We start from the raw sequence: 72,089 nt of genomic DNA, 5'->3' as shown, positions 1-72,089 counted from the left end.
ATTCTTGTTAAATCGGTGATCACACATGCATATATATATATATATATATATATATATATATATATATATATATATATATATATATATATATATATATATATATACATATATATATATATATATATATATATATATATATATATATATATATATATATATACATATATATATATATAATTATCTTCTGGGAGCCGTTAGAAAACAAGCTTCAAGCGCGCCTTACAGTCCCCTCTCTTCCTCTCTATCGCTACCACCCCCCACCCCCACCCCCTCACATGGTCTGGTGAGCTGTGGTTCACGCTGTTTACATTTTACAATTATAGAGACGGGTTTGGTGACGGCTATTAGGGGCAGATAATTTAGTTTGAAACGATTTTAAACTTAGAGGAGGTAACAAAGAGGAGGCTGCTTTCACGAGGGGGGGGGGGGTTAGTGTTTTTAAGCAAATATTTTCAGTGGCACCATTGGTACTGTCGAATTCACAAATTATAAATTGCTGAAAAGTAGAAAAAAACAACTAAATAGCGGCGTATGATACGCAGCGGGTCGGCTCGTATATATATATATATATATATATATATATATATATATATATATATATATATATATATATATATATATATATATATATATATTGTTACGACCCTTCTCTAATCCTTTCGAACTAGTCAGGGAATCGTAAACAAGAAGAAAAATAAAAATAAAAAAACGCCAACTTCAGTGATCTATATTTATTTCCACAAATTACCACAATTAAAGTTAACCCGCCACCAAAGTACACCAATCAGAAATATACACAAATAGCTACAAACAACTAAAGTTCTTAGCACGACTACCCTATTTATCCCTAACTGTCTAACTAGCCTAGGTCTACTACAGTATAGGCATCTCTTGGCTGTCCACTAGCTCACAGAGACGCCCCATGTCTGTCTCCTCTAGACCCAGCTATCCGAGTCCGTCCGTGTGTGACTCGTGAGCTCTGACTGAGTGTCCCCTGAGTGTGTTCCTCCTCCTTAAATAACGGACTCACAAATGTCCAGGTGCGGGGCTAATTATGCACCAACACTTCCCACTCAAGCCTAACCTAATTAAATGTCGCTAACAGGTCTGGGGTACCTGATTAAATTGTCAGACCCTGCTAATATACGTCCCCAGTCTGCCGTCTACCCCTCCTAAAATAGTCCAGTCGAGGTGCAGGGGTCTATGTCCTGACTTAACCTCTCGTACGGCTTTTCCCTACATTTACATACCTATTACCAGGCCAGGCGATTCAGGTGCGAAGGGGGGGGGGGGTGTAACCCGCTAGCATCAACAATAACATCCCACCCTTTGTCTCTTTCACGACCTGCGCCAGTCCGTGGCATCTCTCATTACGGCCTGGCCCGACCACAAAAAAAGGGGTTCACCTCGAGAGTTCCCCCCATCCATAAATCTCTAGGTGACACCCTAATTAACCCACGTTCAGCCATGTCCAAAAAAGGTAAGATCCCCCTCATGGGATCGTCACAATATATATATATATATATATATATATATATATATATATATATATATATATATATATATATATATATATATATATATATATATATATATAATTCCCTTCTTGGAGACGCTAGAAAACAAGCTGTAAACGCGCTCCCTACCTCCCCACCCCTACATGGTCTTAGTGAGATGTGTTCACTCTAAATGTTTACAAGCAGAGCCGGGTTATGTGAAGACTATTAGGGGCAGATAATTTAGTTTAAAACGATTATTAACGTAGGGGGGAGGGGGGAAGGAAGAGGGGGGGGGGGTTATGGTCCTTTAAGAGCTACTTATAGTGTTTTAAAGAAATATTTTCAGTGGCAGCGTTGGTACTGTTGAATTCACCAAATTATGAATTACTGAAAAGTAGAAAAAACAACAACTAAATAGCGGCGTATGTTATGCCGTGGGCCGGCCCGTATATATATATATATATATATATATATATATATATATATATATATATATATATATATATATATATATATTACAAATGTTTACTATCTGATAATCACTAAATATATGACATACATTAACATTAATATTTTAAGCATACTCACTTTTAAAACTGTTCAACTTTAACTGTTTAGTGTAACTTAAACTATTGACTATTTCTTTGATAATCATCTACAAATAAAATGTTCGTTAAACAAATTGAAGTTTACTACCAAAACAATCTTGCAGATTAATGATCCAGGTCGTCGCAACTTACCATCGAAAGAGGTTATTGAACAAACAGCAAAAAAATTTCTGGAATTTATGAGAGGTTCACATGGATAGGGTAGTTCTGTTCTGAATAAACTGAAAATATTTCAAAGATTTACTCAATGTGTTTGCTTAATATGTTCATTAAATCCAAAATTAAAATTAGCATGACAGTTTATGAAAGACAAAAATGTAACAGCATAACTTTCACATCTTGAAGTCAGACAAATGATATCAGCTCGACATGATTCCATCTCAGTTAAATGAAGGAATACACGATGTATGAATATTTCTAATGTATACTATTATTCCTGTTGATATTTTGGTTACATAAATATGTTTACTTTAGTATTTATTTATAAAAAAAAAACATGTGTACGTTCTGAACTGTGATACAACAGCAATCATTAATTGGTAACGATCAAAATATAATGTACGTTTCTAAAAGCAATGATGTAGTTTACAACAAACTTATTGCGTACACTACTATAATGCTGATAAGAATAAAATAGCAAAACAAGTTAATCCCTAGTCATATCTTGAAGGCTGAGTTTAATTAAACAACCACATCATGAGACAACGTAAACAGTCACCATTATATAATGTAATTCATTAATCAAAGCATTGAATCTTCACTTATTACACATTCGCTTGCATTAATGGAAATAAAAAATAAATAAAAATAAACCGGGAGTGATAACCACTAAACTTTCTCGAATATTCTAATATAACACTACGGGGGATGGCAACTTGCTGATAAGATGTCTTATTATATGACCGCGTTGGTTGATGATAAGTTGTCTTATTATATGGCCGCGTTGGTTGCTGATAAGTTGTCTTATTATATGGCCACGTTGGTTGCTCAATCTATTGAGCTTAACTTTATGTCACAGTTATTACTATCTATTCAGCTTAACTTTATGTCACAGGTAATACAATCTATTCAGCTTAACGTGATGTCGCAGGTAATACAATCTATTCAGCTTAACTTTATGTCACAGGTAATACAATCTATTCAGCTTAACTTTATGTCACAGTTATTACTATCTATTCAGCTTAACTTTATGTCACAGGTAATACAATCTATTCAGCTTAACGTGATGTCGCAGGTAATACAATCTATTCAGCTTAACTTTATGTCACAGGTAATACAATCTATTCAGCTTAACTTTATGTCGCAGGTAATACAATCTATTCAGCTTAACTTTATGTCGCAGGTAATACAATCTATTCAGCTTAACGTGATGTCGCAGGTAATACAATCTATTCAGCTTAACTTTATGTCGCAGGTAATACAATCTATTCAGCTTAACTTTATGTCGCAGGTAATACAATCTATTCAGCTTAACTTTATGTCGCAGGTAATACAATCTATTCAGCTTAACTTTATGTCGCAGGTAATACAATCTATTCAACTTAACTTTATGTCGCAGGTAATACAATCTATTCAGCTAACGATTTGTATCTAGTGTTATATACGTTGAAAACAAAACAAAACAAAATAATGAAGTACACTTTAGTTACCAAGATTGATTGATATATGACTGTACTATTGAGACAAAAGACACGTAGCCCAACGTGTAAGACTGTAGTTGCTCAAGCCAATGTATTACCAATAAACCCTAGTTATATTTGCTCGTTATAATTTGGCAACATTTTTCAACATTTTATTTACAAGACTTTACTAATTAAAACAAATCAATCAATTATAACGGCTAGGGTGGTTTTAGAGATTTCAAAAGAAAAATGTGTGCAAACAATCACATTTGTTACACAATCTTCTTGGTGTTTTCTTCCAGGTCACGTCATATTGTAACACTGTTGCATAAATATAATGTTACACAATTATAACTCTACATTGTACTGCAATTGATTTTAACACACATTTATAATTTTGTTTTAAAATCGTTTTAAAATTTCATTTTTTTTCTTTAAAGTTTACGCTGTAATTTCCATCCACTGATGTGTGTTTGGTGTAGACGTATTTAGTAGAGCCATGGTGTCTATGTAATTCAGGATAGATTCGTTGTATAGTCTTCATGCTTACAGTCGGGGCATGCAGAAAACCATCACATACAAAGCCTATTTCTCCCAATCCCCAACATTTGTTCACTCTGTATGTCAGATTACTAAGCCCACCAATGAGGCCCACAATATGTAGGCGAACATGCTTTGACATATTTTATTTTTTTATTTTTTAATAATAAATTATTATAACATATATATTTTTTGTTTTTTTTTTTTAATATCACGGAAAAGCTGATAGAGATTAGTAGTTTGCTTCATCGGAAGTTTCAAATGTCTCCAAATCTATAACATAGTATAGCTATTGGTTTCAATTTAAACTAAAATCACATTATAATAGTTAGTGATTAGCAGTATACATTTTTGACGATACACAAGTATGTAGAAAATATGTTTCTAAAATTGTTTTCAAAATGTTAAGGCCCATTTGTAAATGTTACATGTATTATATATGTTTGAGGTTTATTTACTGCATTGTGGATTATTTCCCTTTAACGTGTTAAGCATGAAAAAAAAGAGAGCGCTAAGATATATGCAAACAACTATGGGTATGCAAACATTTTTGATATTAGAAAGAGAATATTTATCCTCATTTTAATTTGAGTGGGTAAGTTTACTGCCTTTCGTTGTTTTTTTAAGTTTACCTTTCAACCCGACGGTCTATGGGGCAAGTGAAGTAGAGTTCACTTTTTTCTGTGACCTCGGCATATGAAGAGATAGTGTGGTCAGCACTTTGCCCAGCCGCCTTTACTTTCCCTAACGTGAGTAAGGTATCCTTCAGAGTTGTTTGGAGTCAGGGACGGTCTACTGACTTGAACCCGGATTCGAACTCGGGACATATGGGTTAGCTGTCCAGCTCTCTACTGCTCGACCACTTCATTTAAAGCAATATAATTTTTTTTAATTTGCTTTGACATATAATATCAGCCATGGGGGATATGTGATTGATTAAAAAAACAAAACAACGGGTAACACGTAGATGTATATTGAACCAATGGCCATAGAACAACACATCTGGTTAACGTTAGTTTGTCGCTTGTTCCATTCACTGTTTCTATAAGTTTATGTTTGTCTTCTTTATTGTAGCCTTTATGTAATTTTAACCGACAAGTTATCAATATGGTCTACTGCAGGCCTTGTTTCGTGCTTGATTCGGTCAGTATGTATGTCAAAATGTAATATTTCTTTGGCCAGAATAGTTTGCAAGGTGTTGCTACACATAAGAAACTGGAGGGCGAGTAATTACATTATTTTTATACGAATAACGCACATAGAGAACTAAAAGAAATAGTGAACAAAAATGACAGATTGCTACTTCACTTAGAACCAACTTACTAAAGAAAAAGTCAACTGTTGCTCAGATGTTTTGTTTCTATCAGCTAAATGTGTCGCGTGGAAATGTAGGTTCGGATCCCGTTGTGTTAAAACTGTTCTGTCTTTACTCGGACGTTATTCTGTACTTTTGTCTACACTTATTGTCAGCCGTGTGTTAGTAGCACAAAGCATAGATCGTGAGGATTGTTCTGTTGTAGAAAGATCCAGTCAAAAAGTTATATAGTAAAAGTGTGTAGGGTAGTAGATCACAGTAAAGCTAGGAGTTATAGTACATTGATGTGTACATATTGCGACAAAAATCGTTCATATCATTCAACATGGAACCATGTCATATGTTGTAATGTCAAAGCAGAGAACCTGTTTGGCATCAGAAAGACGTCGATATCCTACTATAAGAAAATTAGAAAATTATAAGGAAAGCGTTCAAGGCCACTTTTGACACGTCTTAGATATGGCGCTTTAAAACGTGAAAACTATACGGGAGTCTGCTATAGGCCTAGTAGAAACAATTGATAGAGTCACGTGATACTGAAAGTAAAGAATGTAATTGAGTCCACCCAGCTCTAAGGGGTACCTAACTCACGTTAGCGTAAGTAACGGCGGCTGGGCATAGTGCTGACCACACTATCCCTTCATATGCCGAGGTCACAGAAACAAGTGAACTTTACTTACCCCATAGACCGTCAGCTTTGCAAAGGGAACTTTACTACTTTACTTAAAAGAAGGATTATAAGACATATGAATACTTCTAATTGATAGTATTATCATTAATGTACTGTTGATTACCTAAATATATTTACCTTGGTATTCACTTTGAATTTTAAAAAATCATAAGTACTGTACTGTGATACAACATCAACCATTAATTGGTAACGACAAAATGTAATGTATAATTATAAAAACAAAGATGAACGAAACAATAAACAATATGTATACATAACTGTGATGCCGACAAAAATAAAAGAACAGCACAAATGTTAATAGCTTGTAATTTGTTGAGAGCTAAGCTTAATTAAACAACCACATAAAGAGACAACTTAAACAGTCAACATTATATATATATATATATATATATATATATCTTATATCTTATCTATCTATACATATATATAAGCAATGTATGTGTGTGTGTGTTTGTCGTTTACTACACCTCTCATCACATCGCCGTGAAACATCCGTGATGCATCCAATATCAAAGAAAAAACATCTGCGGAGTTACTTACTGACATCAAACACCTAGAAACACCTAATAAAGATATCAATGCCGATGATCTTTGCAATGAGCTTCAAGTAGTAGCTCGAAGGCTTCCAAAGCCTATGTTCCCATTATATGCGCCTCTCTATATTGCAGAACCAAATTTGAAAGCGTGTATACCAAATGTTTCCTTGAGAATAATATTAACGTTTCGAGTGTCCGTGGCTAGTGGATAGCAACGTTTTTAAAAATTGAAATTAATTACAGGGTAGGAACTACTAACCCGCTGGGGGAAGAAGGAGGGGGAGGGAGGCCATTTAGGAGTAAGGGAGCAAAATCCGACACAATAGAATACATTTTTTTGCACCTTGATAGACTAGTCGTTTTGTGAAAACAAAAACCAAATCGACTGCAGCAGTCATTGTTCTACTTTAACTAACACATGCGGTTGCATAGAGAAGAAACAACTACATCATAAGTTGTAGTATAAAAAATAGGCAAACAATCTTTAAATCGTGTCCATGACACTATTCATAATTTTGGAATAGGAAAAAAAAGGAGGCATTTCAAATTTTTTTTCAGACCAGAAATGTGTTTTATTCGACCTCTGTGTGGTTTATTGTCTTACGCTGATTATACTTTGCAATTAAATAGGTAAAATAGCTAAATGGTTTAATTTAAAATTGGGTGAGGCAATATATATATATATATATATATATATATATATATATATATATATATATATATATATATATATATATATATATATACATACATATATAACCAAGTCGATATTGAAGGTCTCGTTTCTTGTCGTTGTTTGGTGGGGCATTCTAGATAGATGTATGTTTATGTATCTGCTATGTTTTGTCTGCATAGTGGGTAATAGGGTTTCTGTTGTTTTACTAAGAGTGTTGAATTGTAAATGAGTCTAAATAATATTGCCATGGCTTAAGGTGTCATGGTTTAAGATGAAGGTTCCTAAAGCTGGACAAGTATTTTTTTTTTGTAAGTCTATATTTTTTTTATTCAATTACAAAAATGTACACAACACAATTTATGTAATATTCTTTATGCACAACAAACGCCAACTACAACCACTCAGACAGGCAAGATTTTATCCAAACCTCTCTAAACAACTGACAATCTTTTCTAGCATAAAAAAATTCAACCATGGAGACTGTGTTAGACTGTGTGTGATTGATCTTGTGAGCTAGGCTTGGAAATTGTTAATTATTCTTTGGAGGTGATGCAAAGACAAACAGAGAATATACGGCCCAGGCTGTTGCTACACCAACAAGGGTGACTGCAGTTATAAACAAGGGCTTGTCTTTTGGTAATTTTTGCCAGACCAGATGGCCGTCATCTCGTAGAAACAAAGCTTGTCTCTCCATAAAATTCTTGTATGCTGAAGTGTTGGGAACGGCATAGTTCCCAGGGCCTACTTTCTACAGTGGCTCAGCAAGAGATGAAAAGCGTATGGCAACAATTCTACCCAACATTTTCTTGCCTTGTTCTCCTTGAAGGTGAACAAGTATAAAACTATTTCGAAACATGTAGCAAAACAAATAATGAGTTAAAAATTTAAGATTGCTCTTGTTCATAAATTTGTGTATAACATGTCGTAAAGTGTTTAACAAATATAATATGAAATATAATATACATGTTTATAGAATACACAGAGGTCATAGCATTGCAATGTTGTAACTTATATACTAAAACTTAAAATAAAGTTGTTACAATGTTTATGGCGATATAAAATTTAAATTTTCTTAACATAAACACTTTTAAGGATAAGAATAAGTTGTTTCCCTTGCTCTTTTTTAAAATTACGCACTTGAAGAAATGAAACAATTAATTATTCTAATATTAATAATTGATATTAGATTTTAGAATTTTAGCGTTTATTCAACACTGTAGGAGAATGACAAATATGTAACATATACATGTAAATATACATAATAAAACAATGGGGGATAATAAACATTAATTACCTGATTTTATAACGTGAAGTTACCTCTGAAAATCAACCGCGTGTTGATAGAGACAACATATTTGACAGTGACAAAGAAGGTTTGTGATATATCCTGGTTTTATGTCAATATCTAGAACAAAATATACGTGAGCCAAAAGTATGTAATGTAGCAACGTTTGAACGTGTGGATGTCACAATTACAGCAATGACTGTGTATGTAAAAATAAAATAGCTGATTAGATATAAACTAACTAGTACAAATTACGTTTTAGATTCGTCTGTGCTATTTTTAGATGGCTAAATGACTAATTAGTACAATCTGTAATATTGTTTTTCTTAATTACTCTGCCCATGTTTTTTTTCTTTATATAATACAGTAAAACCATTATTATTGTTAAAATATTGTTATTATAGTTATAAAAATAAACATGTCTCTATCCGACATCAAATACATTTTTTTAATGTTTTTAATTTTTTGCATTTTTAAGCTAATTGCAGTTTTGATTTATAACCTTATTAATGTATTGTGGATTGTTTAAATGGTCTCATAATGTGTTTTTTTGTAATTAAGCTTAGCTATGACGATCAAAGCATTTTTCGTCCATCACTTTTGACAGCATCACAGGTATGTATGAATTACGTTTATTGTATACTGTATCCTATTTTTAGAATCACGCATTTTATTTGGTAACAACCAACCACTGATTCCTGTCGTTATCGCACCTCAGTATGTAAAGTTATTTTGATTAAATACAAAATTTTTTTTAAATACATTTATTTTCAAATAGAAATATTTACATCAACATAAAATACACATGTGTGTGTGTGCTTAGTATTTGACATAGTTCAAACATTAATACAAATTATCATTACATAAACAAAATGGTATACATTACTAAAAAAGATCAACAATTCAAATGAAGATATTTAGATAATTTGAAATGAAGAAATAAAAATAAGGTTTACTTTTTACCATAATAGTAATAGTCTTAAATGTTTCTACAGTTTTGTTGAGAATTTTTTTTACAATATAAACAGCGTGAGAAATTAATAGAAAATATTAACAATATGTAAATAACAGGTACAAAGCGAAAAAAACAGAGAGGCATAATAGATTCTAATTGGATACCAAATGGGTTGCAAAAGCGGCAGCTTTCGACGTAAGAACGACACCGACACACAAGAGTATTCTACACTGGGGACACGCAGGACCTCTACGTTCTATGATTAAAACCGAACTAGGGGTTTGCATCGGGCCACCTACGGTAGTGTAACAAGTCAATGCCGTGATGCCCCTGACATCTAGGCGGTCGACAAAAGGTGTTTAATCTCACTGTTGCGGAGGGTGATTAACGTACACTTAATGCTTTCATACATCACCCCCAACGGCGTCTCAGCGCTAGTGTGGACAAACCCGCGTCCCAGCAACAAAGATCCGAGAAAATAGCAGCGGCGTTGTTTACGTGATCGGGAAGGAGATTTTGATGCATATGAAGGATTTTTTTTAAATCTCGTTGTTTGATGTTATCATGATGATGATGTTAATATGTTATGAAACAAATTGTTGATATCACATTTAGGTCAGTAACTTGGCCTACCTAAGTATCTAACATACAGATGAAGCTAAAATGGATCTAAAAGAACTTATTAATCATTTTTCAAAATCGAAAGCTTGAAAAAAAAAACGGGAGTGATCTCACCTAAAATTTCTCGAATATTCTTATATAACTTGGAATATAGACATGATTTTTAATCACTTAAACTTTTAAAAATAGAATAGAATCTCATTAAAAAAAGAATTGCGCACCAAGCGAACGTGCTTAATAGTGCGCAATATTATTAGTACTTTCTAAATTTACATGCGTTTTTTTTGAGAAATCGGAAATAGCGTAAATTAGTACTTCCGTTCAACGGAAATTACTCAAAACTCGATTGATTGTAGAGAGTCGGATATTTTACTTACATGTTAAATTTCATTTATCTATCTGAAATAGTACTCAAGTTATAGGCTTTTGAAAAATTCAAAGTAGAAAAAGTACCACTTCCGGTTATTTGAAATCGCTCAAAAGCTGATCAGGATCTAAGAGCAATTAAGATAGATAGAGATAGATATAGAGTTATCGGTCGAGGTATATAGAAAAAATATTAATCAATATCAAAACTTGACGTTTTATAAATTTATTCATACTGATAAAACAAACATATTTATAAAACTGCATAGTTTAAAATAACTGTAAAAAGTATTCTTAAACGGGGAAATGTTTTATTTAAATGTCTAAATTTTTAAAACTTACTAAAATAAATACAAATACTATTTATTGTAATTTTTTTTTAAAAACGGCAATGAGTACTAAATTGTTTTTGCTAACAATTACATAAAGAGACACGTCGGCGAATAAGCTTCAGATACTGATATTGCAATTCTAAGATTGCAACAAAAAAGCAATAAAACCACTACACAAAAAATGAATTGTTAGACTTTTTTTTTACACCAGTTGCCAATTAGAAATATTTTATCTTGAAACGTTGATTAAAATTTGATTTTAAAAAAAAACAAATTGGCGAACAATAAACATCCAAATATTTATTTAATATTAATGGCACTACACATACACATACATTGTGCTTGTTCAATGACGTAAGAACACCAAGCCTTAGAAAAATGTTAATAGCTAAAGAGCTTTGTTTTATCGTTCCACGATCAAAATTTATTTAAGCTTTCGTGCTTGCTTTGTTTGCTGATTATAACTAGGGCATTTGATTAAATTTTTGAAATTTAAAATGTCTCGCACCATTAAACGGTAATCTTAGAATATGTGCGGTAAATAGAGAAACTACTAGTCGTAAACAAGGAAATTAAAACAATTTTACGTCAAATATTTACAAATAGGAGTAGCTATTTTTTATCCACTTCATCAGTTTGATTTCTAGCCATCAAAGACACATTCTGTGAGAGGAACTCTATCCACGTATAGTACATAGCATCTTGTTTAATATTATTATTGTTTCCTAGACTTATATTGAACAGTATTTTCACAGAATTGTCAACAATAAAATTGAGAGAAATACAAGTTGTTGTTCTTTTAATATCTTGCGTTAGCAGCCCACTCAAGTGCTATACTGAATGTGTGCATTTGGTTCTTTAAACAAACATCAATGAAATTCACAAGCCTTAAAAGCAGGACTATGCGCAGAAGTGAGGCTTTCATCTATGTAAATGTAAATGTGAATGTGAAAACAACAACTATACAATACGCAGTATCTTGTGAGGAATCGAATAATAAAATACAGAATACATATTTTTTTTAAGTTAATAAATATATGTTTGTTGGTACAACTCAAAGAAATTTCAAGATGCGTGTTTTTAATGGGAATAATTTCGTTATTTTATCAAGAAGTGTTCTTTTCTTGTGCGAATACAGTATTTAATATATATATATATATATATATATATATATATATATATATATATATATATATATATATATATATATATATATATATATGTATATGATATGTCACTCAATATCATCAATACTGAAGCTTTTGATCAACTTTGTTGGCCTTGTTAATTGATCTCATCCAATATTCCATTAAGAATAATGAAAACAGTTGCACCTATTTGCATGGGAAATTACCATATTAGAACTAGTCCAAGAATATTTTTTCCTTAAATTATGTAAATCGTATGTTTAATGCGGTATCGTACATAGTTGTTTCCGTATTATGTCAGTAAAATGTCCTGCATCGAATCAACATTGATCCAATTATCCTGGTAGTAATATCCTTGAATTATATCAGAAATTTTCCATGTATCATAATATGCTGCACTAAACTTATATTAAGGAAGTTTAAAATCAAATTAAAAGAGCACTTTATGAGTAAAAAATAAGGCATGTTAGAACATTTTTAAAAACTCGTATGTGATCTAAATTACATCAACCGTAATAAAATAATATAGCTGACTTTCGCTTATTCTTAAAAAGATGAGCGCACTTTTTATTTTAAAAATCTGACAATTGAAAATTACTTAAAAATATTACTCTATATTAAAAAAAAAGAAAATAATCAACAGACCATTTAATAATTAATTTTTTAAAAAGCTAAAACATGAACAAAACTTAAACATTAATTAATTAAACATAGCACGCAGCAACAGTGTGATAGCTGACGTCATAATCAAGAAAGGAGTCTGGCGTATTTGCACGACACCCCTTGCACCACTGTCTTCGGGACCGGGTTCTTCTGTGAAAACGTAATTGATGAATCCACTTGCAATATATGCTACGTTGCTGCAGACTGATTCTGAGAAAAATGCACTTTTTTTTAAAATCATCACTAAATGTTTAGCTACAGATTCGGGATTTAGCTATGCTAAAAAAATACCTTAAAGTAAGTCATTTGGAACAAACAAAACTAAATTAAAGAAAATTTCAGCCTTTGATAATGAAGGACGAATTTTTTACTTAGCAGGTTTTGAAAGTGTTTCATGTACTTAGCATGTTTTGAAAGTGGTTTAAATACTTAGCAAGTTAGGCAAGTAGTTTATTTGCAATTGAATATTAGCTATTATGCTTAGTTTTGACAAGGAATAAGGAGAGTTCAATCCTTGGCAGAAACTCATGTGTCTACCCACATCATAGCATAGTGTTTACCACTAGTTTTTGCGTATGTCTAAGAACCAGACTAAACCTATTTCTTTGTTATCTTGCCTTCCAGTGCGAGTTCCTTAGCTGATAGCAAATCAAACAGCAATGTAAAATTCTTTTGATTGATCTGACTTAAGCAGTCCTTAAATCATTTAAAAAACTAGCAGTAAAAATTTACAGTAACAGGCGATACAAAACATACAATTAAAATTAATTATGGCAACAAAAATTGTACAGTTTACTCTCTGGAAAAAATCCAAAGGGATAATTTTATTGGGGGAAAATAAGGAGTTACATAGCACTGAAGGTGGGGGAGCCTTCTGGCTTTGATTGAGTCTAAACAATGTTGGAGGCGTCATCCTCACTAAGGCAGTCACATTCCTCATTCTCATCATCGGCAGCTTGAAGGGTGTCGAAACAACAGATTTCAAGAAAGTAAGTTTTTGGTTTGTCTCCCAGTCATCTCCAGCATGTTCTGACACCAGTTTTTTTAATGTCAGTAATTTTGGTCGCATTTACTTTGACACCTGGCAAGTACATCCCAGTCCTCCTCTGCCAATCTCACAATGTCTTGATCTTTGTAAATATCCAGGTATTCCTCTGGGTAATAAATCCTTCCTTTCTTTCTAATTTTGTTTTCCAACACTCTAAAAACCTGATCATTGTGATGCCATCTGAATGATGGAACTATCCTCTTCCTCAAACATAAATGAAAACATCTGGCTTTTGCCTTCGTCTTGCGCACACATATGGCAGTGTTATTAGTGACTGCTTTTTGGGATGGATCACTCTGCCTTTATCTGATTCCTCATTTGTTCACAAAAGGAGCATGCCTCTGTTTTGGGTGAACCCAAACACATTCTGGAGTCTCTTTTAAATATCCGTCAGAAGAATTCATAGGTCACATGGTTTTCTGTATTGTATGACAGAAACATTTTCCACAGCTGCTTCATAGAAGTAATTGTAGAAGGAAAGTAGATTATTTTGGACTTAAGTCTGCAGTAGTGGCTTCACCTGCCTTTAAGCCCTTTTATAAAAAAAGCACGTACAGCAGTTCTTTTGGGGCCATACTTAATGCACTTTTGATCACCACCTCGTTTTTCCGTTGAAACTCCTCCATGTTGCTTGATGTTTTTAGCAATGTTTTCGACACGAGAACATCCAATAACCAGCACTTTTAAGAAAAAGTCCTTACAAACTCGCACCCTTGTTTTTGTCTCACATGTCGCCCGTTGTTTGTTTTCGATTTGGTTTTTTGGCTGAGGCCACAATGAACTTAACAATGAAATTGTTCTGATCAGCTTTTTGGGTGTGGCTGTAGAACAACGAGTTGAATGTTGCCATGTCCCTGCTTGTGAGCTCTGCACACTTGAAGGCTGCCTAACTGGTATGTCTGCAGTCAGCTCTACACATCATTTGAAGGCACCTTCCTGGTATGTCTGCAGTCAGCTCTCACAGCTGGTTTTTGTGAATGTCTAAGGAAGGTATAAAAACAATGTCAAATGGTGGAAGTTACTTTACTAATCTTGATTATGGTTAAGTCTAAATCTAGTCTAGATCGAGGATGCTAAATCTAAATTCTAGTTGTAGAAGATGTACTAACTAGTACTATATCTAGCTGTAACTTTGTGTACCGTTATCTCAGTAGTTTGACAAACACTAACACGCTGTAACAACAGTTTCGTCACTATAACTACAGTGTTATGAGTTATGACTCGTTGAGTGTAGTGTGTAGCGATAACACAAGAAAAAGAAAAGAACCCCACTACTGAACTAGATCTAGTTCTAGTAACAGTAACTCAGTGGTAAGGAGTGGATTATTAATAACACTGAAAAATAGAAGATGGCTTACCTCTGAATTTGAATCTGTTTCCTTTTTGAAGCTTTAAATGGGAGATCCATAGGCATTTTTACAAATTACAACGACACTCGCATCGCGTGACAGCCATCTTGAAAGATCGAACGATGTACATGGAAGGAAGTCGCCTATAAGCAATCTAAATTGTGATTGGCTCTATCCTTTAACTAACGACCGCTGCCATTGGCTTGTTATTTAGTAGGAATTGAAAGTGAAACCTAATGAAACTTAGCAGGTTTTGCAAGTGGATCCTATTTTTAAAAAGGGAAATTAGCGAACGTAGTAGGTTTTGATTGTCAAAACTAAAAATAAACTGTGGGTTTTTACTTAATAAAAGAGCAAAGGGAGATAACTCATTTTTTTTTCAAAAAGTCGACTTAGCAGGTTTTGAAAGTGGACTCCTCATAATTATCAAAAAATATAACAATGGCTAAAAAAAGGCATACATATATGCATGTATTTTAGTGGCGTATGCATGTTTTCGGCTACGGGGAGTGGCGACTGTTTACTGTTTATATATAAGAAAGTTTAACAGAACATCGTACTTAAACACCCTTTTCTACATCTACAACGAGAATAAAAGCCACCATAATTGTACAGAATCGCTAATAATATTAAAACCTAACTTAAAGTCTAACGAATTCGATATGTAATCAAATGATTAAAGTTAAGCCTAAATCTCAACCGAAATGTGATATGTTTGAGTGTTTAAAAACATGTTAATTGATAGTGTTATTCTCAGTTTTGTAACAATTATTTTAAATTATACGGGCTTAATGTTACTTTAATATTAGTTGTACTTACCAGTTAGTTCTTTGTTTGTTTCCCTTTTTTGCTTTGTTTGGTTATTTTTTTCATCTTCCTCGATCATTGTTTTGCCTGTAGAAAATTACAAACTTCTACTAAATTTTTTTTTTTTTTAAATGTGTTACGGAAAAAGTAGAGAAACCGTCATTAGCTATTTCTCGTCTCTAATACTCCAGAAAATGTTGTCATTGAAAGTAGTTTGTTGGTCAGAAAAAGTAGAGAAATCGTCATTTGATGTCGTCCATAAATGACGTCACACTCGTAGGTGGGAGGGGGTCCGTAATTTTGTGATGGTGTGTGATGAGGGGGAGGGGGGAGTAATTATGTGACGGAGTGGCAAATGGTGTGACGTCACACTTTTGCATTATAAATAAACCGGGAGTGATCGCCCCTAAACTTTCTCGAATATTCTTATATAAAATAACAGGGGATGGGAACTCGGGCTATAGACATGATTTTTAATCCACTTTAAATACTTAAAGTTTTAAAAATAGAATAAAATCTCGTAGACAAAAGAACTGCACACCAAGTGAACGCCAAATAAAAAAGTTGATACGGATCTACGATTTTGATAAAATACGTATATATGAAATTTCATCAACTTAGCTGTAACGGTACTCAAGTTATCGTGTTTACACACAGACAGACGCACACACACACACAGACAGACAGACACACAGACATAAGGACAGAATTGAAAAGCCCAGTTTTTTTTCAGACTGGATTACGCATAAAACCTCTTAATTTTGATAAATCTGGATTGATAATTTTTGCCCGATTAAAATAAGTCCTTTATACTTCGGATGTGATGAAGGACTGAGGTGTAATACGGTGAAAATTGTTAAAACTTCTAGTGATTTTTGTGCACGATTACAATACTTTCTCTATACTTCGTATATACGAGAAAGAAAAAAAGCAATGTTAGAAAACGAATTGTAGCCGTTATTTCACGTTTTAGAAAACGGTTTTAATAAATTGTTACAGGAATTGATAAAAATACTTCATGTTGACAGAGTTCTGACAAGATTTTGGAAAAATATCGGTTTTAAGAAAAATTCAACTGCAATTTTGATGGGGGGTGTAGGTTTTTTACCAGTCACTTTGCCTTTTGTTTTAGTGTCACACAATTGATATGGAAAGCAAATAAGTCCGTAATGTCAAGTAGCATTTAAGATTCTTTATTTCCACTGTATACAATTCAGTAACAAGATTTTTATATTATTATCTACAACGTTTAGCGGTCCCATTGGGTCGGCGACTGAGGCGGCCGCCCCACCCGCCCTCCCCAAACCACAGCTCTGGAGGAGGGGGGGGGGGGGGCTTTTTAATACGTTTTCCCTACGGCGCTAAGGTGTGCGGACCTTTGACCACAGGTCCTTTGACCATAGGGGGTTTGACCATAGGGGGTTTGACCACACCGGAGCTTTGACCATAGGGGCTTTGACCATAAGGGGTTTGACCACAGCGGGCCTTTGACCATAGCGGTGCTTTGACCATAGGGGGTTTGATCATAGGGGGTTTGACCACATGTGTTTTCTCAGCAGAGTGTCTTTGATCAATGGTGGTCTATCAACTAGTGTTTGATCACAAGCGCTGTGTCCGGCTTTGATCATATGTGTGATACAATTAACACGATTTTATACATGTTTCCTAGAGCCAAGAACTATATTTTAGTCTCCACATAAAGGCTGTTGCTAGGCCTCATAGATTTATTTTAAATGTAAATGAAACACAAATAATGCTACATATAACAAGTTTCACAAATAAATAATGTAGATGTACTTGAAAATACATAGCATATATAAAGGATAAAAAAAATGATACAAAACTTGCCAACAATATAGTCAAAGATGTAATACATAAAATGGTTAACTAAATGACAGATGTGCTATAGCACGCAAATATGTCAGTGCATCTGTTTGACCATATGTCTGGACAGCACGTTTTATCATATCATTACATCATGTCGAAATTTAAAATATAATTTATAAACTTTTAACCATATATCCTTACCATATATGGTTAGCATTCGACAAACCACCTGAGATCAAAGACCCTATGTGGACAAAACACCTATGATCGAAGCCGGACGCAGCGCTTGTGATCAAACACCAGTTGATAAACCACCTGTGATCAAAGACCCTCTGCTGAGAAAACACCTATGGTCAAACCCCCTATGGTCAAACCCCCTATGATCAAACCCCCTATGGTCAAAGTTCCGCTATGGTCAAAGCCCCGCTGTGGTTAAACCCCCTATGGTCAAAGCCCCTATGGTCAAAGCTCCGCTGTGGTCAAACCCCCTATGGTCAAACCCCCTATGGTCAAAGCACCTGTGGTCAAAGGTCCTAGGACCGGCGCTGAATAACCTGGCGCCGGCGCTGCTTGTATATGTTTGAATGTATGTTATTAAGGTTAGTTGGTCCTTGCGCTTCTAACTTTTAGCGTGTTTGTCACGGCCGGGGATTCTATGGAGCAGAGTAACTTGAAAGCTACCTGGCGTTTAGAGGTACGTAGGTCGCTCTTTATTACATTCATCAAGTGTATTAATACCAACGAAGTAAACAGTTTTGTGTTACACCAACTACTTTTTTTAAAATAGCAAATGTACAGTCCGCAAATCAATAATGCAAAAAAAAAAAAAGAAAACATACTCACAAGCAGAACTCATCGTTACGATACCAACCGACGCGAGTTCAATTTGGGCTTTAGCCTCTGCATTATTTTGACATTTTGCTTTTTGTTCCGTGAAACATTCGTTAGCTTGTTTGGATATCCTACGAATGGTTTAATTGGATTTCATTGCAAGTTTTAAACACTAAAAGATTTTCATGCTTTTTAAAAAAATATTTTAAATTGAAAATATTTTGTTATTAATCTAAATAATTGCAAACGTTAATTGTTTTAAAGTTAAAGAAACTAAAAGCATATATTATAAAGTAGTATATTTTATAATCTTACTTGCAAGTTTCTTGGGTGGGACCGCTTTGCTGTTGCTGCTGTAGATTGCCCATTATGCTCATACATTTCATAATGTTGCAGTCTGAATCACCAGCCTGGCCTGTGGTTCAAATATGTGTAGGTTTAAACGTTATAGTGGGTGCAGTGGCATTCCTAGGTTGGGTGTCACCCGATGCGGCACTTCTTGTTATCACCCCCACAAGAAACAAAGTATATATATATATATATATATATATATATATATATATATATATATATATATATATATATATATATATCTGTGTGTGTGTGTGTGTTTGTGTCGGCATACATAGGCCTATTATTTAAATATAAGCCGCATACGCGTACATTTATGTGTATATGGTTTTTTCCTTGGTGTCACCCCCCTAAATGGTATCACCTGGTCCGCCACCTCCCCCCCCCTTCCGCCTCGCCCTCGCTACGCCTCTGAGTCAGTGAGCACTTATTGCGAATAACCACCAAGTTATACAATCTACGTTTGAAAAAATAAAGTGATCGGCGACACCACCTATTTATTCGTTAGTACTTACAGTTGGTATTGGACGGACTGGTCTAGCGGTAGAGAGCTGGACTGCTAACCCGTAAGTCTCGAGTTCGATACCGGGTTCAAGTTAGTAGACCGTCCCTGAGACCACCCAACTCTGATGTGTACCTACCTCACGTTAGGGAGAGTAAAGGCGGCTGAGCATAGTGCTGACCACGCTATATCTTCATATACCGAGGTCACAGAAACAAGTGAACTCTACTTCACTTGCCCTATAGACCGTCAAGTTTGAAAGGGAAACTTTACTTTTACTTACAGTTGGTGAGCTTCATTTTCATTTGTGCCAATCCCATTTTAATTTTGCTCTTCAGTTCTTTACCACACGAGGGCAATAATGCCGTGTAGCAGTCTGTGATTTCTTTAGCAAATCTGGGGGTGGGGGTTGATAAAATTTGAATTTACTAATTAACGAAAGAGACCATATCAAGGTAGTGTGTGTGGGGGGGGGGGGGGGGGGGAAGGGAGAGGGTATAAATGGATGAAGCTTTAGCCGATATGTATGAGTATTTGTGTCGGGGAGGGGGGGGCGGGGTAGAACATTACTCCTCACAGTAATTACACATAGATCAATTACCCCCAGAGGAATAGCATGGGTAGAAGCGGGGGAGGTACATATGTCCCCGGGTGCCGACCTTAGGGGGCGCCAAAATGGGTTGGAAAAACAAATGAAATTAAAATCTCATTTTAACTGCAGTTTTGCATTATAAATATAAATAATATATGAGGTGGGGTTGCAAATGGAAAGTTTGAGGGGGAGGGTGCAAATTGAAAATTGAAAGGTTGTTCCCGAGGGGGGGCGCCAAATTGAATGTTTTTAATAGTTTGTCGCCGGGCGCCGGGACGGGTCGCTGCGCCCCTGATTGCCTAGCTCTTGACAATACCTATTTTGCATGAAACTTTTAACGTGAGAACCCCGCCAATTTATAAAATGCTTAAAGCATTAGAATATTGCCTGAATGGCTCTATTTACTGAAAAAAAATAGTATTTTATTCTTTCTCTTTGCATTCTATTCAATACAAAACAGGGAAACTGGCAAAATGCTGAAAAAAGTTCATTTCTTCCAGAACATTTACTATCTTTTCTCTATCCCTATCCCCAACGCAAACCAAATCTCTATCCTTTTAACTATATCGCAAGTCTTATACTTATCCTATTATTTGTTAAAGTAAATTAATAATCGAAGGTATTAAATACCACAACGTAATATGTATTGACATAAAAGGGTCGTTTACTAACATTGACACCACTTACTTGCTCATTAAATTTATGTCTCCAGGGTTTTCTTGAACTTTATTCATATCCTTTGTGCAGGCTTGAAATTCATTACGAGTACACGCCGCATTCGTCGTGCTAAACAAGCCTGGAGTTAGAGGGAAATTAGTATTTACATCTACATACCGTTTTAGTAATGCCTTGTTGCGCTGTGCTGTACATGTATGTTAGGCATTTTTCAACTGTTCAAATCCACCCAACTAGGTTTTTACTTGTTAAGTGTTAATTGATTGATTAACTTTAAGAATTGGGGGTTAGGTTATGATTTGTGTTAAAATTAGAGGCAGAGCTAAATAAAAAAGAGGCGCCCCGATAAAAATGCCAGGCCCTAAATATATATATATATATATAATATATATATATATATATATATATATATATATATATATATATATATATATATATATATATATATATATATATATATATATATATATATGAAAACATGGATAAGAATGGTTGATCAAGAGGCGAAAACAGCTGGGCTCACATGAGCACAATTTAAGGGAGCAGCCCAAAACCGAGTCCGCTGGAAATGTGTAGTCGCAGCCCTTTGCTCCACAGGGGCCACAAAGGAATGATGATAATGATATGTAAATATATATATATATATATATATATATATATATATATATATATATATATATATATATATTTATATATATATATGGTTCACAGAAAAAAGCGCAAACAGAAAAAACAACGAAAAATGTGCAAAAGAGAAATTTAGCACAAAGACCTATATGGACTAGATGACACATTTATACATGACTCTTAGTGTTGCTGTGAGAGTGTCGTGTTTGATCACGTGATGTACTACCACTTAAAGCATACCACTACCATCTGCATTTCCATCATCACGATACAGGCGATAATCGCTTAACACAATGCCTATTATTTTCTTGGTCAATAATTATTCAACTACTATTCTCGTATAAATAAACATAAAACTATGATAATGAAATAATTTAAAATACATCATTGTTATGATGTGTGTTTTATTAGGGTATTTTGGTGCGAATGAATATTGGTGCGAGAGATATGACGAATGCATGTTTTATGACGTAGATAAAAGAGAGTGTAGTTTTGCCATACGAATGGGCTGTTATGGTATGCAAGCTAGGTAGTTCGAACTAGGAACATTGTAAGAGATACCTCGTGTAATGTCGATATCAAGGATATTTTTATGTTTATTTATACGAGAATAGTAGTTGAATAAATATTGACCAAGAAAATAATAGGCATTGTGTAAAGCGATTATCGCCTGTATCGTGGTGATGGCAATGCACATCGTAGTGGTATGCTTTAAATGGTAGTAGATCACGTGATCAAACAAATTTACCACATGACCTTTAAGATAATAAGACAAACATTTTACTGAATATAACGAAGGCACTAAGGAGAAACGGCACAGAAATATCCATTTTCTTTGTCCGTTTGGTCTTGCCACTCTAAAATCTATTTAAGCTATGCGCTGGTAAAGGCAGGGGAAGCTACCACACATCTCGCCGGTCCTGGCAGGGAAATCGACTCGACATCTCATTCGCGAGACTGGGCTAAATATGGCGCGTGGAGGATGCTGGTAGAAATGGTAACAATGGGTATCAATACTCGATACTCAAACCATCCATGATAAAGTCCTGATTAGGTATTTTATATAAAAACCATTTTTTGTAGTCGATTTGTGAAGGGGTTAAAAATAGAACACTACTCAGTAGATTTTTTTCAAAGATTCGTTTCGAATTTTTTTAAGTGTGTGAATTTTGATTCACTTTAGTTTGAAGATTGTGTTATAAAATAACGCCATGGTGTAAAAGAATAAAAGATTGATTTTTTAATTCGCCTGTCGTCAAAAACTGATGTGAAGATTAAAGCTTTTCAATGCATAATTTGTTTTAGAAGTTGTTTTTGTTTTGTTAATAAATAACGCTTTCAAATTTGGTTAGGTCAAAACGTATTGTAATAAATAATCTTTTGAAATGTGGGTACGGCTAACCAGTAACACACCCTCCTCCTCCTCTATTCTAGCCCCATCATTTTTACCAGATTCCTTAGCCAGGCAATCGATACAGAAATGAGGTCAACCGCCCTAAAATGTAGTACGCCGAAAACGTAATATACAGCCCCCCTCCCACCCTTACATGGCCCAGCATTTGTATTCGACCCCACCCTCTCCCCCAATAGCTGACCCTCCCAAATGCCAGCCACAGCCAAGGCCAAAAACTCCAAGCACACAGATATTGATGCTGAATGGTTTTGTCACTTTGTCGGACTAAAACCTAGGCCATTGGAGTTGTGGGTCCTGGAACTCTTCCAGCACTTCAAGTCTGCTAGTATTTCGTCTATCCCTCTCCCCATCCCCCCTTTATCATCCCCCTCCCTACCTTCATTCCCACTGAAACATGTTCGCATTTATATATATATATATATATATATATATATATATATATATATATATATATATATATATATATATATACATATATATATAAGTATAACCGTTGTCTTTCCCCTTGAATGTGCGAATATTATGACGTATCACGGGTAACGTAAGGAGACGTTAATAAGATGTTACCTTTTGTGTAGATCTTTATGGCAATCCTTTGCCAAGTCTCTTTCAAAGTGGATAACATGATAGGGGAGGTAATCTGACTGGACAAGCCGTTGTAGGGGAAGTAGTATGTGCGGGTGATTTGGTCTAGTTTTGTGCATCTTTTTCTTTTAAAAGTATTTTTGTAAAAAATGTATTACATACAATTTTTAAAAGTGTATCAACGTTTATAAAATTTCTAAAATTGTGTCTGAAATGTATTGACTGCACAGTTACTTCCCTTTAAAATAAATCATTAAAGCGGGGGAAGAAAAAATTTACTTTTTATTACTTTGTTTTTGGTGTTAAGAAAACAAGTGCGATGTCGTTGGTATTTTTAATACTGCCTTTTATTTATTCTATACACTGAACAAACTGTTCAATAATTATTTTTTTAAAATCAATAACATTTAAAAAGCCAGGTCCTACAAATCCTATATGTTTATTTCTTTCCATTTACGGATAAGCTTGGAGTATTATCATTTTGTTCACTAAATTGAAACAGGCGCGTCCGCCGGCGCCCCTGCACGGTTCGATTTGGCACCCTGGGCTATCATGTGAGCGCTATGCTGCATAATTTTGTTTTAAACAGTGCGATAGACTATGGGTAAGAAAGGTTACTATAGTCTTTAAGTGAATCAAATCCGGGCGTCCTATGGCACCCCGACAGGGTGCTATTTGGCGCCACGGGCTTCCCGTGTACGCTATGGTACCTACGTTCGCGTGAGTTCAAAATATTATGAATAAGTTATGTACTATAGTCGTTTACTAAGTTGAATCAGGCGGTAACGTCATGGTGCGTCCTCTGGCGCCCAGACATGGTGCTATTTGGGACCCCGGGCCTCACGTGTTCGCTTTGGCGCCTACGTTCGTTAAAGTGAGTGCAAAAGACTATGAATAAGTTGGGGCACTATAGTCGTTTATTAAGCTGAAACAGGTGATTCCGACCCTGGCTAGACTATGAGCACTTTGCGTTTATGTTCGCGTTAGTGTTTTTTTGTGTTTATGTTGGGTTTGCGTTAGTGGTTGCGTTTTGATTTGGTTCGTTTTTGTTCTTTCTTTTTTCGTTTTCGTTTGTGTTTTTTTCTTTGGGTTTGTGTTAGTATTTGTGTTTGTGGTTGGTTTTGCGTTTGGATATGGTTTGTTTTCGTTTGCTTTTTCGTTTGTGTTTTTTTCTTTGGGTTTGTGTTTGTGGTTGGTTTTGCTGTTAGGTTTTTGTTTCGTTTGTATTTGTAATAGTGTTAGCGTTATAATTGCGTTTAGTTGTTTTTGGTTTTGGTTGGTTGTGGTTTGGGTAAGGCAATGCCGGGTTTATGATGATTACTAAACACACAGGTAATGGTCTTTAACAGAAAGGTTTTCCACAGATGCCAGAGCAGGGCCTGGCCGGGACGGCTTGTAATCTATATACTACTAAAACTCAAGTTTGTTTACATGTTTGAATATTTTTTTTTTTTTGTTTTTTTTTTTTTGTTTTTTTTTTTGTTTGTTTGGCTGATCGATTATTGTGAATAGTTCTACTCTATCTGGAGAGCTGTAAAATAGTATGTAGGTAGAGAATAATTTGTTATTGCAGACAGACTGTTAATCACAAATTTATTTAAAGACGTTAATTAATTTATTGATTTATTCATAGGTAGATTAACCACATTTTTTTAAAAAGATGAGCAAATCCACTACACTCGATGGAAACAGTGACGTCACATGATGTGTTTATTTTTTTTACATCAATAATGGCGGCCTATCGAAGAAGATTGTGTTCCCATTCCAATCTTTAACGCGTTCTAAAGCTAATTTTCTGTCGGCTTTATCTTTAACAATACGTCCGTTTGTTGTATTTATTACGTTCCAACATGTATGTCAATTTTCAACTGTCTTTTTCATTTAGTTTTACGATAAATTTCTCTAGATCTACAATCTGTCCAAGAAAGTTATCTATAGATCTAGATCAAGAATCTAGGTCAAATAAAAGATGTATTAGTTATAAATACATAAAAAAAAAACGAGACTTAAGCAAACCAGTCGTAGATCTAGAATATAGATAATTATATCTAGATTTAGATAATAATGAGTTTCTATATACAAAATATTTTAGACCTTTATTATTTTGTATAAATCTTTGTTCCGACTATGTTAATTTTGAAATGCTGGATCCAGGGCCTATTTGCGTAGCTTAAGATTCATACGCGGCTTCGATACCGGTAATTTTGCTAAATTATAAACGTAAATTCTAAATATAGCTCAGTCGTAGATCTAAAATATAGATAATTCTATCTAGATTTAGATAATAATGATCTTCTATATACTAAACTATTTTAGACCTTTATTATTTTATATTATTTTATATAAATCTTTGTTTGGAATATGGTAATTTTGAAATGCTCGCTCCAGGGCCTATTAGCGTAGCTATTAGCTAATGATTAGATCTAGATTCTAGATCTAGCAAGAAAAACTAAACTTAAAACTTAAGCAAACGAGTCGTAGAATCTAGATCTAGATAATTTCAGACCTTCTTTATTTTATATAAATCTTTGTTTGGTTAATTTAAGATAAAATTTAATTTGAAAAAGTTCCCCCCTCCGGGAAGGAAAAAGTCTGAAAGAAACACTGTTGTCGCGCTTAGCCACTACCCGAAGATTAGACACATTAATTAGGCGGTAGTTTTATTATAGAGTATCGATTAAGACATTTCTTTGAGTTTGGGGGGGGGGGGCTTAAACGTTCTTTCGCGAGCGTGGGGCTTCGCCCCTACCCGAAGAATTGTATGAAAGAAACCACTTTTAAGATTAGACAAAAATGGCTTTTTAATTCAATGTTTACTCGAGAATCAATGACTATATATTATTTTGTGCACTCTCACGGCTGTCGACTTTTTTCTACTATATGCTGAATATGACGTCATGATTCGCTTCCGCTTTACTGTGAAAGTTTTTTATTTTCTTGTGTTTTCTCTAGAGCGTTTTTGTCAGATAGATAGATAGATAGACAGATAGATACATAGATACGTAGATACATAGACAGACAGACAGCGAAACTATCGATATTAATAAATTTAATGTGAACAAGCAGACAATTATCAGCACTGTTTTAAAGACCTCAGATGAACTTAAATAATGTTAGTGCATCATTAAAATTAACTATAGCCAAATATAATAATGAAATACAAATTACAACTTCTTAAAAGCTATAGAACTAAACAAGTTAATTAAAAAAGTATAGTGACATTCATGCGCAATTTCCTTATGTTATCTAAAAATAGCTCTGACGTATAATGCTGGGGTGCGTTCAAGCTAGAAGAACGATCGGTTTGTAGGTGTTTATGTAATTTTAAAATTTGTGACCGAACGAGAGGATATTTTTGAAAACTTTCTTCGGCAATATTGTTCTAAATTATGGCAGGAATCGATTGGTACATGTTTCAAGTCGCTAAGTGGTGTCGTTGCCGAGATATGGGCAAAAAACTGCATTTTTTCGAGGTTTTTTGGCTTTTCCTGGAAATCCATGAAAGAAACCCGGAATTTTTATGGCCTATGTTCATTCTCGTAACTTGCTTAACATAATTGCTTTGGAACTAGTCATCGATATTGCTTCGTTGAGGAGGAGATACGACTTAATGCCCGGACACACATTCATACATCCATACATTCATTCATTCATCCATCCATTCCCAGAAATGACGAGTTAATAAACGCAATTCTCCAGAATGGAAATTGCGCTAAAAAGTAAACAAGTAAATATGTGGAGCCTATGTCTGTCGCTTACAATTAAGGTCAACTTTGTTTAACGTATTTCTTAAGAACTCATTGTACACTATACCATTTAGGCCAAAGAATTAACTCAATCAATCGAACCATGACGAATATTCGCTACACGGGGGTGGGGAATGGTGAGAAAGTAAGAGAAATGGGGGCGAGTCGAATTTTTTAACGATCTTGGCTAAAGCGGTTAAATATTTAGACAGCGTAGCTATTTTTAAGAAAACATCTAAAATAATGAAAATTTTTAAATCGAATTAAGGTGTAAACGTACTTGTAGATTTAGGTGTAAGCGTTGGTGTAGATACAGGTGAGGTTGTAAATGTGGGAAATAGTGAAAACAAAGATGTAATTGATGTTGTTTTGGTTGCTGTAAAGTTGTGAGTGTAAGTGTAGGGGTCGATGTATGGGTATTACGTAATGCGATAAGTATGCGTGTGGGTGCGGGTGCGGGAAAGTCGCGGAATTGTGTGCATTTTTATGTACTTAACTGTATTAAATTTCCGTATGTCTATTACATAAAGTAAAAAACGAATTGTAAAAAAGTTGTAAACATTGCATTCAGAGTTCACGAAAGAATGTTTGTACTTAAAATGTAGGTGATGGAGTGGGTAGGGGTGAGTTGTGCACATCATGCTATAAGTATGCGGAGGGGGGGTGAGGTAAAATTTACGTAGTTGTGTGTATTTATTATAAACTTTACTGTATTAAATTATTTCCATATGTCTATTACATGAAGGTTAGATAAATGCAATAAGTAAGCGTGGAGGTGTGGAAAAGTCTCGAAGTCGTGCGTATTTAATTGTATTAAATTATTTCCGTATATATAAAACATCAAAGTTTTTAAAAATATATTAATGAATTTAAAGAACCCACATAAATTGAAGTTTCACGCTTAAAATATAGATCGATATTGTAGTATCTAAAAGAGAATGTTTGATAATATAAGTGCCAATGATACTTGTTTCCATACAATTTGTTTGTTTTACATAAGGGTAAAAATTTATGTCATATTCATGCATGGTTCCTTCCTTCCTTATACGGAGACCGGCTCAGAAGGTTCACTTCCATTAGCCAGGCATGCCTCAGTGTGACAAACCCCGATCACCAGGGTTTCCCACACATCGGTCGCTACTTCCGTCGGTTCTCACCGGGATTTCCTTTCCCACCCACCAGACGCGGGACGTCGTCCTACCGCCTGGTACCCAGCTTGATCGTGGGGGGCATCCCGTCATGCATGGTTAAAGGGGGTGAGATGAAGAGCGATGATAGTTTGGACGTTTATCGCAATATATGCAACATTTAGGTGGGGTGACTTTGAAAGGTTAACATCATAGGGTGATATTTTAAAATGTAGAATTTTAATATAATCTACACAAAAGACCGCTTCTATACACATGCGACTTTTTTTTTCAAAATCTATTTAAAGCTTTACTTACCAAAAAGGTGTAGAAATCAAGGCGGCTGCGAGTATTAAGGACCACATTATCCTCTTGTATCCCGAGGTAATTGAAACAGATGTATTATTTAGTATGTCCTATGTGTCTTAAACACAAACGGAAAAGATGATGATGAGTCCGAATAATTTTAATTCAAGTCCTTAGAACACTAAAACTTATCACAGCAATTAAGCAAATGGCCACGAAAAGTATCCGAATAACAGGGCCCAACGTATACAATCACGTGGTTTTAAATTAAGCCATAGGATTAGTCACTATAAAATAATAAATCTTTAAAATGAAGACACCATTAGTTATATTTAAAACCAATGGATAGTTCGTTTTTTTTCTCAATATGGATGGAGCTTCAATTTTTGACTGAATGACATGGTAGATTTCGTTTACCGATTGCAAAAATAGCCCGCGCATTACCTATTTAACACAAGCCCAATTGGTCGCCTTTCATCTTCGCACCTTTTACGTTATACCCCCCCCCCCCCCCCCCGCCCCCCACCCCCCTTTCGCACAGAGGGCATCCTTTAAGAAATCTCGCTTGACGCTTGTCTTTGACATTACATATCATTCGTCTGATACGCTTCACCAGGTTACACGCTTGGTTTTTTAATCTTGAGTTCAAGGACAGATCCGGGTAGGGGTTGGGGAAAAGAGGGGATGGGGGGAGGAGGAGGATAAAAACGTCGGTTCGATACTCTATTTAAGTATTGGCAAATTTACAGGAGTCGTTGATGTTGATTGTTAACAATAGTTGAACCGAGTTCTCGCTACTGTCATCACGTGAGTGCTGATTACTCTCATCACGTAATTATTCTCATCAAGCCTGTGGAGACCTTGTGTGACGCATGTATTGGCACCCGCCCCTTCCATCGACCTCACCCCTGGGACCAAGATATGCCCAGCACCTCACTGTTCGCTCACCTTCGTCCTGTCAGCTTCAGACCCAACCTTTTTTTTTTGTTACTTAGGAGATTCTTGTATCATAATAGGATAGCATTGTTATTCGATTAATCAAGAAGCTAATAGCTCTATTTTCATTTTTAATTAGGATTAGTAATCGTGATGTTGTCGTGATAATGGATGTTTATTTAATATAAATAAACAACCAGGCTATATTCCATTGACCGCAGTAGTCGAGTGTAGCCTATTGATGACAAATGCATTGTGTCCACACTTTTGTGAAATCGATGTACATTTTTACTGATATTTCGACAATAATTAATACAAGATACAAGAACACTCATGTACAATGTCAGAAAAGTAGAATGCAAATATGTTATGAATGTTTAAATATAATATGTTGCACTATTTTAATATTGGAATAAGATTTATAAACTCATTTCTCTCGACATTATGTTTTTGGACATACTGCATTTGTCCTATATACACTCGTATTGTTCTTTATCATAGAAATTAATTGTAGTGACTCTCATTGTTTTACTTTCCCTGGCCATTCCGGTTGACCTAAAGGGGGGGGGGGGGTTGAGGGTAGTTTTTTTTTAATATTTAAATTGATAAAACAATTAAAAACGGATGTTCGACTGCTTATATTAAATACTAAAATATGAAAATATGTGTAATCCATTGTTCCTAAACTGCTTTAATTTTTACAAATGTAACTATAATTTTATCATTTGCCATATTGTTTTTATTTATTTTTAAATTTAGTATGATTACATTTACTTTTCAAGCCTATACCTTCACATTTGCTCTTTAAACTCTATCTGTGTTGGTCTACAAACTTTTCACTTGAACAATATGTTTGTTACGTCTATTTATTTAAAATTCAATCGAAGTTTGAACCATTTGGTGGAACAAATGAATGACAGCCGATACTCTGAACGTGTTTAGGTGTCATTTTAATGTTGTTAACATGTGTTTTTGTGACGTACCCTACACAATATGACTGAAAGCCGTTACCCTGACAACACCATATACCGCATATGTCTAGGACGATAATTTAAAAATGAACCCTATAAACACTGTCGGACATATTTTATATTATGTGACATTAACAAGTACTCCCAAAATGCAAATCGCGGACATTGATTTATTTTTCATTTAGCCAGAGAACAAAACAAAAGAACGGATGGTCGCTTTCATATTTGTATTTGATTTTTTTATTAACTTCATGGGATTTTCGGATATCACCTGATTCACCATCCCCCTCCCCCATTCCCGCAACACACATCCTAATAGCTTTTTGTTTCATGCTCTCTGTGGAGTATTGTAAATACTTCCCTTTATTTGGGGACATGGTTGTTCGTGATCATGGGGAAACAGACGGCGGAACTGACGCAATGTTGTATAATAAAGGGACACAATTCTATTAGATTTTTTTTAAAAATCACCAGCCCTGCAATAAGCGGTAAAAAAAGTTTATTCACAAATAAAAATTGGCATAAGACTAATGGATGTTAACATAGAAAAGGTTCCTACTCACATAGAAATAATTCTTAATGACTAGCAAATCTAAAAATAGCGATTAGGCCATAACAAATTAAAAAAAATTATGGAATATTTAGCAGGTGTTTAAAAAAAACACCAGATTACTCTACAAACAACCAAAACTTGTGAATACCTTAGAACCATAAAAAAATCAGATTAGACTACACACAAGTAAAAAAAAACGTGAATATTTAGTAGAAGTAAAAAACAGAATAGACTACAGGGGATCGTCCATAAATCACGTCACACTCGTAGGGGGGGGGGGAGGGGGGAGGGTCCGTAATTTTGTGACGGTGTGTGATGAGGGGGAGGAGGGGGGAGGTTCATATGGTCACACTTTTGCATTATAAAAAAAGCAATGTTAGAAAACTAATTTTAGACGATATTTCAGGTTTTATAAAACTGTTTTAATAAATTGTAATATGAATTGATTAAAAAACTATATTTTAGAAAAATATCGATGTTTAAAAAAAAAATTCAACTGCAATTTTGAGGGGGGTTGTAGGCTTAGGTGTGACTTCATTTTAGGGGGGGGGGGATCTGGCTTTTTGTGAAGACGTGTGACGAGGGGATGGGGGGGAGGTAAAAATCGTCAAAAAAAGCCTGACGTCATTTATGGATGCACAAACTAGAAAAACGTGAATATTTAGTAGCCTATCATATACACACGGGTCATCGTTCACAACAAGACGACGATTGTGAATGAGAGAACAGAGGAGAGATGTGTTAACGACTTACCCAGATAGGCAACTACACACAACACGATCCAGGCAGCTAACATGGTTCTCATCTCGACTAGAAAGAGCGGCAGTTTGATAATGAATTCTACGCAAGTTGAGGCAAAATGAGCAAGCACTGGCAAAGTGATGAGGGGGGGGGGGGGGCGGGGGCGGTATAGAGGTGGGGTGGTATGTGTGTGTGTGCCAATGTTTGGAGTTTGTCGTGGCTACTCTGGGTTATCTGCCGTGGAATAGCTTGGATTCAATATATAAAATTGGAGAGATCAATTAATTAAGGAGAGAGTGTGTGTGTGTAGGGGTGAGGCGTGGGGTGGGCTGTGTGTTGTGTAAAAAGGAATGCGTGGGGAAAAAGGTTAACTAAAAATAGCACTTTTTTTTGTTAAATTTGGCAGTATTCTAGGGTAAAAAATCGTTTTTTTCTTTTCTGTGATCAAGACACATGGGACTGCTGAGGGGAAAATAGTTTTTTTTTTTAATATATATTGATATTGATTAATTTACGATTTTTTTACATTAGATCATCTTCGTTTTAGTGTATCTGCTAGTTCCTTAAATTAAAAAACCCACCAGTGGTGGTTTAATAAGGTCAATAGTTCATTGACGTAAATAGCAAGTTGTAGGAAAAGAAAGATTCAAGCTGGTTTAGCATAAACATCCGAACATGGACTTCTGCACAATATGTCACGATTCTCGACCCCCCCCTACCTTCCACCCCTTCCCCCCCCCCACCCTCCAACGCGTTCAATTAACACGGTTTACAAGGAAAGTTAAAAAAATGTAATTAAATTAAAAACGTAATTGTATCGTAAAAGTCATTACATCACTCTCTAAATCAGTTACCTCGCCGGCGGCTATGGGAGTGGTTGGGACACAAACATCCACCCCATGTCATAATAGAAAAAAATGTCAATACAAAATATTTACAATTCCACTTTACACATTTTTATATTTGCTCGCCTATCCTCCCATCTCCCCCCCCCCCCCCCCTCACACACACCCTCCAACCTTCGCAATTTTCAAATGTCATCCTCTTTCTCTTCCTAATTAATAGCAAAACTTTCTGCGCTATTTCTCTAATTAGAATAATAACCCAACCGCCCCCCCTTCCCCACCACCCCACCTTCCTCCTCTTCCAGCTGTGCAATCCCAACGTTGAGCAGTTTGCACAAATATTGCCAAAATCACATTTAATATCGCGGTCATCTTCTCTGCTTATGTACTCACACAGTAAGGCACTACTTATTAAGCCAATAAAATTATTTATGCTCAACAGTGTTGCCGCTTTAGTGGGAGATATTATAAGCACACCGTCCTTTACTCGTTGATGTAACAACTTCCTTACATTAGTGTATCTATCGCGTTAGCTGGGTAACGTTTTAATATCAACACTGATATTTACGACAAAACTTCCTTACAACATTGTATCTAGATCTCGTAGACTGGGTAACGTTTTAATATCAACACTGTGATATTTACGACAAAACTTCCTTACAACATTGTATCTAGATCTCGTAGACTGGGTAACGTTTTAATATCTACACTGTGATATTTACGACAAAACGAATGGCGGCTAAACCATTTCCTACCCCGAACACGGTAAAACCCCTAGCCCGCCTTTATGTTATGCCCTTTGGTAAAATAATCGATGATACTGGGAAGGGTTGGGGAGGAGGGGGGATGGGGTCACGTTACCCGAGCCAGGCATCCTAGCCGACACGATGAATATGTACATAAGGAGATGTCTGCACGCGCGTGTATGTGCGTGAGAGAACGGATGAGTAACTGGGTGATTCAGTGACTGAGTGAGTGAGTGAGTGAGTGAGTGAGTGAGTGAGTGAGTGAGTGAGTGAGTGAGTGAGTGAGTGAGTGAGTGAGTGAGTGAGTGAGTGAGTGAGTGAGTGAGTGAGTGAGTGAGTGAGTGAGTGAGTGAGTGAGTGAGTGAGTGAGTGAGTGAGTGAGCGAGTGAGCGAGCGAGCGAGCGAGTGAGCGAGTGAGCGAGTGAGCGAGTGAGCGAGTGAGCGAGTGAGTGAGTGAGTGAGTGAGTGAGTGAGTGAGCTAGCAAGCGAGCCAGTCAGCCAGCCAGCCAGTCAGCCAGCCAGTCAGTCAGTCAGTCAGTCAGTCATTCAGTCCGTGATTCAGTGAGTCAGTGAGTCAGTGAGTCAGTTAGTGAGTGAATAAATTAATGAATGAATGAAGCATGACATATTAAGGAAGCTATAGAGCCCAAAGTTATGTCTGCATGTAAATATATGTATTTGTATGTAGATAATATTAATACGTATGTTTTGTCCGTCTTCTGGTAGTGAGTCTGAGTTGTGGGGAAGTACAGAAACTATCTGATTTCCTCCACCTCTCTCTTCCCCCCCCCCCTCGTTCCTTGTAAGCTTGTGTACTCACTCTATATGATTGTAGCAAGATTAAGTAAATGATTGTAGGAAAAATGTCACAGGAAAAAAAACACAGGAAAGTAAACACAGAAAAAAGTCACAGGAAAAAAAAGTCACAGGAAAAAAGTCACAGGAAAAAAAGTCACAAGTATATATTTGCATGAAATGTGTTAATACCTTTATGTATTAAATATTTAGAGTGCAAATTAACTTAGGATTAACTAAATGTAATGTAATGTGTCTAGGTTGTATACGTATAGTCATTTTTATAATTCATCTAAAAATATTTAGTATGAGGTATGTAGATTGTAATTATGTTAAACATAAGATTAATAGCATTTAATAAAATGCTCCAAAGTCCACGTTTTTCATCGTTTTTTTTTTAAATACCAACATTAAATTACCGTGAAATGGTAACTTCATCTGACTTGCTGCCCTCAACTCATCGCAACAATAGTTATGTTTAGTTCAACCACCTTTACTGCCCGCATTTATCATGCTCATTACATAACACAAGTTAGGATCAAAACAGAAAAGCCGTCAGGGTTCAAAGGCTGTCATTGACGCATAACGTCAACAACACAAAATATGTTCGGACAATCCCTACTGAGAACGTCACTAAAAATGTGTATGTTGATTAAACTTGAAGTATTTGAGAGTATGGTAGGGAGGGGGGGAGGAATAAAATGGAAACTTAATTTTGACCATAGAAAAATATGGTTTGTGTTTGGGTATGTTTAAATATCACTGGATTGGGTATTATGTTAGTGTCAGAGTGCACTTTTGAGAACCACTGGTTTGGGTACTATGTTAGTGTCAGAGTGCACTTTGAGAACCACTGGTTTGGGTACTATGTTAGTGTCTGAATGTACTTTGAAGACCACTGGTTTGGGTACTATGTTAGTGTCTGAATGTACTTTGAGAACCACTGGTGTGTTTAGCCTACTATGTTAGTGTCGAAGTGTAGAGGACCACTGGTGTGTGTACTTTGTTAATGTAAGAGTGCACTTTGAGAACCACTGGTGTGTGCACTTTGTTAATGTAAGAGTGCACTTTAAGAAACACTAGTTTGTGTGCTTTGTTAATTGTCAGAGTGCACTTTGAGAACCACTGGTGTGTGTAGCCTACTATGTTAGTGTCGAAGTGTAGAGGACCACTGGTGTGTGTACTTTGTTAATGTTAGAGTGCACTTTGAGAACCACTGGTTTGGGTGAACAAATGGGCAAAATATTTGTGTATAGAATGTACACTTGTAAAATTTTATCGTCTCTGATGTCGCCGTAACTAGAATTGACGCTTGCTTAACAGACGACTAAAGGGAATCCCTTTATCTAATGGAGACGCCATATTTTTATTATTATTATGTACGGGTGGGCGTGATCGATTCGGTATAGACCATGGTTGATCAACTGAAAGCTCTATATTGACCTCAGGGAGTTCCCGACACAAACTCATTGTTTCTACACCTCACATACTGTTCTCCACATACCCACACAATGTTCTACATAATTTACTTCATTCACACCCGCATTGTTCCACACAACCACACATTTTTCTTCACACCCACAGTGTTCTTAACACATCCACGCAGTGATCTTAACACATCCACACAATGATCTTAACATATCAACACATTGATCTTAACACATCCACACATGTATCTTTACACATCCACACAGTGATCTTAACACATCCACACAGTGATCTTAACACATCCACACAGTGATCTTAACACATCCACACATTGATCTTAACGCATCCACACAGTGATCTTAACACATCCACTCAGTGATCTTAACACATCAACACATTGATCTTAACGCATCCAAACATCGATCTTAACACATCAACACATTGATCTTAACACATCCACACAGTGATCTTAACACATCCACACAGTGATCTAAACACATCAACGCATTGATCTTAACACATCCACACAGTGATCTTAACACGTCCACAAAGATCTTAAAACATCCACAACTTGATCTTAACACATCAACACATTGATCTTAACACATCCAAACAGTGATCTTAACACATCCACACACATTGATCTTAACACATCCACAACGTGATCTTAACACATCCACACACATTGATCTTAACACATCCACAACTTGATCTTAACACATCCACACATTGATCTTAACACATCCACACATTGATCTTAACACATCCACAAAGTGATCTTAACACATCCACACATTGATCTTAACACATCCACACAGTGATCTAAACACATCCACACATTGATCTTAACACATCCACACAGTGATCTTAACACAACCACACAATGATCTAAACACATCCACACATTGATCTTAACACATCCACACAGTGATCTTAACACATCCACACAGTGATCTTAACACATCCACAAAGTGATCTTAACACATCCAGACAGTGTTCTTAACACATCCACACAGTGATCTAAACACATCCACACATTGATCTTAACACATCCACACAGTGATCTTAACACATCCACATACATTGATCTTAACACATCCACACAGCGATCTTAACACATCCACAAAGTGATCTTAACACATCCACACACATTGATATTAACACATCCACAAAGTGATCTTATCACATCCACACAGTGTTCTTAACACATCCACACATTGATCTTAACACATCCACACATTGATCTTAACACATCCACAAAGTGATCTTAACACATCCACACATTGATCTTAACACATCCACACAGTGATCTAAACACATCCACACATTGATCTTAACACATCCACACAGTGATCTTAACACATCCACAAAGTGATCTTAACACATCCACACATTGATCTTAACACATCCACACAGTGATCTAAACACATCCACACATTGATCTTAACACATGCACATAGTGATTTTAACACATCCACACAGTGATCTTAACACATCCACACAGTGATCTTAACACATCCACAAAGTGATCTTAACACATCCACACAGTGTTCTTAACACATCCACACATTGATCTAAACACATCCACACATTGATCTTAACACATCCACACAGTGATCTTAACACATCCACACATTGATATTAACACATCCACACAGTGATCTTAACACATCCACACAGTTATCTTAACACATCCACACACATTGATCTTAACACATCCACAAAGTGATCTTAACACATTCACACAGTGTTCTTAACACATCCACACAGTGATCTTAACACATCCACAAAGTGATCTTAACACATCCACACATTGATCTTAACACATCCACACAGTGATCTAAACACATCCACACATTGATCTTAACACATCCACACAGTGATCTTAACACATCCACACAGTGATCTAATCACATCCACACATTGATCTTAACACATCCACACATTGATCTTAACACATCCACACAGTGATCTTAACACATCCACACAGTGATCTTAACACATCCACACAGTTATCTTAACACATCCACACACATTGATCTTAACACATCCACAAAGTGATCTTAACACATTCACACAGTGTTCTTAACACATCCACACAGTGATCTTAACACATCCACACAGTGATCTTAACACATCTACAAAGTGATCTTAACACATCCACACATTGATCTTAACACATCCACACAGTGATCTTAACACATCCACACAGTGATCTTAACACATCCACACAGTTATCTTAACACATCCACACACATTGATCTTAACACATCCACAAAGTGATCTTAACACATTCACACAGTATTCTTAATACATCCACACATTGATCTTAACACATCCACACATTGATCTTAACACATCCACAAAGTGATCTTAACACATTCACACAGTGTTCTTAATACATCCACACATTGATCTTAACACATCCACACATTGATCTTAACACATCCACAAAGTGATCTTTAAAAATAATGTCTACAGTGCAATGCTGCTTAAAATCAGCTGCAATGCAATGTCTTTATGCAAATGTTGGGAGTAAATGAAATCATTTTAACACATTTGCAAGTAAATATTGTGTGCAATGCTGAAACAGCTGTTCTAGGCATCCGATTTGATCGATTTTAAAATTTTACCTGACATTATCGAACTTGGTAACTGCTGCATTCAACTCACCCTAAATACAGCTGACTTATTTTTCCCACGTTTTCTTTAACTTGCTTTCGCCTCTGTTTGTTTGTTTGTTTGTTTTTCCAATCAAATCTTGCGATCGAAATTTCGGGCACTTCCCAGTTAGCTAGCGCGCTGAAATTTTCAGGGAAGCTTTGTTTCGGATGACAATAGAATATTCAACTGTTATTATTACTAAATTGATCCATGGAAACATTTTATTGATCATTTTATACCCCTATATAATTGTACAAAAAACTTGGGGGGAAAAGGGACATAACCCAGTAACTGTAATTTGATGAAAACAAGGTTCGGTACTCTCCCTCTTTTTCTTACTGAGTTGTTGTCACGCGGTGTTTGTCTACAAACAACCAGAACGTAACAACTGGTGGCCAGTATGGGGGAGACGATATGGTCGAGTGGTTGGGCACACGATTGCTAACCCACTCGACACGGGTTCAAATCTATGTGTTCTAGTCAGTAACGTATTCACACAACGTGTTTTTTACGAGTTGTCTTTTTACGAGTTGTCTTCGTTTACCCAAAAAAAAAGTGAAAAGATAAAATCGATAGCAAGATTTCAATGCAAACAAACAGACAAAGACTAAAAAGTAGAAAATAATAATCATTAAGAAAGTTTTAAAAAACCCACGTTTTTTGATTGAACTAAAAAGTAGAAAATAAATGCTATACATTACAATAATGCAAGCGATCACTCTACTATAAGCGATGAAAAACGTGGGGCGCCGTGATTTTCTTACAGTTTCTAATACTGTTGACTCTCTACAAGCTCCCTAATAAAAGTCAATAGTATTATCTAATCAATAGTAATATAACTTTTACTTCGGCGCCCCACGTTTTTCATCGCTTATAGTAGAGTGATCGCTTGCATTATTGTAATTTATAGCATTTATTTTCTACTTTTTAGTTCAATCAGAAAACGTGGGTTTTTTTTAACTTTTTTAATGATTATTATTAAGCAAATGTGATTTTGATAGCATTAGTGGGTGTAATCTTGAAACTTTGTAAAGCATCTTTAGCAGCACCAGCTTGAGCATCTGTTTCAAATTCAACAAAAGCAATATCGTGACGACCAGGAATAAGACGAACTTATTTAAATCCAAGGAAGTGATTAAAAAGCATACAGAACATCATCTCAGTAGTTTCTACTGGTAATTTAGTGATAAACCAAATCTAGGTTTCAGGCTGCTCAGGAATGGCATAGTTTGCAGGAGCTGCATTGCATTTTGAGGCATAGAAGCAAGAGCATTTGGAGCAGAGGTGTTCAATTGAGGTGGTGGTTTTGGGGGTATTTGTGTTGATGAACCTTGAGATGTGGCATTCTGATATGAATCTGAGGCTACCTGAGACCTTGTTTTCTTTTTACGTTTACCATCTTCTTTTTCGTGTTTATTTCTGCTTCTCTTGAGCTGCTCAACGTAAGTTGCTTCAACTTAGCAATTACTTCAGAATCTTTTTTTTGCGAACTGGATTCTCATAGATGTATCATAAAATGGAAAACCTTGCATTGATCGTAAAGCATTTGCTGCACTGTTAATTTCTTTAAATATTACAAAAGTCTGTCCTCTTTAGGTCTTTAGTGCCGAAATATCCAATATTTGTCCGAATAGTGAGAATATGGCACATAAAGACTTCTTGAGTTCATCCTTCTTTATTATTTCATTCAAATTGTTAATATATATTATGTGATTAGGGTGAATTGACATGATGACTCAAAGCAACCTTACATTAACCTTTATAATGTAATACTATTGTGTAGCGCTGTCACTGATGTTTCTTGTTGTAAAATGAACACAGGAGAAGTTCAGGCTAAACGCTCTTTTAGTAGAAGTTTGCAGATGACTTCAAAATATGTATAAAATAGGAATGCTGGTTTATATTTAAGCTTCACTGTTTACTTCTTACTGAAATGTAACGTGAAGAAGAAAGTTCTGGTATGTAAAACATATTATAAACTGTACTGTTTTGATATAATATAACCCACCGTAATTGTTTTAGAAGTTCTGTGTATGCAGGGGCGTAGCGAGGGGGGCGGGGGTGCGGACCGCACCGGGTGACACCATTTAGGGGGGTGACACCAAGGCAAAAAAATAGCAAAATATATAGAGAAAAACTTGAGGGGGGGGGTGCAAATCGATGACTTGAGGGGGGTGCAAATCGAAAGTTTGAGGGGAAGGGGGTTGCAAATCGAAAATTTGTCCCCGGGAAGGGTCGCTACGCCTCTGGGGGGGTGAGACCATTAAGTGCCGCACCGGGTGACACCCAACCTCGCTACGCCACTGTGTGTATGTAATAGTTTCTGGTAACTACATCGTTGCTTGTTTCTCTTATTAAATATAATGGAATAGCTAAATGATTAAAATAAAATATTCTATGTTCAAAAACTATTTTCCAAAAGTGTAATGTTTCGTTTTTAGTATGATAAACAACATAATTAAATTAATTGATATTAAACTGCAAAATATATTGCAGTAAAATATGGTGTCTTGTAAAGTATATATTAAGTAATATGGATCGATTATTGTTTGGTGTTGCTAAGTCAGATAATTTGTAAACTTGTTTGAAAAGCATAAATGTTTGTTGATCCTGGTAGTTTATGTTTGATCTAGCTTGCTGTGGGTAATATGTTTTACTGTGTTTTGATTTGATACTTGGATGGTGAACGTTTGAAACATACTCATTTATCTCACCGCGCTCTATATTGTACTTTTGACGATCTCTCATATTAAACCCGTATATCAGTTGAAAGGGACACAATACATATTATTGAAATAGTAAATTGGATGTAGGTTTTTGTCTTATCTGTGGACTATATCAGGGGTTGGGAAGAGGGGGGTTAGTACACATTATTTGTGAGAACGTTATAAGTGGAATACACATTTTTTTTTTAAATTTAATCAATACTAAATTAATGATTGAATGCTAAGAAGCAGGATAATCAATGTTTTCTCATTGTGTGCATGCAAAACATCATTTATTAATACAACTTTACAACATCAACGGAAGAGTTGCTCATGTTAACTGTAAGGCGAGAGCCAGTTAGAGGAGCCACTTGAGCCACGGCTTAAATGGCTGAATGAAATCATGAGCCCTCGCCTTTTCAGTTACATCAAACTCAAACATCTCACATTACCTGCTATATTGAACTATGCGTGACGCCTTTTTAGACGTGGGATCTGGTTTTTTGTGACGATGTAAGACGGTGGGGACAAAGAGGGGTGGGGGTGGAGTTAGGCGGTAAAATATTCAAACACGCGTTTCACAAGACAATGACAGCGTAACAGAAACCCAATAGTGGCCGCGTGTTGATAGAGACAACACATTTGACAGTGTCAGAAGAACGTTCGTGATATATCCTGGATTTTGAAAAAAAAATACACTTGAGCCTAAAGTATGTAATGTAACAATGTTTAAACGTTTGGATGTCACAATGAGAGCGATGACTCTATATGTGGACATACAAAAGCGGTATATATATAAACTCATTAGTGCTAATAACTTTTTAGCTTCTTCAGTGTTACTTTTTATACGGCTATAATACTAATTAGTGCAATTTCGTAATATTGTTTGTCTTAATTACTCTGGACTTGTTTTTTTTTTTTACATTACACTAAATCCAAAATTGTTTGGTAATGTTGAAAAAAAAAGTGAAAAAAAATCCCTCTCCTATATCGCACTATTTTTTAAAATGTTTTTTATTGTTGCATTTTTAGCTAATTGACTGTTTTGATTTATGAATTAAACAATGTTATGTGGACTGTTTAAATGGTCTCAGATGTGGATGTTAAATTTATCTTAGTTATCAAGATATGACGAGCAAAGCTTTTGTTTTCATTCACTTTTGACCGCATCATAGTCATATATGCAATACGTTTATTGTATATTATATCCTATTTTTAGAATTAGACATTTTATTTGAACGAAACTAATTACTGACTACTGTTCTTGTCATAGCTCAGTATGTAGCATTGTTTTAAGTTAATACAAAAATAAGAATATTCAGGCTGGACATAACAGTTAGTAAAATAAATCAGAACTGTTCAATTGTCTTATAATAGACCATTTGATTTCACTTTCAGTTTTTCTAATCAATGTATGCTACGTCTTAAATTTTAACTCCAAGAAAGAAACATTTCTTTTTTTTTGACAATCTTTCATATACGAATATATAATATATAACGTTTTTTTGTCACATTAAACATTGAATGTCATATAAAATTGTATAACAAATTATTTTCACATTATTTTAAATTCAATATTAAGGTTGTTTCCCTTATCAATATGTAAAAAATGTTTTGGGAAGTATCTAAAACTAAAAAAAAAAGAGTAAAAGAAGTGCATTTTTTAACAATATGCCTATATGTCTACATTATAAAAACATGATAATTCTAGATTAAAATTACGGAACACTAGCTGCATGTATCAATACTTAGTTTACTAAAAGAACAAAACACATCAGAAAAGAGTTATAATACAAACACTGCTTTATATAAATCAGTATCATTAAGAATAGAGGTGAAGCACACAAACTAGACAAAAGATGTTATTCTCTTTAGCCTGCTTGAATAAAAACAAAACTGCATGTATAATCTACAGTTTGAAGTGGAGGTTCATTATCAAAAATTGTCATCCGTTAAGAATATCGAAGTGTCTACTCGGAATAAGATTTTTCGGCAAAAGATAGTTCTGCGCATGCGCAGTGACCTATGGCTAGGGTTAGGGCTAGAATGAGGGTTAGGGGTAGGATTAGGGCTAGGGTTAGGGTTAGGATTAGGGCTAGGGTTAGGGATAGGGTTAAGGATAGGATTAGGGTTGGTGTTAGGGTTCTTCGGTTGTAAACACACGCATGCGCAGTACCATCGAAAACATCGCCGCTAAGGCAAGTCGTAGTTTCTCTCCATTGCGCATGCGTATCGCATGCGTATCTTATTCCGACTAGAATCTAAGAATATAGTGCTCGTGTATGCTAAACATTATTATGATGGTGTTTAAGTGGAGTCTAATTAAAACTCAGCCTACGACTGGTGAATTTCGCAACAAGGAAGTGAGTTATGTAGGCGTTGAATCGTGTGTAGCGTAGGTTGAAATTCGTATCTCTGTATATCTTTAGACTTAATTTGTGAGTTACAACATATTTCATGGACAATTCATTTCTTTTTTTTTTTGTTGGAGGTATGGGAATAATACATAATTTCTTGTATCTATTTTTAAAAGTAAAAAGTAATTCATATAAGAGATTAGGTATTGTTGATACAATTAAATATTTTTATATGTAAAATATATTTGCTGTGTTATATAGCTTCTTGTTTATAAAATTACGTATTAAAAAAAATTAATTTATATGTGAGGTAACTTCTTAGTGATACAATTACGTGCTTTTAAAAAATGTTTTAAGTATGTTATATAACTTCTTGCTTATACAATGACTTATTTAAAAAAAACATTTCTTATATAAGATATATTCTTGGTTCTATAAAAAATGTTTATCTAAGTAAAACTAAGTGACACTACCCGTAAAAAATGTCACTTTGGACTGATCTTTCTTTGCAGAGAGCGATCATTAGCCAGGCCTACATTAGCAGGTATTTGATGATATATAGACTGCAGAACGTGCATTAACAGCATATATATTTACGACCACGGTTTCTGATCAGAAAACAGCCCTTTTTCAATGACTTTTTGTTTTGTTCGGACCTAAAGGTCGATATGGCAGGTGAAGTAGAGTTCATAACGATTATTCTAACACGGCGAAACAAGATAACGTGTGGTCAATACTGTATTCAACATTCCTAACTTTACACAACGAGAAGTATCCATTTTAGCTTAACGGACTCACAGAATGTCCTATACAAATCCGAGCAGAGGCGTAGCGACCTTTTAATTTGTTTTTACAACCCATTTTGGCGCCCCCTAAGGCGCCCCCTAAGGTCGGCGCCCGGGGACATATGTACCCCCCTGCCCCCCCCCCCCCCCCATCGCTACGCCTCGGAATCCGAGATCAGATCCCGAGACTTTTGGGTTAGGAGTCGAGCGCTCTACAATCTAGGGCTACTCCAACGCATCCGCGGCCTGTACATTGACTATTATAACCATAAATTAGCATCCATTTTTAATTCAGCGAGCCGCAACAATAGTTTCTAATTTAGCAAATACCTCACGACGTTTAACTTTTAACTCCTTGTTTCTTCTCTATACAGATCACTCCTTTATAATTAAACTCGAGTGACATCAACATGGAACAGCTGATTAAAATAATTTTACTTACATCACTGATGACCTCATTGTGTCTGACTACAGGTAAAGCACCTCAAGCGATGTTATAGTACGACATGTAGAGAAAAATTCAAACGCACGTCTTGTTAATTAAATATTTACATTTTTTTAACACAACTTTACAGTTTTAATACATATGGCTATTACAAATGCTAGACGTTAAATTTAAAAGGTTATCAATTATTTTAACTATCACATAAATTTGATAGGTAGTATTTGCTACACACGACTAGAGTGAACTGTTGTTTAACTGTTTCTGTGACATAGGCATATGAATGGATACAGCGGTCAGCATTATGTCCAGCCGCCTTTAGGGAAGGTTAACTCCACTTGCCCCACGGACTATAACGTTTGAAAAAAAAAACTTTATTTTTCTCACTAGAGTGGCCTTCCCTTTAAATAAAATATTCCTGGCGCCATATTGAAAACATTCTTGATGTCAAATGTGGTTTAAGTGGGCTTCCTGTTTAACCGCATGAAAAAAAAATATGGACAATGATGTGTTGTCGTACTTATCCTAAATGGGGTTAGTAGATCTTTTGCCTGGGGTCAGTAGGTCGTTGGTGTGTACAGTAGCGTGTTGCGACACACAACTACGTGCTACATTCCCCTCGAGGACATCACTGTGGCCTTGCTTATGGCCCTAGAACACACTAACACACGCTCTCAAACATACACTCATACCTTTACAAACACATATGGATTCACATATATAAAGACACATTTAACATTAACCATTTTAAATATTTATTGGAAGGCGTGGTCTAACGATAGGGCGCTAGACTGCTAACCCGAAATGCTCGAGTTCAAATGCTTTATGTCAATGGAACTTCCCTGAGTCAGTTTTGAACTGTACCTAAATGAGAAAAAATAAAGGCAGCTGAGCATAGTAATGACAATAATATCCCTTCATATAACGAGGTCAAATAAGCGGGTGAACTCTATTTCACTTTCCCAGTGGACCGTCACGTTCACAAAAGAATCATTCTTTTTCAAATACTCAAAAGATGAATTATGTTTTATTAATGTATTAATACGCCAATCTATCAATATACTACTAAAACACACGTTTGTTTACATGTTTGAATATGTATTTGTTTGTTTGTCTGATTGACTACTAAAGAGGATCTACGCTATATGCAGAACTGTAAAATAGTATGTAGGTAGAGAACAATTTTTATTTTCAGACAGACTGTTAATCACAAATTTATTTAAAGATGTTAATTAATTTATTGATTTATTCATTGGGAGATTAACAACATTAATTTTATAATTTTAAAACATTGACTAAACTTTGTGGGAATAGTGACGTCACGTGATGTGTTTACTTTTTAGTGCAATAAATGGCGACTTCAATCCAAGATTAAGTTGCCGATTCAGATGTTTAACGCGTTCTTAAACTAATTTTCTGTCGGTTATAACTTTAACAATACGTCCGTTTGCTATTTTTATTACATTTCAACACTATTATCAATGTTTTAACACTTCTATTAATTTTATTATACAATACATTTAATTTGAAATAATTCTAGATCTAATTCTAGGGCTGATTCGCGTAGATTGTTACGCCGTTTAGAAGTAAAATATATAAATTATTAACGTCATTAGGGTACGATCCTAGATAGCTAAGAGGTTAGCATATTAGGTCACCATGCGGGCGGCATGGGTTCTAGACATGCCAGTGTTTTTTTTTATTTTTTTTTTAGATTTTAGTTGTGAATGATAATGTTGCGTTTGCCTTTTGGAAATTAGCGGGATATAGGGCAGGTGAAGTAGAGTTGACCTGTTTTTGTGACCTCAGCATATGAAAAGATTATGTTGTCAGACGAAGTCAGTGTTTTTAAAAGACAAAATCGTCTGAGATGTGACGCCTTTTTCAATGTGGGGTCTGGTTATTTTGTGATGATTAGTGACAGACGTGATGTCATTTATGGATGACCCCCGAAACCCACAGTTATCTAACTAGATAAAGGGTAGTCTAGTTACAACTAAAAGAATATATATATATATATATATATATATATATATATATATATATATATATATATATATGTTACGGTCAAAGCCCGAAGTCGGGCAAAACGCGCATTGGCCGGCCGATGCGCGCATTGGCCAATATCACTTACCATTGACCGGCCAAAGTCCGAAACTTTATTTCATTCCGGCTTTTGGCCGGCCAATCCGCGGACTGGCCATGGTGGACCGGCCAGTCCGCATTAGAGAGCATCTGGCTAGGGACAAAGTCCGAATTAGAAGATCATAAGCAGATGTTTTGTTTTTATACCGTAAGGATCATAAAAATTAAGTCTTTGTTGATTATTATTTGGAATTACATTGTTATTTTTACACTTGCAGCAATTTGTTGTGCACTAGGTTGTGTAATTGCAGTAAATGTAGTCTTGGCCACCAACTGGTTGCAATGAGAGCAGTTTTTCGTGAAGAATTGGAAACTCACTTCTAGCTTATACAAACACAAAACTAACACAAGACAAACACAAAACAAACACAACACAACACAAACACAACGCAAACACAACACAACACACATAACACAAACACAATCAAAACACAACACAAACACAACACAAACACAACAGAACAGAACACAAACACAAAACAAACACAACACAAACACAACGCAGACACAACACTAACATAACACAAACACAAATAAAACACAACACGAACACAAAACAAACACAACACAAACACAAAACAAACACAACACAACACAACAAAAAAACAACAAATCAAACACAACACAACACAAACACAAACTCAACACAAACACAACACACAAACAACACAAATACACCACAAACGAGACAAAAATACAAATTTAAAAAACCATTAAAGAAAACAGAAACACAACACAAATACAACACAAATGAAAACACAAACATAATGCAAACAAATACAATTTAAACAAAAAAAAATAAAAACAAAAACGCAATACACAAACACAAAAAACAACACTCATAACATAAACACAACCCAAATGCAAAATAAACGCATAGCCCGTGGCGCCAAATCGCACCATGTCTGAGAACAGGTGGACGCCCCTGATTCAGTGAAGGACTATGAGACCCCCAGTTTATTCGCAAACCGAAAGATAAAATAATAATTAGCAAACGATTGGTATCATCCCCCCCCCCCCTTCTTAGAACAATTCCCTCTCCATTGTGTTTGTTTTGTGTTTGTTTTGTGTTTGTTTTGTGTTTGTTTTGTGTTTGTTTTGTGTTTGTGTTTGTTTTGTGTTTGTTTTGTTTTGTTTTGTTTTGTGTTTGTTTTGTGTTTATTTTGTGTTTGTTTTGTGTTTGTTTTGTGTTTGTTTTGTGTTTGTGTTTGTTTTGTGTTTAGTTTTTTTCTGTTCCGAAATTGGTACATTTAAAAAAGATTTACCGTGGCGGAGCACGGGTATACAGCAGGTACAATTTATTGTTGTAATTAAACATATTTTCAAAGCGTCATCTCAGCTGACATCGTAGAATGTAAAATGCGCGCACATACATACACACACAAATACACAAGGTTTTGTTCAGAGATAGTTTTGTAAACACATAATTTGTAATTGTATGTGAGATATGTACTCAAAATCAATAATTGGATATTTTTATCTAATTCAATTTTGTTGTTTTTTACAAAAAGCGGCTGAATTCTGCAAAGTAGGTATAATGACGGAGATTCGGTTAAACGGACAAGCCTGGTGTATTAAATACGACAAGCGTTTACGAACGTTTCATAACGCCAATGCAGAATGTAACAAGTTAACCGGCGGGCCGAACAATTCGCTTCGGGGACATCTTGTGGAGATCTTTAGCCAGGAAGACAATCAGGTTATCAGAAGTAAGTTTTTATTTTTTTACAATTACTAGCTGCATACCCGTGCTAGAAATCTTTTTTTTTTTAATGTACCAACACAAACACAAACTTGCAGATAGTGTTAAGGGGGAAGGCTCTAGTAAAAAAAAACTGTTTTAATACTCGTTAGAAAACAGTTATTTGTTTACAGCATTATTAAGATAATTCCGCATATTATTTATTTCCACTAAAAAAAATGGTGGAAAAATCTTGGTAACTATGACAATGGCGGCCGTCTTTAAAAATTAACCCCTTCGTAGGTTTTCCACCATTTATAAAATATTACATTTTAAGCCCAATAAACAATCAATTCATAATCTTCTTCCATATTTTAAAAATTTGTGTCCGTTCAAATATCTTAATTTTTGTGGAATTTTTGGGGCATTAAAAATAGTATTTTTATGGACCCACTATTTCAAAATTTATAAAATAATTAGTTTGAAGATATGCAATTAAATTTTTTAGCAGAGTTCCCCAAAATATGGAAGAAGATTATAAATTTGACGAGCTGACCCGCGGCGCATCATACGCCGCTATTTAGTTGTTTTACTTTCTAATTTTCAGTAATTCAAAATTTGTGAATTCGACAGTACAACTGCTGTCACTGAAAATATTTGCTTTAAAACACTATCAGTAAGTCGTTAAGGACGATAACCCCACCCCTCATTCCCCCCCCCCCCCCCCGTGAAAGCAGCTTTCTCTTAGCTACCTCCCCTAAGTTTAAAATCGTTTCAAACTAAATTATCTGCCCCTAATAGCCGTCACTAAACCCGGCTCTACGATTGTAATCATTTAGCGTGAAACACAGCTCACCAGGCTTCCTAGAGAGGAAAAGAGGGGACTGCAAAACGCGCTTACATCTTGTTTTCTAACGTCTCCAAGAAGAGAATGATATATACCGATTGTTTATTGGGCTTAAAATGTAATATTTTATGAATGTTGGAAAACCTAAAGAAGGGGTTAATTTTTCAAGATGGCCGCCGTTGTCATAGCTACCAAGATTGTTCTACCAATTTTTTTTAGTGAAAATGCATATGCGCATGTATCTTAATAAAAATGTAATGAAATAATTGTTTTCTAACGAGTATCAAACAAGTTTTTTTTTTGTTTACCGGAGCCTTCCCCATTAAGGAACGTTAGTATCGGAGTGTTATGTCCAATGAATAGACGTCCAAGGTTGGAAACGGGTAAGGAAATTGTGCCATGCATACAATGAGACGGCATAGCTCATAGTGATGCAGCTTACCCTAAGTCTTGGGTTCAAATCCTGATTCAAGTAAATAGAACACCCCTAGGTACACCCAACTCTGATGGGTATCTAACACGTTTGGGAAAGTAAAGGCATCTGGGCAGTGCTGAGCAAACATTTCTTATTCGAATTTGTAGAAATATGCCTCTACTGCAATTGTCCCATTGATAGTCAGGTTCGAAAATGGAACTTGATGATCGCAATTATTGTAAAATCACACTTTTAAATCTTTCTTCTTCTTCGTCCTTAATTATTAGTGTTGAAGGGATCGAGATTTATCTGCCAGTGGGTTTGAACTCGAGACTTTGTTCGAATTTATCAACCATGAGCCTTTTGCCGACTCGATCACGCCTCCAACACAATTAAGCGGTACGTGTCAACTGGTTATGCGCCATTGAGGCCATTGACTCCGATTTCAGCCTGCTTTTCTTTTTGCCTTTGTCCAACCAAGAACAAACTACAAGGCAGCAGTTGTTTAATTTTGGAGTAGTCTCTCCTAGAAGAGTGGCTGTCCCCAGCTAACGAGCCTCATCTGCCCGAGGGTTCGAACTCGAGACTTTTCGGTTTAGCAACCATGAGCTTTACCGACTCGACCACGAATATGTTATATGATATTAATTATTATTTAATCATACTTTGAAAAAACTACGCCAATTGCTATATGATAATAGTTATTAATGAATCATATTTTGAAAATAAACTATGCCTTTTGCTATATTATAATGATAATAATTATTATTTGATAACACTTTGAAATAATTACGCCAGGTTTTATACAAAAGAAAAAAGATCCGCTAAGTGGTCCTGAATTTAGAGCGTTCATCGGACTTTACCGTACCAATAACACATACAGATGGGTCAACTCAACTCAGGTAATTTTACATTAATGTATTAATTTCGAAAATCAGGAGGAGCCCCGATTTGTAGCTATATCTCTCTGTCGGACTCTGTGATGAACAGATATCTCTATTTTAGCAGCTATTTCTTCTCATTCTACTGTTCTTAGTCTCAGTTAGAATGTATGTCATCAGGCGTCAATAGGAGTTTCACCCATATGCATCATTGGTTATTTTAGAGAGAAACTAACTAGAATAAGATAACGTTAGGTTATCCTTAGTCTTGGACGTTAGAAAGTTCGTCTGCAGGCTAGCTTCATTACGGGTTTGACTAGCATCATTCGCTCTCCTAAAGAGGAACCACTTGGAATATGTTGGCGTTGGGTTGGTGTATTTTGAGTTTTTGTAGATTGGGTAATTTTCGAGGTATAAACGTTATAAAACAGTATTAATTACCTCTTTTCCTTCTTTTCCAAGCGTATAAAAATCCTAAATATTTTGGAAATTTTAAACAAGTGTTATAATATTTACAAACTCAGACTCTATATTATACTTGACAATCTTTTACTTATTCACTTTCTCTGTTTGTAAATTTTGGTATAGGTGCCAAAATATTTTGATGTTGATCCAAGTTACTCAGGTTGGGTAAGTAGGCTAAAAATTAGTATTGTGTTCTAATAATGTCCTTTAGATGGGTGATTTCATAATCAGCAACATATTTTACAATATACCATAAAATATCAAACGTTATACGCCACGAATCTTATATTACTTAAACAAATTAGTGAGATCTTTAGTAAAGCCTATATTTAAGTACTCAAGCTAATATTCTAAAAGTGTTAGAACTATGTTAAAACACTGTTGCACATTTTAGCCGGGGATTGCATTTAGTTATTCCAACCTCGTTTTTGTTTTAAACCAAATAATTTATTTTTTTAAAATAAATAATTAATTTAATTAAATAATATTTGTCCTTACAAATAATGTTTCTATTTCAGATGCTAAAAGTGGTAAGATGGGCATGTATTAACTGAAGTCGGATGAAAAGAATATGCATTTACCCATATAATATAGAACATAACTAGAGCCAGCCCAATATAAAACGTGTTATATTTCGAGCCTGCAATATATTCTCATTGTATTCTCTATTTTCCCCATTTATAAATTGAAATATCTAAAACCTGTCATATCTAGAATCTGCAATATCTTTAGCCTGCCATATCTAGAGCCTGCTATATCTTTAGCCTGTCATATCTTGAGCCTTCTATATATAGAGCCTGCTACATCTAGAGCCTATCATATCTAGAGCCTGATATATCTAGAGTCTGTCCTATTTAAATTACGTCATATATATAGCCTGTCATATCTATAGCCTGTCATATCTAGTGCCTACTATATTTAGATCCTGACTTATCTAAAACATGTCATATATAGTGCCGGCTATATATAGAGCCTGTCTTATCAAAAACCTTTCCTTTTTAGTCCACCACACAATTCAACTGTCTTCTCTAGTACATCCCCATCTTTGACTGTTCATATTTTTTTATAACCTGCCATGTTTAAATATCCTCGTGTCTAATATATCAGTCAAGAACTTTCCTTATGTACAACCTGCAATATGTAGAACCTGTCTGTCACAGCCCTTTCGTATGACTGGGTTCATGGCACGAACTAAAGGCAAATACAAACCACATTATTTGTGATTTTACAGTCTTTTATTAATATCAGATATATAGCAGTTACACTACTAGAACCACGACTTTCAGTTCCGTCATCTTTCTTGTTCTGCCGCCTTCTACCTCTCGCTTCCTTTCCTTTCGCGCATGCGCACACCGACACTATATTTTATATTTTATCTCGCCTTTTTAATACACACACTCGCAACATACATTCATATACATTTAACTGTTATACTGTCATATGGAGAATGTTGTGTATTTGTAACCTGCCATATATAAAATGTGACTATATATAACCTGCTTATAGTAAAACCTTCAATATATAGGACCAAGGATATACAAAACCTGCTATATATAGAAACTACAATAAATAACCTGCCATTTGTAAAGCATGCTCTTTTTGGATCCTACCATAGACAGAACCTACAATATATAAAACCTGGTACTGTATTACCTGCCATACATAGAACCTGCTTTGTAAACAACAAGGCATATGTAAAACCTGCTATTAGTAGAACCTGCGATATAGAGAACCTACAATCTATTCAACATGGCATTTACGCAACCTACCATTAGTAGAAACTTCCAAAATTAGACCCTGGCCAAACATAAATCTCGACAGAACTCTATAAAACTAATTTCTTACCTGTAGCCTTATGCAACACACGACTTCCTTAATGTACGATTAATTCTACAGGACGAATCTATACGAAGAGATGAAATTAATAAGGGCAGTAATTCGCAACCAGATGGCCCAGTTGTAATTACTGAAACAAATTGGAAAATGTATAACAACTCTTCGAATTTTGTCTGTCAAGTTCCCCCCAGTAAGTTTAATACTGTTTTTCATAAATATGCTTAGATGGGATGTGTTGTGTTTAGTTTTGTTCTGTTCCCCAGTTGGTAGGCCTATATTTAAAAAAGATTTACCGTGGCGGAGCACGGGTATACAGCAGGTACAACTTATTGTTGTAATTAAACATATTTTACACATACATACACACACAAAAACACAAAGTTTTGTTCAGAGATTGTTTTGTAAACACATAATTTGTATTTTATGTGAGATATGTACTCCAACATCAATAATTGGGTATTATTATCTAATTGAACTTTTTTTTTAATCGAAAAGCGGCTGAATTCTGCATAGTAGGCAATATGACCAAAGTTCGGTTAAACGGAAAAACCTGGTGTATTATGTACTACAGGCTATTAAGAACGTTTCATAACGCCAATGCAGAATGTAACAAGTTAACCGGCGGGCCGAACAATTCACTTCGGGGACATCTTGTGGAGATCTTCAGCCAGGAAGACAATCAGGTTATTAGAAGTAAGTTTTTTTTTTTTTTTTTACAATTACTAGCTGCATACCCGTGCCAGGAATCTTTTTTTCTAAATGTACCAACTTTGGAACAGAACAGACCCAAACGCAAACACAAAGAACAAACACAAACTTGCAGATGGTGTTAACGAATGTTAATATCGCAGTGTTATGTCCAATGAATAGACGTCCAAGTAAGGAAACGGATAGGGAAATTGTGCCATGCATATAATGAGACGGCGTGGCCAATAGAGATGCAGCTAACCCAAAAGTCTCGGGTTCAAATCCTGATTCAAGTAAATAGAACACCCCTAGGTACACCCAACTCTGATGGCTATCTAACACGATTGGTAAAGTACAGGCATCTAGGCAGTGCTGAGCATAAATTTATTATTCGAGTTTATAGAAATAGATGGCCTCTACAGCAATTGTCCCATTGATAGTCAGGTTCGAAAATGGAACTTGATGATCGTCATTATTATAAAATCACATTTTCAAATGACTACGGCATATGTTATATGATATTAATTATTATTTAATCATACTTTGAAAAAACTACGCCATTTGCTATATGATAACAGTTATTATTGAATCATATTTTGAAAATAAACTATGCCTTTTGCTATATTATAATGATAATAATTATTATTTAATCACACTGAAATAACTACGCCAGGTTTTATACAAGAGAAAAAAATTCAGTCCAGTGGTTCTGAATTTAGGGCGTTCATCGGACTTTACCGTACCAATAACACATATAGATGGGTCAACTCAACTCAGGTAATTTTAAATTAATGTATTAATTGACCTATTCTTTCGAAAATCATGAAGAGCCCCGATTTGTAGCTACACCTCTCTGTCTGACTCTGTAATGACCAGCTATCTCTATTTTAGCAGCTATTTCTTCTCATTCTACTGTTCTTAGTCTTAGTTAGAAAGTATGTCATCAGGCGTCAATAGGAGTTTCACCCGTATGCATCATTGGTTATTTTAGAGAGAAACTAACTCGAGTAAGATGGCATTGGGTTATCCTTAGTCTAGGGTGTTAGGAAGTTGTCTGCAGGCTAGCTTCATTAAGGGGTTGACTAGTATGCATCATTGGCTCACCTAAAGAGAAACCACTTGGAATATGTTGGCTTTGGGTTGGTGCATTTTGAGTTTTTGTAGATTGGGTATTTTAAGGAGGTTTAAAACGTTATGAATTAGTATTAATAACCTCATTTTCTTCTTTTCCAGGCGTATAAAAATCTTAGTTATGTTGGAAAATTTATACAAAAGTTATTTTTTTTACAAACTCAGATTCTATTAATAATATATTATATTTGGCGATCTTTTACTTGTTCACTTTCTCTGTTTGTAAATCTTGGTGTAGGTGCCAACATATTTTGACGTGGATCCAATTTACTCGGGTTCGGTAAGTCGGCTTACAAATTAGTATTGTGTTCTAATAATGTCCTATACATGGGTTATTTCATAATCAGCAACATGTTTTATAATATAACATAAAAAATCAAACGTTATACGCGACAAATCTTACATTATATTACTTAAAGAAATTAGTGAGTTCTTAATTAAGTACAGCCTATATTTATGTAGTCAAGCGAATATTCTAACAGTGTAAGAACTATGCTAAAACACTGTTGCACATTTGAGCCGAGGAGGGCACTCAGTTATTCCAATCTCAAGATTGTTTTAAACAAAATAATTTTTTTTTTTAAAATAAATAATTAATTTAATTTAATAATATCTTTCCTTACAAATAATGTTTCTATTTCAGATGCTAAAAGTGGTAAGATGGGCATGTATTAACCGAAGTCAGATGTAAAGAATATGCATTTACCCATATAATATAGAACATAACTAAAGCCAGCATAATATAAACGTGTTATATTTCGATCCTACAATATATTCACATTGTATTCTCTTTTTTTTTCCCCATTTATAAATTGAAATATCTAAAACCTGTCATTTCTAGAATCTACAATATCTTTAGCCTACCATATCTAGAGTCTGCTATATCTTTAGCCTGTCATATCTTGAGCCTGCTATATATAGAGCCTGCTATATCTAGAGCCTATCATATCTAGAGCCTGATATATCTAGAGTCTGTCCTATTTAAATTATGTCATATCTATAGCCTGTCATATCTATAGCCTGTCATATCTAGTGCCTACTATATTTAGATCCTGACTTATCTAAAACATGTCATATATATTGCCAGCTATATCTAGAGCCTGTCTTATCAAAAACATTCCTTTTTAGTCCACCACACATTTCAACTGTCTTCTCTAGTACATCCCCATCTTTGACTGTTCATATTTTTTATAACCTGCCATGTTTAAATATCCTCGTGTGTAATATATCAGTCTAGTACTTTCCATATGTACCACCTGCAATATGTAGAACCTGTCATATGGAGAATCTTGCATATATGTAAACTGTCATATATAAAATGTGACAATATATATCCTGCTTTTAGTAGAACCTTCAATTTATATATAACCAAGAATATTCACAACCTGCCATATATAGAAACTACAATAAATAACCTGCCATTTGTAAAGCAAGACATTAGTAGATCCTACCATAGATAGAACCTACAATATATAAAACCTTGTACTGTATACCTGCCATACATAGAACCTGATTTGTAAACAACACGGCATATATAAAACCTGCCATTAGAAATATATTGCATAATATAGAACATGCTATATATAAAACTAGCATATATGTAACATACCATACGTAGAACATGCGATAAATAAACAACCTGCTATATATACCACCTGCCAAATATACAATCTTCTATATATACAACCTGCCATGTATAAAACATGCTATCTATACAACCTGCCATATCTACAACAAGCTATATATATATACAACCTGGCATTTACCCAACCTACCGTTAGTAGTACCTACAAAAATTAGACCCTGGCCAAACATGAATCTCAACAGGTAAGTACTCAAACCATAGCTAGAACTCTTTTGAAATAATTTCTCACCTGTTGCCTTATGCAACACACCACTTCCTTAATGTATGATTAATTCTACAGGACGAATCTATGCGAAGAGATGGAATTTATAAGAGCAGTGATTGGCAACCAGATGTCCCAGTTATAATTACTGAAACTGATTGGAAAATTTATGACAACTCTTCGAATTTTGTCTGTCAAGTTCCCCCCAGTAAGTTTAATGCTGTTTTTCATAAAAATGCTTCGATGGGATGTATTGTGTTTAGTTTTGGTCTGTTTCCAAGTTGGTACATTTAAAAAAGATTTACAGTTTTAAATAGACATGTTTGTTTGTCGAGAGTAATCGTTCAAAATTAGAATCTATCTAATACTACTAAAAGTCAAGTTTGTTTACATGTTTGAATATTTATTTTTTTGTTTGTTTGTTTTTTTGTTTGCCTGATTGACTATCTCGCATGGTTGCACTCATCGTGGAAAGCTGTAAAATAGTATGTAGGTAGAGAAAAAATTTTGTTTTAAGACAGACTCTTAATCACACATTTATTTAAAGACGTTAATTAATTTATTGATTTATTCATACGCAGAGTAACCCATTTTTTTTTAAAAGTTTAGAACGACCACTACACTCGGCGTGACCGTGACGTCACAGTTTTTTGTTTACTCTTTAGTACAATAAAATGGCGGCGTCTATCGAAGAAAATTGTGTTCCCATTCAAAAGTTTAACGCGTTCTAAATCTAATTTTCTGTCGGTCATAACTTTAACAATACGTCCGTTTGCTGTATTTATTACGTTCCAACACTTATATCAATTTTAAACTTTTTCATTTAGTTTTACAATAAATTTCTCTAGGTCTAAAGATCAGCTGTCGAAGGAAAGTTATTTATAGATCTATATCTAGAATCTAGAATCCAAAAATCTAGGTCAAATCAAAGATTTTATTAGTTATAAATACAGTAAAAAAAACGAAACTTTAGCAAACCAGTCGTAGATCTAGAATATAGATAATTCTATCTAGATTTAGATAATAATGAGTTTATATATACTAAACTATTTTAGACCTTTATTATTTTATATAAATCTTTGTTTGTATAGCTATGAAATATGCTAATTAGGAAATTCTGGATGCAGGGCCTATTTGCATAACTTAAGATTCATACGCCGCTTCTATACCGCTAAGTGTGCAAAATTATAGACGTAAACTCTAGATATAGCTCAGTCGTAGATCTAAAATATAGATAATTTTCTATCTAGATTTAGATAATAATGATTTTCTATATACTAAACTATTTTAGACCTTTATTATTTTATATAAATCTTTGTTTGGAATATGGTAATTTTGAAATGCTCGCTCCGGGCCTATAAGCGTAGCTAATGATTAGATCTAGATTCTAGGTCTAGCAAGAAAAACTAAACATAAGAAGACTTAAGCAAAAGAGTCCTAGAATCTAGACTAGATCTAGATAATTCTATCTAGATCTAGATAATTTCAGACCTTCTTTATTTTATATAAATCTTTGTTTGGCTAATTTAAGATAAAATTTAATTTGAAAGTTACTACTACTAGAGTTAGATCTAGATCTAGATCTATGCGCGTAAATCAATTTGCATAAGGAGACTCAAAGTATAGTATAAAACTTCACTTGTGACGTCACGAGTAAATAGCTAAGTTGGTGATGAGGTCGGCTCTCATGCGGGTGGCACAGGTTCTAGACCTATTCGTTAATGATTTTTTTTTTCAATTTTATTTTTAGATGTGAATAATAAAGTTGCCTATCTGAACTTGGCAGGATACAGGGCTGGTGAAGTAGAGTTTGTCTGTTTCTTTGTCCTAAGCATATGAAAGGATAGTGTGGTCAGAGACATGCTCGGCTGAAATCGTTTTTTAAACGATAAAAACATGTCTGAGACTTGGCGGGACACTGGACAGGTGAAGTAGAGTTGAGTAGGTCACCTATGAAGTCAGTATATGAAGGGATAGTCCGAAATCGGTGTTTTCGGTGTTTTTAAAAGATAAAAAACAAATTTTTTAAAGTGGGGTCTGTTTTTTTGTGACGATAAGTGACACTGCAGTAGCGTAGTGGGGGGGGGGGGGGGGTGACACATATGTCCCCGGGCGCCGACCTTAGGGGGCGCCAAAATGGGTTGGAAAAATAAATTGAAAGGTTGAGGGGGGGGGTGCAAATCGAAAGTTTGAGTGGAGGGGGGGGGGGGTTGAAAATCGAAATCTTGAGGGGGGGGGGGCGGGTGCACATCAAAAGTTGGGGGGGGGGGGTTTGCAAATCGAAATCTTGCGGGGGGGGGGGGGGGTTCAAATTGAAAAGTTTGTCCCCGGGCGCCGGGAAGGGTCGCTATGCCTCTGAGTGACAGACTTGATGTTTTTTGATGGATGACCCCCGAAACCCACAGTTATCCAACGGATGACGGGTAGTCTAGTAATTATTAAAAATCAAAAGTATATAGAGGTATATATATATATATATATATATATATATATATATATATATATATATATATATATATATATATATATATATATATATATATATATATATATAAATATATAATATAAGCGGGCTGAGCGTGTGTCAGTCCTTCTGTCATCGCTATAGATTTTGAAACCATAAAAGTAAACATCGCACCATGCTGTGCTTTTCAGTGCACCGCAGTGTCTTATTATAAGTAATAGAGTAGGGTTTGTTTATATAACGGCATAGAGCTATTTTATAATTTCCACTGTTTTTACAATTTTGCATAACATAAAGAGAATATTAAATACACGCACATTGCTAAAACATATTAAAAGGATCAATGTCAAATATCGTTTTCGTTAATATTCCCAGAAAAAGTGGATACATATTAATAACATAATAACAGTACGGTAGAAAAATCTAATTAAACTGCTTAGTAATTTTGCCAATGGAGGTAATTCAAAGATAAATTGAACTCACGCTAAAAATGTGAATGCAAAATCTGCAAGACGGAATAATTGTTGGAATAATATAATTAGCAAAATGTGAATGCAAATTATGCAGACGTGTAAGAGTACATTATTGTTGGAATATTATTATTAGCATTGATTGATAAAAGGCTATCTTTTATTTATTTTATTCACTGAATGTACTGTTTACTAATTATAATTTTTAATCAACTATTCTCCATTACTATATTAAGTCATCACGTTCATTAGGTGCGCAATGGTTTTAGTCATGAAACTTTTTTGTAAATTTTTAAAAGTACTGAAAAAAATGCATGAATTTATAAAGTGCAATATGGTCGGTAAAAAACGGATATTCTAAATACTGCCTTTAATTTATTTGCGGAAAAGCTAGGGGTTTTATAACAGAGGCGTAGCAAGAGGGGGGGGGGAGGGTGGAAATCGAAAGTTTGAGGGAGGTGGGAGGGTGTAAATCGAAATTTTCCGCCGGCGCTCGGAAAGGGCGCGATTTGGCGCTACGGGATAGAATGTGAGCAATATGCCTTTATGATTACATTTAAATTGAGTGTTGTGTTTGTTTTTTCGTTTTTGTTTTTTCTTTGCGTTCGTTTGTGTTGTATTTAGTTTTGTTCTGTTCCCAACTTGGTACATTTAAAAAAGATTTACCGTGTGTTGTGGTTGTGTTGTGGTTGTGTTGTGGTTGTTTTGGGGTTGTGTTGTGGTTGTGTTGTGTTGTGTTGTGGTTGTGTTGTGATTGTGTTGTGGTTGTGTTTTGTTTGTGTTTGTGTTGTGTTTTTGTTTGTTTTGTTCTGTTCCAAAGTTGGTATATTTTAAAAAGATTTACCGTGGCGGAGCACGGGATGCAGCTAGTATATATATATAATAAAACACGTTAGTTGGACAAAACGAACGAACGCGGCTGAGACCGAAATTCTCGGTTCAAAGCAGCTAAGTCTGCGCTCGCACAGATAGGCGGTTTGCACCGAGAATTTTAGACCGAGCAAACCGTCTATCTTTTAAAACCTGCTATAATTTTGTAAATATCAACAAAACCCATTTTAAAACGCTACAGTATAGTCGATAGAGAGTTTCTTCGCACATATGATTAAAAGTAGTTTGTATTTAAGCGATCAACAAAGAAATAATCAGTTTTTTGTCTCTCCTGTAAAATTTACATTTTTTGAGTTAGACGGTTTGTGACCGAGACCATCGAACCGAGAATTTCGGTCTCAGCCGCGTTCGTTCGTTTTGTCCAACTAACGTGTTTTATTTATGTTTAGGCTTTTAAGTTATAATTAACACTTCATAATATTTAGATTATAGTTTTGGGCTCATATTTTAATTATTTGAGTTTATTCTACTTTATATGGTCAGTTAAATTTTAGTAGAGATGTTTTAATATTGCTTTATCGCTTGAGCCTGTTTATTCATTATGGCTGTATTTAGCACTAGACTTGTTAACTGTTGAAGGTTATGCTTTATTTATTACATGTTTCTATTCTCACAGTTTATTTTACTAAATCTTGTGGGTGCTGGGTTTGTAGAATGAAAACAGTAAAAATATAAACCTTATTTTCAGATATATTATGAATGAGACATAACACATTAATCACATTAATAATGACTTAATGTTTACTTATTTGACAAAATGTAACAAAACAATGTATTTATTTTTTAATTTATTCTTTAAATAAACGTCACACGAAGAGACATTAAAATGGCAACATATTTTTAAAATTAGGCAAATCATCACAAAAATATGAATTTATAACTTGCTTTTAGGTGCTCATATATGACAGCTTTTATCTTTTTTTTTCTGCTCTTGTTTAACTTGTCAGGGGCTACAGATGAGATCATAATCTTACGACCCTAGCTTAGCAATTGCCAGCTATCTGCTTATTCACTTTGAAGTAGACAGTAGCATCAGGCTTGTACTGCAGTGCACGAATATTTGTCGCATTCTTGATAGGTCTGACTGGTCTTTTGAGAGTGGCTGGTCTCTTGTATGGTAAGACTGGTCTTTTTGAGGTTGGCTGGTGTCTATTGTCTGTTATGTGAGGCTGGTCTATTGTACGTTACGACTGGTCTGTTAAGAAAGGCTGGTGTCTTCTTTGGTAAGACTGGTGTGTTGAGAGTTTGGTCTTTTGTATATTACGACTGGTTTGCTGAGAGAGACTGGTCCCTTGTACGGTAAGAATGGCCTGTTGAGAATTGCTGGTGTCTTAGAGGGTTAGACTAGTTTGTTGAGATATTCTAGTTTCCTGTATGGTAAGATTGGTCATTGAAGAGAGTTTGGTTTTTTCTATGTTAATACTGGTCTGTTGTGAAAGGCTGGTCGTTGAGAGAGGCTGGTCTGTTGAGAGAGGCTGGTCTGTTGAGAGAGGCTGGTCTGTTGAGAGAGGCTGGTCTGTTGAGAGAGGCTAATCTGTTGAGAGAGGCTGGTCTGTTGTGAAAGGCTGGTCGTTGAGAGAGGCTGGTCTGTTGAGAGAGGTTGGTCTGTTGAGAGAGGCTGGTCTGTTGAGAGAGGCTGGTCTGTTGAGAGAGGCTGGTCTGTTGAGAGAGGCTAATCTGTTGAGAGAGGCTGGTCTGTTGAGAGAGGCTGATATGTTGAGAGAGGTTGGTATGTCGAGAGCGGCTGGTATGTTGAGATAGGCTGGTCTGTTGAGAGAAGGTAATCTGTTGAGAGAGGCTGGTATGTCGAGAGAGGCTGGTATGTTGAAAGAGGCTAGTCTTTTGAGAGAGGCTAATCTGTTGAGAGAGGTTGGTATGTCGAGAGAGGCTGGTCTGTTGAGAGAAGCTGGTATGTTGAGAGAGGCTGATATGTTGCGAGAGGCTGATATGTTGAGAGAGGCTGATATGTTGAGAGGCTGGTCTGTTGAGAGAGGCTGGTCTGTTGAGAGAGCATGGTCTGTTGAGAGAGGCTGGTCTGTTGAGAGAGGCTGATATGTTGAGAGGCTGGTCTGTTGGGAGAGGCTGGTCTGTTGAGAGAGGCTGGTCTGTTGAGAGAGGCTGATATGTTGAGAGGCTGGTCTGTTGAGAGAGGCTGATATGTTGAGAGAGGCTGTTTTTTTTAGAGGCTGGTCTGTTGAGAGAGGCTGATATGTTGACAGAGGCTGGTCTGTTGAGAGAGGCTGGTATGTTGAGAGAGGCTGGTCTGTTGAGAGAGGCTGGTCTGTTGAGAGAGGCTAATCTGTTGAGAGAGGCTGGTATGTCGAGAGAGGCTGGTATGTTGAAATAGGCTAGTCTTTTGAGAGAGGCTAATCTGTTGAGATAGGTTGGTATGTCGAGAGAGGCTGGTCTGTTGAGAGAAGCTGGTATGTTGAGTGAGGCTGATTTGTTGAGAGAGGCTGGTCTGTTGAGAGAGGCTAATCTGTTGAGAGAGGCTGGTATGTCGAGAGAGGCTGGTATGTTGAAAGAGGCTAGTCTTTTGAGAGAGGCTAATCTGTTGAGATAGGTTGGTATGTCGAGAGAGGCTGGTCTGTTGAGAGAGGCTGGTCTGTTGAGAGAGGCTGATATTTTGAGAGGCTGGTCTGTTGAGAGAGGCTGGTCTGTTGAGAGAGGTTAATCTGTTGAGAGAGGCTGGTATGTCGAGAGAGGCTGGTATGTTGAAAGAGGCTAGTCTTTTAAGAGAGGCTAATCTGTTGAGATAGGTTGGTATGTCGAGAGAGGCTGGTCTGTTGAGAGAAGCTGGTATGTTGAGTGAGGCTGATATGTTGAGAGAGGCTGATATGTTGAGAGAGGCTGATATGTTAAGAGGCTGGTCTGTTGAGAGAGGCTGGTCTGTTGAGAGAGAATGGTCTGTTGAGAGAGGTTGGTCTGTTGAGAGAGGCTAGTCTTTTGAAAGAGGCTAATCAGTTGAGAGAGGCTGGTCTGTTGAGAGAAGCTGGTATGTTGAGAGAATCTGATATGTTGAGAGGCTGGTCTGTTGAGAGAGGCTGTTCTGTTGAGAGAGGCTGGTCTGTTGAGAGAGGCTGGTATGTTGAGAGAGGCTGATATGTTGAGAGGCTGGTCTGTTGAGAGAGGCTGGTCTGTTGAGAGAGCATGGTCTGTTGAGAGAGGCTGGTCTGTTGAGAGAGGCTGATATGTTGAGAGGCTGGTCTGTTGGGAGAGGCTGGTCTGTTGAGAGAGGCTGGTCTGTTGAGAGAGGCTGATATGTTGAGAGGCTGGTCTGTTGAGAGAGGCTGATATGTTGAGAGAGGCTGTTGTTTTTAGAGGCTGGTCTGTTGAGAGAGGCTGATATGTTGACAGAGGCTGGTCTGTTGAGAGAGGCTGGTATGTTGAGAGAGGCTGGTCTGTTGAGAGAGGCTGGTCTGTTGAGAGAGGCTAATCTGTTGAGAGAGGCTGATATGTTGAGAGGCTGGTCTGTTGAGAGAGGCTGGTCTGTTATGTGGTAAGACTGATGTGTTGAGAGAGGCTGGTCTGTTGAGAGAATCTGGTGTGTTGAGGTAGGCTTGTCTGTTGAAAAATTAATCACAAAAGCATTTACTTAAGACAACTAACCATATAAACATTTCTTAACACGTAGCTAAACCTAAATCTAAAGCTAGTAGTGAATTAACAATAATTACATTTATTGCACAATCTTTTGGAAATATAATTCGAATAATATTGTTTTGATTGATATTTAGATTCTAGAATGAAGATCTAGTTTCAAAGCATTGTTTTAGCCTAAAAACTTGTAAACAAATCAGTTTGGTTATTGAAAATCTGGAAATAGGCTATATTAAACAAATACTATTTGTTTATTATTCTTTAAAATGATAAAATGTAATAGAATATCTGAACATAATTAATCAAATATCCTTACCTATAAGTCCCGTGACTGCTGTGCTGTAAAATTGTGTGATTGCTGCGTGCGACTGCGTTCCCGATCAAAAGTGTACTGACAAATATAGCGATATTCGTTTTGCGCCGAGATTTTTAGCGCTTGAAATAATAGGCGGTTTGTTCAAATGATTATATCTCGATAATCACTCTACAGATTTTTCTGATATTTTCAGGTATTATGGGGAATCATACTGGCTTTTGATTTATGTAAAAAAAAGAAAATCGAATTTTTTTGAGTTAGACGGTTTGCGACCGAGACCATCGATATATATATATATATATATATATATATATATATATATATATATATATATATATATATATATATATATACATATATATATATATATATATATATATATATATATATACGTTTATATAATGTTTTTCATAAGTATGCTTAGAAGGGAGCAGGTCGTTTTCCAGAATGGGCATTTGTCCAACTTTGAGCATTCGTCACATTTAGACAACGTCCATTCTGGCTATTTGTCGCATTCGTACAATTCTCATTCTAATATTTGCATTAATCTCTTGTAGATATTAATTTTTTCAATACATGTACGCTTATATATACAATAAACTCATATGTATATTTACATATAACGCTCTATAACCTAGATACATCGATGAGCATTGCCTGCACGGATAAGGAAGAAGGCAGCTCAGGAACTATTGTTGAGGCGACACTTCGAAGTCCTGACATTCTTAACTTCCTCAATCAAGATCTGTCACTAGGCAGAAGCATAATTGTAGTTAGAAGAAACGGGCATGTTATCGATCATAACATAACGGTAAACAAAGACGCAGTAACAGTGAAGGTAATGTGTGATAAGTGTAGCCTTGCTGATGAAGGACAATACGTGATCAATGTATCAAGTGTATTTAGGTGGAACAATTTTGAGGAAACGTGTGATTTGAAGATTTATCGTGAGTGCAACATTTTACTTTATGTGTTGTCGTGAATGTTTTTAAACCACATGTTCTAATGTGTCATATGTGATTGCATTTGTTATTCTAATCAGTGTTTCTTTCAGTCATCGATCCGCGGGGGGGGGGGGGGCTTTTCCACATATCGTGATTTAAAAAGTCCAGATTTGTATATAGCCATTGGATTGAAAAATAATGTATCTCTTAAACTCCAGCAATATAAGCTATTTAATAAACACAGAAGTCACGGTCTTTAAAATATAGGTTTTTCCCAGGGCCAAGAGCATGGCCTGGCCGTGACTACTAGTCTAACATATAAAGTTCAATTCTGTATGTGACGACCAAAACACTCGAGTTGGTCGCCATAGTATACATAAAGTGTTTATAATCTAAATTGATTATAAAAAAATAACAGTGAATGCTTTTACAGGAAATTTAATTTTCCAAACTATTCGTTGTAATTGACGTAATAAGGATTAAACAACATTAAAGAAAATCTATTCTCAACATTTCTAATTTTATCAGAAAATTACTTCCCTTGATCTTTTAGCACAAATTACTTGCTTGATACATCACCGTATGTGTGATATATTTTTGTTTTTGTTAGCGTTTGTGTTTGCGTTTGCGTGTTAGCGTTTGTGTTTGTGTTTGATTTTAGTGTTTTGGTTTTGGTAGGTTGTGGTTAATATGAAAAGTAATTCGCATGCTAAGCGCGTGTAATGTCGGGGATATCTATATATATATAATTATCTTCATAGAGACCATAGAAAACACCACGCAGCTTAGCCACCACCCTCATCCCCACTTGCCAGGTGAGCTGTGGATTTACCCCGAATGTTTACAATAGTAGAGCTGTTTTCAATACATGACGGCTATTAAGGGCAGATAATTTAGTTTTTAAACGATTTGAAACTAAGTTGAAATAATAAGTTCTGCTTGATATTTTCATTGTCGTCTGTAAACGGCTGCTTTCACTGGGCGGGATGGGGGGGGGGGGGAGGCAGGGGGAGTGGGGTAGTGTCGAATTCACAAATAATGAATCGTTGATAAGTAGAAAATAAAACAACTAGATAGCGGCGTATGCTAAGTCGCGGGTCAGCTCGTTCTACTTAATCCACTTGAGTGATCAAATGCTTCACGCAACAAATAAGACGAATAACCACAAAAACGTTACAAAACACACAACTAAATAAAATAAATGCTAGTTCACAATTAAAAAAAAGAATTTAATAATAACAACTCTAAGTACACTACACAGACTTTTCTAAATATAAATACATAAGCTGGTGCACAAACTAAGATACAATGGGCATATTAAAGTACACAGAAACAGCCTACACTAAACTAAACTTGTAGAAGAACTGGACTGAGCTGAGGCAATCATACACATTACCGGAAGTAAATGTTATAAAATATTCAATTTTGGTTGAAAAATTTGCTTTCTGGCAACAAAAATTTTGAACCAGTTGGAACCAGCGTTTCGTGTCTATTACACTCAATCGTGATTTTATAATTTTGACTTAACATCATCTAGGAAAAAGTGGCCTAGTGGTATAGCGTTAAACTACCGAAATTATCGAGTTTGAATCTGGGTTCAGATTCAAATCAGTAGAACGTCCCTGAGTCCACCCATATCTGATGTTAGTGTAAGTAGATGTGGCTAGGCATAGTGCTGTTTAACTACCTGTTTAACTACCTTATCAAAGTCACAGAAACAGGTGAACTCTACTTCACTTGCCCAAAAGGACCGTCATCGTTTTGAAACGGAACTTTCGGTTTTTCTTTTTACTAAACATCCTATGTCGATGTAAATTACTATTGCAATTTGCCCATGTAATTGTATTTTAGTTTAACGCTTTATTTGTTGAATCCCAATAGAAAAAGACGACCTGAGCTTTCTTTACTATGTTGTTCCTATTGCCGCATTGGTTGCTGTGGCAGCTGTTGTTGGTGTTTACATTTATAAAGGTGAGTTGATTTTATTTTACATGTCACACACACACACACACACACACACACAAACAAGCAAACAAACAAACCAAAATATACATTCGTTTTCCAAAATGTAAATTGCCCCTAATTAAACTCCCATTAGTATCATATATTAAAACATATTAGACCACCAGTTGGTCCAAACTACCCGTACGGTAAAGCGGGTACTGGACGGTTTGGTACGAGTTTACTCTTCATGCAGTGGGGTAGAAGATAATGCTGGTGAGAAGCAATCGACAGAAGCGACCGATACACGCTAATTAAACCGATATACTAGACAGTAAGTGGGAGACAACACAAGAGCCGGCGGTATATGCAGAGAAAGAAAGAAAATGTTGGTCCAAATGTTGATTATCTCCCTGCTAAATAATGACGGCTATATAATATATAAAATTTAAAATGTACAAACTTGACTAAAATAAAGTTTAAAATATATTTTTTAAGGATAGGCACCACGGATAAAAAAATTTTTTTTATTTAACACATTTCTGGTTGTTTAATAAGTTTATATAATTATAGTTGTTAAACTATAGACAAAAATAATATATAGCCGTCAATAGCAGTACTGGTTGCCATGGAAACCGCGAAAAGGTGTGAAAACTAACACCTTTTCAAATCGCTAAGGCTTTGTTCCCATTAGAGATTTTAAAAAGCGGATGAAAGATTTAGATTTCTCAAACCAAACTATACATTTCTACGTTTACTCATTGCGATAGCTTGTACTCAATTTTTAATACAAATTTTTACGTAAATTTATGTACAAAAATTAGGGGGTGGTGTTACATAAATATCAATATTTCCTAAAGTATTGTAGTAAACTTAATGTACAAACGTAGTTTTGTAGATGGTATCATGCTGAATGCACGTGGAATGTTTTATTCTTGTATGACAAAGGGTTCCAAAGCCTTAGCGATTTGAATGTTGAATTTTGAGTAAAAATGCAAAGTTGAGAAAACGTGAAAAGAAGAGCGGGAAAAGGCACGGTGCGTTTTCTCTTATAGAAAACAGAAAAAAACGTCTTGTTATATGTGGAAGAACCATTTGTCTAATAACATACGCTTTGATTTATGTTGTAAGTTTTAGACAGATTTTTTCTATGTAAGCAGAAAATATGTATACAACAAGTAATGAATGTATGACTATTAAGTATTACACATCCTATCAATCGAGCGGTATTCTCAGAACAGCTATCTTCAAACCAGATCAAGTTTTGTTTGTTAGCCGGTCTTCTCACTTCAAAATAATGTCTTTCTCTACTCAAAGTCTAGCTTACACAAGTTTATTGCCTTATGATAATAGCCTACAACACAACACTGGGTACAACGCTTGAGGCTAGACACGCCCCCTCCACCCCACCCCACCGCTGGATAGTACGTGAAGAACCGATGAGCCATAGATTACCAATGTTCATTCAACCGCGAATAACACATCTGTGTAGATAGGGTCAAGTACAGGGCCTAAGTGAATGCTTCTCAGCTATTCTATCTAGTATTTACATTCGTTGCTACCACACCCTATACGGAGAGATGGGCATACACATTAACACATGTGTCGTATACAGTCCGGTGTAAAGCCTGATGAACGCGTTCAAGCCTATCACAGCATGCCGTAACTAGATTATAAACCGGCCGTTGGTTGAATGCCGAGAAGGGAATGAAGGGGGTAAAGGGGATGGACTTAGTACATTCTTCAAACTGATAGTCATGTCCATGACGCATTGTTTCAGCTTAGTATAAAGCGTACGAAACAGTGTTTAATATTGTTCCAGTGATAATCAACAGTGCATTTCTAGGCCACGTTTCAATTACTAAACTTAATGTTGTACTATAACTTTAAAACAACAAATAGAAGAGTATACAAAAATGAGGTAAACAAACGAGACAGGCGATTGTTTTGTTTATCTAGAAACAAGATGGCTGCCTAGCACACGTGGTTAGTTGCAGCCTATCGTGAATTATTTTGATTTACTGTACTATAATATGATTGGTCAAGCGTATCAATGAATCTCTTCCCATTCATAATTTTTACGTGCATGCCCTTATATGGAGTTTGATATAAAATTTTACTTTGTAGAAAACAACTTCTATCTCACTTATTTTTAGAACAAAAGAAAAGGTCACTACACCAGCGGGTACACGAGTGCTTGGCCCTTAGATTGCTGTAAAGTTTATGGTGCCTCGCGGGCCATAAATACATGTAATACCCGTTCGAAGATAGCCGCTGTCCGCGTAGTAGTGTGAAAACTTGCCGGGGGGTACCATGTTTCACATCGCAATAAACGGATAACCGTAAGCTGTAGAAGTCCGAAATGTTAGGGTTAGATAGATAAAAGGTATTAGTATCGAATTAAGAAATAAAAATTTTGGGGTGCAAAATTACAATTTTATCGAAAACATGGGTATCTTGTTCCCTTAAATTAGTTATTTTATATTATGTAAAATCCCCCGCAAGACTTTGTAGACTCAAAATTGAAAATATTTGACAATATCATTAAGGGTACTTTAGATAATCCTAGTTAATTTTTAAGGTGTGTTATGACGCACAATAGATCAAAAACGTAATGTCTGATTACGGACTGGTTAGGTTGGTTTTTTTTTTGGAGGTGGGGGGTGGATGTTCTTTTTACAATACATACTCATATATATTTGGTTATGCTTTATATTGATTATTGATTTAAAGCGAGACCTAATTTAAATATTCTTACATTGCAGTATATAATTTTGAAGTACAAAACAAAAGGAAATATAGAACGTCTAGTTTGTATTAAAATCTAATATAAAATGTTGACTTAACACGAAGAAAGGTACATTTCCATTTCAACTTTAAATCTTACAGTGCGTCGTCAAAGAGCTATAAAGAGAAGAAGTGGTCTCATGACTTTCTCGGCACTCAATGAACAGTCTCTGTCTCCACCCATGGACAGTAGCGTATATATTTTACCTGTTGACCCCCATGGCGGCAACGCCCAAATATCAGATACAGCAACATATGAGCTTTCAGAAAACTACTACAGTTCTATCAAGGACACAGATGTCATGAATGAAGGTGCTGCAAGTGATGGACAGTCTGAGATCACAACTGGACGTGACGAGAATCAAGCGGGTGGTGTGAACAGTTTGGCCGAAATTGACACCAAAACAGATTTAAAGTTTGACAATAAGATATATATACAGTTTGGCGCTAAGAGCTATGAACAAGTTGATAGAACAGTAGATGATAAGCATGGTGTTAATAGACATGGAGAAATTGACTTTAAGACAATTGGTCACCTTGAGAGAAAGACAGATGGTCAGCTTGACAATGAGACATATGGTCGACTTTATATAAAGTCAGACGGTCAACTTCAGGAAACAAAAGATGTTAAGCTTGACACGAAGAGAAGCGTAGACAGGGACATTAAGAGAGATACAGAACAAAAATCGGGTGCAAGCGAACAGCTAGACGAAGATCAGCAAAACGAATCTACACCAGCCGATGGGTTAAACGACAACGCCATGTTATACGACACCCCTGGAAATGATTTTTCGCCAGAAGTAAATGAATATATGACTCTTAAATTTTAAAGCTTTATACAATTTCCTCCTAGCATATTCCAGATATTGTGATGTATAATTAGATGTAGAGAAAATTAATGACAATGTTGCAGTAAACGAAAATCACAGCCGTTAGAAAGAAAAACATAAACATACTTAGCTGATCAATATTTTTTGGAGAAAATGTCTGCTTAAATTAAGTAATATTTCATCAGTTTTGTTTTATTAGTTTTTTTAATGTCATTTTTATACTCCTAATATTACATGACTGAAACGTGTTTTGAGTAGTCTATGAGCAGTATAATATATCAGTGTTTTTTTTATCATACTTGATTTATTTTTTTAAGTCTGTGTATTTTAAAATTAAAATGTAAAGCTTTTATTTTTTTTTAAATTGGATCGCCTTTTGATGTGTTGTAATTACCAGTTGTTTCTTTTATAAACGTACTTGAATGTTTTAAATACATTGTGCCCTAATTTACAGTTATCTTTTTATTATCTATAATAATAGTTTCGCTGTCTCTCTATCTATCTATCTATCTATCTATCTATCTATCTATCTATCTATCTATCTATCTATCTGTCTGACAAGAACGCTCTAGAGAAAAGACAAGCAATTTAAAAACATGCACAGTAATTCGAAAAACGAAGTATGACGTCGACACATTTAGCACAGAGTAGAAAATAATCTCAAACCCAGAGAGTGCTCACAGTTATATGACGTCATTGATTTTCGCGTTAACATTGAATAAAAAGGAAATGTTGTCTAATCTTAATGGTTTGCGTGAAGAGTTTCTTGCATACAATTCTTCGGGTAGGGGCGAAGCCCCACCCCCCGCGTAAGAACGTCTGAGCCCCCCCCCTCCCCAACTCAAAAGAAATTTCTTCATCGATACTCTATAATAAAATTACCGCCTAATTAATGTGTCTAATCTAAAAAGTGGTTTTCTTGCAATTTCTTTAATGCAATTCTTCGGGTAGTGGCTAAGCGCGACACCAGTGTTTCTTTCAGACTTTTTCCTCCCCGGAGAGGGGTGGGGGTAATTGAAATTTTCGAGGGCGGGGTTAGAATTTTCGGGGAGGGGGGGCGGACACTGGAAAAAGTATATAATTATATTTCGTTGAATGGGACGGTAGACATGTTTTTTTTGGGAGTGGGGGGGGGGGGGGGGGGTGGGGGGTGGGGAGTGTTGGGGGGGGGTGGGGGGGAGGTGTGAGTGGGGGGGGGGGGGGTGGGGCGGTGGTTTCCTCATCGATACTCTATAATAAAATTACCGCCTAATTAATGTGTCTAATCTAAAAAGTGGTTTTCTCGCAATTTCTTTAATG

At 35.6% G+C, this 72,089-nt stretch overlaps 2 protein-coding genes, 1 long non-coding RNA gene and 1 pseudogene across 4 annotated transcripts in view; 2 read left to right on the top strand and 2 right to left on the bottom strand.

The window, feature by feature from the left end:
* LOC131936690 (uncharacterized) overlaps window positions 1-2,320 on the top strand; it is a 4,309-nt gene extending 1,989 nt beyond the window's left edge. Inside the window, exon 3 of the long non-coding RNA XR_009386082.1 lies at window positions 2,212-2,320. This is a non-coding gene — a long non-coding RNA (uncharacterized LOC131936690). The remainder of the gene's footprint in view (window positions 1-2,211) is intronic.
* A 10,226-nt stretch (window positions 2,321-12,546) lies between these two features.
* Window positions 12,547-31,934, bottom strand: LOC131936703 (uncharacterized). Of its 2 annotated transcripts, none has more exons than XM_059293746.1 (7): window positions 31,858-31,934; window positions 20,852-20,960; window positions 19,856-19,968; window positions 19,035-19,134; window positions 18,732-18,850; window positions 16,074-16,148; window positions 12,547-13,067 (listed from the first exon to the last, which is right to left on the bottom strand). In XM_059293746.1, exons 1-7 carry the CDS (start codon window positions 31,907-31,909, stop codon window positions 12,895-12,897), a joined length of 741 nt encoding a protein of 246 aa, XP_059149729.1. In that variant the 5' UTR covers window positions 31,910-31,934; the 3' UTR covers window positions 12,547-12,894. The 2 variants fall into 2 exon arrangements, with proteins under 2 accessions (XP_059149729.1, XP_059149730.1); XM_059293747.1 differs by lacking the exon at window positions 31,858-31,934 and adding an exon at window positions 28,657-28,696.
* A 7,367-nt stretch (window positions 31,935-39,301) lies between these two features.
* LOC131936689 (U1 small nuclear ribonucleoprotein A-like) lies at window positions 39,302-40,053 on the bottom strand (annotated as a pseudogene).
* Window positions 40,054-52,619: 12,566 nt separating this feature from the next.
* On the top strand, window positions 52,620-71,227 carry LOC131936704 (uncharacterized). The gene is made up of 9 exons (XM_059293748.1): window positions 52,620-53,072; window positions 53,378-53,575; window positions 54,243-54,346; window positions 54,939-54,980; window positions 55,344-55,355; window positions 56,626-56,755; window positions 64,927-65,235; window positions 67,114-67,203; window positions 70,063-71,227. The coding sequence occupies exons 1-9, from the start codon at window positions 53,030-53,032 to the stop codon at window positions 70,788-70,790; spliced, it is 1,656 nt and encodes a 551-aa protein (XP_059149731.1). The 5' UTR covers window positions 52,620-53,029; the 3' UTR covers window positions 70,791-71,227.
* The last annotated feature ends 862 nt before the right edge of the window (window positions 71,228-72,089 follow it).

Source organism: Physella acuta, unplaced genomic scaffold (genome assembly GCF_028476545.2).
Source record: "Physella acuta isolate Inbredline_101_S28 unplaced genomic scaffold, ASM2847654v3 ptg000185l, whole genome shotgun sequence".
NCBI lineage: Eukaryota > Metazoa > Mollusca > Gastropoda > Physidae > Physella > Physella acuta.
This window is presented reverse-complemented; position numbering and strand designations above follow the sequence as displayed.

What these genes read in the sequence shown, in the direction of transcription:
- LOC131936703 (XM_059293746.1), bottom strand. Translation starts at nt 31,909, where the DNA reads ATGAGAACCATGTTAGCTGCCTGGATCGTGTTGTGTGTAGTTGCCTAT. An exon ending in GTGTGTAGTTGCCTATCTGG is followed by an intron (nt 20,961 to 31,857) that starts GTAAGTCGTTAA and finishes CTCTAACTCCAG; the next exon opens with GCTTGTTTAGCACGACGAAT. An exon ending in GACATAAATTTAATGAGCAA is followed by an intron (nt 19,969 to 20,851) that starts GTAAGTGGTGTC and finishes CCCCACCCCCAG; the next exon opens with ATTTGCTAAAGAAATCACAG.
- LOC131936704 (XM_059293748.1), top strand. Translation starts at nt 53,030, where the DNA reads ATGTATAACAACTCTTCGAATTTTGTCTGTCAAGTTCCCCCCA. An exon ending in GATGGGTCAACTCAACTCAG is followed by an intron (nt 54,347 to 54,938) that starts GTAATTTTAAAT and finishes ATCTTGGTGTAG; the next exon opens with GTGCCAACATATTTTGACGT. An exon ending in TGGTGTTTACATTTATAAAG is followed by an intron (nt 67,204 to 70,062) that starts GTGAGTTGATTT and finishes TAAATCTTACAG; the next exon opens with TGCGTCGTCAAAGAGCTATA.